At 43.0% G+C, this 72,089-nt stretch overlaps 1 long non-coding RNA gene across 2 annotated transcripts; it reads left to right on the top strand.

Annotated features, from left to right (window-relative positions):
• Positions 1 to 28,743: 28,743 nt before the first annotated feature.
• On the top strand, positions 28,744 to 58,503 carry LOC118907086 (uncharacterized). Of its 2 annotated transcripts, none has more exons than XR_005022700.2 (6): positions 28,744 to 29,028; positions 40,332 to 40,429; positions 41,005 to 41,117; positions 43,002 to 43,106; positions 45,137 to 45,280; positions 58,238 to 58,503. It is a non-coding gene; the product is annotated as an uncharacterized LOC118907086 (long non-coding RNA). The 2 variants fall into 2 exon arrangements; XR_005022699.2 differs by having other exon boundaries at positions 41,008 to 41,117; positions 58,238 to 58,498.
• The last annotated feature ends 13,586 nt before the right edge of the window (positions 58,504 to 72,089 follow it).

Here is a 72,089-nt window from a genome sequence, read left to right on the forward strand (position 1 = left end):
TCTTGTGACTGTCAAGAGCCACCTCTTGGTGGTTGTATGTCCCTATCCTAGTCTCAGCCTCTTTGCCTCCTACTTTATCTGCTACTATATCTTTTTCTAGAGTCCCCCAGACTGTGTGTGTTTTCCTGAATTAATCTGCTGTCCTAAACACAAGCACCAAAATGATCTCCCTAAAACTTACCTCTGACATGTCTTGTACATTTCCAAAGGAAATGTTACATATTCTCTATTGAAGAGGAATAATGTTGGCATGCCTTCACCAGGCATTCAAGGCCCTCTGCATATTACAACTTCCCTTCCACCATCCCAGTTACATATCAAGCAGGCAAAAACAGAACAGAGAAAATAGAGACCTTGGGATCAGATCTGAGTTCAAATCTAGATGTCTTATAATAGCTTCATGATCTGGGTAACTTACTTAACTTTGATGGGTCTCAGTTTCTTAACAAAAAGTTGCTGAAAGAGTAATCATAACTCAACGGGTTGTTGTGAGAAATAAATGAGACCATGAATGTAAAATACATAGCATGTGATAGGTACTCAATAAATTGTAGCTATTTTTCCCATGATGAAGCATGTTGAGGAACCTCCTTATTCTTGTAACATCCCTGAGCCTTTTCCCAGGGTTTGGCACTGTTCCCAAACACCTTTGCACAAGGTACAGGTAGAAGGGATAAAGGAGCTGAGGATAAAGGAGCATCCACATGCAGTCAGCTGCCCATCATTGGGAAGAAACAATGAACAGAGCTCTGAGAGGGCCTGTGTGGAGCACAGTTAAGAGAGCAGGTCCAGAAATTTCAGAAGGGCTGGACAGGGTCCAGCAATTTCAACATCTGATTTTCTCCCCTGAGCATCAAACCAAGCCCAGGCCTGCCTTTCCACAGCTGATGAGAACACTTCTTCCATTTCTTCATGCAGATAAATTGTCCGTGTTTCTTTAATAGAGACTTATTCGAATGCTCTGTCCCACACACAGGAGAGGTTGGCAGTGGGCAGCCAAGCCTGGGCTTTAAAATCTGCAGTCTATTCACTATGGCTTATATAGCTCTCATACCCATTATGTATGTCCGTTATTAGAAGGGGCTCAAGCAAATAGTGTCAAGAGACCCACTTCATAAGTACGTTTATTATTATCTCCACTATTCAAGCTGCACAAAATAAATGTCTGGCATTTCCAGAAATTGCAATCGATTCAGCAGCAGATTTTACAAGGCCAATCAATAACAGTTTCCTCCATGCCGCCCTCCCCCAGTGTATATTTATTTGTGATCAAGCTTTCTGTTCCTCCTGTGCTTTCTAGTGCTTGTAAATGGTCCAGAATAAATGGATGATTTCATCATTTTTCCAGGAAAAAAAAAAGGAGATAAAAAATTCAGCTTAAAAATTTCTCTCTCCCCTATCCAAAAACAAAGCTATGTGGATATATGTATATGTGTGTGAGAGACAGACAGACAGACAGACAGACAGCCTGCATTCAAGCCTTTCTGTTAAGGTAAGACCCTCAGTATCCAAGCCCCAATTTATGGCCTTTTTTCCCTGCCCCTAAGTCATGTTGTAGTAGATTAGGGACCCAGAAAGCCACATAGACCGTTCTAGTCCTAAGTTTTCCTGTCATGATAGCTTTAACTGTGTGACTAAGGCTCAGAGTAGGCTAGAATTTCAAAGTTCACCAGCCCAACCCCCTCTTCCTACAGATTAAAGCACGGAGGCTCAAAAAAAGAAAGTAGGTCTGAACTCAGATCTCCTGCCTCAGAATGTGACTTTATTTAGGGATAGTATCTTTACAGAGGCCATCAAGTTAAAATGAGATCATTTTAAAGTGACCCCTAATCCAATATGACTGGTATCCTTATAAAAAGAAGAAATTTGGACACTGTGACACACACACACACACACACACACACACATACACACACACAAAGGCAAAACACCAGTTGAAGATGAAGGCAGCGATTAGGAAGATGCTTCTTCAAGCCAAGGAACCCAAGATGGCCTGCAAATCACCAGAAGCTAAGAGAGGCATAGAACAGATTCTCTCTCATAGTCCTCAGGAGGAACACCTTGATCTCAGACTGCTGGCCTATGGAACTGTAAGACAATACATTTCTGTTTTGTATGCCACCAGTTTGTGGTACTTTCCTACCACAGCCCTAGCAAACTGGTCTTCCTCAACAGCCAGAATTCAGGAGGAACCCAGAGCTGAAAATGTCAGAAAAATGTCAGAGCTGTGCTAGAGATTCCGAGACCACCTCTCATAAGCTGGCTCCAAATAAATATGGCATCAGGAAAGAGGGTATGGATGCACACAGAGAACACATAGCCCCAACTTCTCAACTGTGAAGAGAATAAGGTGACTACTAAAACTACATAAAACCAGTTGTCTAGGTGGTAAAGCATAAATCATACTACAGTTTGTTCAATGATGGGATGTTCACATACAGAAAATAATGCTATAGGTTCACAAAACTTATGTTACTTATCTCTTCCTGGGGACCCAGCACAGGAAGATTGCATCTCCCACTCTCCTTTGCAACTAGGCTGGACCATGTGAGCACAGTTGTTCTGACCAATGGACAGAAGTAGAAGTGACAACAGTACATGCATGGCAGAGTGTGGATCTTTCCATGCTTCACCTTCCCTTGCCACTAAGACCCTAGAAATCCTCTATTGAAATGGGGCTGGCGAAGGGGGATGGTGGCATGCACACAAAATGAAAGTAGACTGAATCCTCACTGATTGAGAGGAAGCTGCCTTGGAGAACCGTTTGGCCCTCAATGAAGCTTCTGTGAGAAATAGATGTTTTTGAAATTGGGAAGAATACTCTAACTTGACATTTTGGCCTAATTTAGCTGATGATTGCCTTCCCCTTTGCAATCTGTATTTGACTAGTATACTATTCAAAAATATATAAGCCGTTTGAAAGATATTAACTTGGAATTTTTCATGCTTTCTGTTGCCCAGTAAAGAGCACTGGGAGAGCAACCCACTCCCCAGCTACATACCTGTGATCCCTTCCAGAACCCAGGACCTGAGCCCACCAAAAGGAAACACCACGTCGGCATCCCTGACTGCTGTGCTCACAGGAGCTTTGACCCTTACAGGAAAAAGGGCATTTTCTACCTTACAGGGCAGTCTTTCTTGGCACAATGTGGTTGTTAGAAAAGTATTTCTTAGGATGATCTATAGTCAGGCTATCTATTACTTCTATGCATTGACCTTAGTTCTACCCTCTAGAGTTCTGGAATAGCAAAGAACAGCTCCATACTTCTCCCAAACTGCTTTTCCTCAGACCAGTGTTTTAATCAAAGGAGATTTCTCTCCAGAAGTCTAATCAAGCTATGACTAATAAGTCAAATCCCAGTAGAAAGTAGGCCAAAGCATTGTCCCAGTTATTTTGTTGTGTTAGGATTTTGTGATATCAAAAAATATTTCAAATAAATGGAATTCCACCTGAGGCCTAACATTCTTTTAGTTATAGGAAGATTTGCATTGTAGCAATTTTTGTTTTATTGGGATTTAACCCATCCATTGTGCCACTGAGGGCCTGAGAAGGAATGTGGGAAATAGCTTTCTAGCATCATAAGCTCAGAAGAAATGTCAGTAAAATGCAGGCAAATAGATTAGGATTGCCTCGACAGCTCTTTTCATAAACTAATAATCTGTCTAACCTACTGGCGACTGTTTTCCTCTGCAGGGGCTTGTAAGCACATTGCCAAGGAGTTTGTTGAATTTGGCAAATTGATGCACTGGGTTTGTTTGACTTCCCATTTCTTTGGATGATCATTAAATATTTTAGCAATATGTGACTGTGCTTAGAGCGCCTAATGGGGCATTAGTTAGGTAAATAAGCAACTCAGATGAGAACCATACGTAGTGTTAACCCCGACAAAAATCTACTCACCTTTTTCTTAATAATGCATTCTCTTCATGCTTTAAGTGGCAAATTTTAAATGTGTGCGTACATGTCAGGTATCACAGCCCTGTAATTCATGTTTGATCATCAGGACTCCTATAGGAGAGCTAATACACAATTTTACTTGAAGGAATGAAGAAATCAAATTAATGTGAGGACTTAAAAAGCACATTAAAAAGTGGAAGACTGCTTGTAAACACACCTTTCTTTTTTTAATTTCAAATTGGGATATCTAGTATTAGCATGGCTGGGGAAAACATTTTTCTACACCTCTATGGAAGCATAAATTGGGACGATCTTTCTGACAGATTTGTCAAGTGTATCAAAAGCCTTTAGAATATGCATACCCTGTGACCCAGATCCAGTGATTTCACTTCTAAGGAAGTAATACTGGGTGTGTGCAGATTTATTTAGAAAGATGCTTATTGCAACATTATTTACAATAACAGTAATTGGGAAAAAACAAAATACCAACAAAAGGAAATTGGCTTTTTAAAAAATATGATACATTCAGTTACACGGTGTTGTATTATACAGGTATTAAAAATTGTGCTATAGAAGAATTATTAATATGAAAAGAAGTTCTGCATATACTGTTAAGATTAAAAAAGAGCAAGCTTCAAAACATGTTCAGGATAAAAATTTTGCAAATGCTTTTTGATAAACATAGATTAAAAACATATCAAAACTTAAGAACACTAATCTTTGAAGGTTGGAATTGTGGTTATTTTTATTTTCTTCTCTATCTCTCCTTAATTTTCCTTAATGCTTACAATGAATAATGCATTTGGCTTACAAAAATATTATCATGATATTGATTCTTATATATAAAAGATACTAATTTTTTAAGATGCTGCTGTTACTAAGAACTCAAGCTAATCTTTCCTATTGTCTTTAACTCAATGCTAAGTGAAACTTTCTTTCTAGTTTCTAACCATTACATTTCTAACAAGTACAGAACCAAACATTCTCCATCTTTTAAAGCAGGTTTGAAAAACCAATGAACAATTCCACAATTAGCCAAGATACTCAAATCAGTTCCATAAGTAATAAAAAGATTTGTGGAATTTTAAAAGTTCAAAATAGAATATTAGTACCATCACCCAAGCAAGAGTCCAATGATGTAGTGTCAGAATACCTGAGATCAAGTTCTAACTCTGACATTAGGTGGTGACCTTGAGCAAGCCTCTTCGTCTTTCTGTGGGACTCTGACTGGGACTATGTATATAGACTGGTCTTTTTTAAAATAAGGGAAATAAAAGGTCAATTTATCCAAAATACTACCATGGCAGTCACATATTATATATTACACAGCTTTAGCCATCTCTGGCCTAGAGTCTTAATAACAACCAATCATGGTTGGAATGACACGAAGGAACTAATTTTCTTTTCTTTTTGGCTTTTTGTCTGTTTTTTTTTTAATGTGTGTAATATAAAACACATACTCAAGCACAAAGTGCATAGGTTGTAAATATACAGCTTAACAAATTATTGCAAAGTGAATCCCTATGTAAGATCCACCCAAGTGAAGAAATAGACATGACCAGCCTCCCAGGAGGCCTGCATCTACCCCTTTGCAATCACACCTGCTTTGTCCCCACTAGATTCACTACTCTCCTGACATTGTGATCATTTCCTTGATTTGCTATATAGGTTTACCACCTAAGTATGCATCTCTGAGCAATATAGTTTACTTAAATTTATTTTTGAACTTTATATTAAAGTAGAATCATACAGAAAAATATTGTCATGATAATGGATGTAAAAAAATCTGTAAACTGTGATGTATACACGAGTGAATGGCATTATTATCAGTAATCCTATTATGTAGGGACAGGCATTGAATTTCGACACTCCACAGCAGGTGGCTGATCTCACAATTTTGGCATTGAGTCATTTCCAGTCAGGTCTAGACCACCTCATCTTTTCAGACATTGAGCACAAGCACACATTCAGGAGCCTATCAGAGCTCTGTGGTTTGACTTCTTATGCCACCTGGATGGAAAAGTACTCACCTGAGGCTGAGGGGGTCTGTAAATAACTGCTTTGTTCATAAATTAGCAGGCTTCCCTCTGCTGAGTGAGGTCCCCAGCTATTATCAAGGCTCTAAGGTCACATCTGGTTAACTGTTGGCTAGCAATCAATACACCGAGAGCGATGGTTTATGATAAGAGCTTATAATACACAAGCTGAAGTTCAAGATACTGGCTGTTGTTTTGCTCTTAGATGCTGAAAAGGAGCTGCTAATCCCCTTTCCTATTGGAAAAAACATAACCCTACTCTTGTTGCTACTTAAATCAAGAAATACTTAATATATATATATTTTTTATAGGTCCCCTTCCCCTCTTTGGCTAACTTGTTGTGTCCTTAGGCTTAGCTGTTCAAATGCCACCTAGAATTTTTTCAAGCCCAAGGAAATGCATCAAATTATTCTCTGGTGTCACAAGACCTCAGGGTTATAGCTACCCTTTGACCCAGTTCTGGAACAATCCCAGAGCTCTTTGATGTTAGCAGCTACCTTGTGAAGTGATCCATGGGACTCCCAGTGCCTGAGGCTCAGTATCATTGTGGGTTTCCCAGCTGGCATTTGGCCAATGCTTTCCATTCCTCCTGTGCAGCCGTCCATGCATGTGTACATGAGCACATGCACGTGTGAATGGGTGGGTGTGTGCGAGCGTGTGTAGGCATACTGTCTGCTCATTCCACAGGTAGACAGCATTACCTTGGACTGCAGCAATAACAGTAAGAATGCCTTTCATGTAGCAACTGTTGGGTGAATAAGTGAACAAATGAGCAATGCTCCACATGGATTCCAATCTCTTATTCTTCCTCTTTTCACAACTGAAGCCACTTGTATTCCACCTTCAGGCTCAGCACTATACCATTCCTAGGACCAATCTGAGACTTAGTTAAGTAGAATTTCAGGGGTTTTAGTTCAGATTCTCAAAAGATTCAGAGTTTAGTGTGTCTGGCCAATCATCCCACAGCGATACTGAGTCCATGTTTGGATCACTGCCTTGTTCCTCTCCCACAGCCCCCTGTGTGGTGCAGTTTTAGTATCTGGAACACTTGTTCCCTGTTCCAGGCCCTTGCTCACTATCTCCACTCCCACTGGAGACTGGACATCCCTGCTCCGGAATCCCAGCAGCTAGGACCCTGCTTCCTGACCTCTTATGATGCTCAGACCCTGTCTGAATCAGCATGTGGCATTGTCTCATTACTGGCAGATTTTCTGCAGGAACCTCCACCTCTCACTGATGCTCCCTGATTCTGCACAACAGCCACCTCTCCCCACACTCTCCAGATGCCATGTGCACCTACTACAATTCCTTACCCCACTGACAGCTGGGTCTCCCCCAGCTAATCATGACTGGGCATCCATAATCTGCAGTTCCACTCCTCTAGTCTGCCGTGCCCATTGCCTACTGAAAGGCCTTTCCATTTTTAAAGATAACAATACATTTTAAAAGTAAGACATTAGCAAAGTAATCAAACAAGCAAAAAGAAAGCAACCATAATCTAACCAAAACTTTGTTAAAATCTTAGTGCAAGTGGAGAGATACATCATGTCTGTGGATCAGAAAACTCACTATAGTAAAGATGTCAATCCTTTGCAAATGGACATAGTGAATAGAAACTTATAATCAAAATCCCAGCAAGTTTTTTTTTTAATAGAAAGCTGATTGTTTTTTTTTGTAGAATTTGATTCTATACTTTATATGGAAAGGCAATGGAACTAGAATAACCAAAACAAATCTGAAAAGGAAGAATAAAGTTCGATTAATCCTACCTGATTTCAAGAACTACCATAAAGTACTAAGACAGTGGGGCATTGGCAAAAGACTAGACACAGATATCTTTGGAACAGAATAGATGGTCCAGAAATAGACCCACACAAGTATAGCCAACTGATTTTCTACAGAGACACAAAGGCAATTTATTTTTTAAACATCATGTTGGAACACTGAACACTGAACAATGACCTGGGAGCCACTTCAACCCAAACCCCATACCATATAGAAAAAAAATTAACTTAAAATAGATCCCAGATATAAATATAAAACATAAAGCTATAAAACTTTTTGAAGTGAAATAAAAAAATCTTCATGACCTAAACTTCAGCAAAGATTCCTTAGTTTTGAGACTAAGATATAGCATATGAGAGAAAAATAATCGATAGGTTGATTGTAAAAGATTTTAGAGAATAAAAACTTACTCTTTATGAAAAATACTGGAAAAAGAATGAAAAGATAAGATAAAGACTGGAAGAATGTAATTGTAAATCACATATCTAACAAATTACTTGGATCTTGAATATATAAAGAATTCTCAAAACTCAACTGTAAGAAAACACATATATCTGATTTTACAGACAACAGACTTGAATAGATGCTTCATCACAGAGGATATACAGATGGCAAATAAATACCTAAGGAGATGTCCAACATCCTCAGCCATTAGGAAATGAAAATGAAGACCATAATAAGATACCACTACATACCTATTAGAATGGCTAAAATAGGAAAAAGAAAAAAAAAAAAAGAACAACCTCACAGTACCAAGTGGTGGCAAGAATACAGAGCAACTGGTACTCTCATACATTGCTGGTGGAAAAGTATAAAGCAAAAACAGTTTGATAAAACAGATTGGTAGGTTCTTATAAAGTAAAACATTTGACACAGTAAAGCATATGTTAGCAGGAAAACCTACACACACATGTTCATAACAGCTCTTCAGAATGGAACTCATCCCAAAGTGGAACCGACTCAGTGTTCTCCAACAGGTGAACGAATAAGCAACAGTGGGACAGCCATGCAATGGAACCCTACTCAGCGATAAAAAGAAAGGACTATCAGTCATATGGCAAAATGAAAGAAGTCAGTCTTTAAGTTATATACTGTGTGATCCTATTTATATGGCATTCTAGAAAAGGCCAAATGATACCAACAGATAACACTTCCGTGGTTGCCAGGGATTTGGGTGGAACTCCAAAGGACAACAGAAAGTTTTTTTGAAGTGACAGAATTGTCTGTTCTGATTGTTGTGGTGGTAACACAAATTTAGACATAGGTAAAACACATAGAACTATACCATACACTGTGCTGATTTAAAAACCAGAAGTAAAAAAACGTTTTAGCTCACTTTCTTTTTCTTATATGTGTATATTAATGGAATCATTCTGTATTAGGTAATAGTATATAACCCGTTTTAATTCGTAAATGTGGTAAATAGCTTTCAAAGTAATTAATTATGTATCTACACATAAATTTTTAATGGGAGTGTTGCACTTCATCGAATGGATATAACACACATGATGTAAGCAATACCACGTCGTTAGGAACTTAGGTTCTTTCCTGTTTTTCGATATTGGAAAGGATGCTGTAATAATCATGCTTGTAGCTAAATATTTGCATAAATCCTTAGTTATATACTTCAGGTAAATTTTTAGAAGTGGTCCAGGTATGAACTTTTCAAAGGGCTTTGCCATATCTGTCTAAATGTCCTCCAGAAAAGTGGCACCCAAGTGCCCTGTCTCCCCAGCAGGCAATGAGAGTGCCTATTTCCCCATATGCTCCCCTGTAGCCTTGCTCACACCTTCTGCTATTATACAATGTGGAGTTAAAACTTCTTCAGAGTTCTTCCTCATGTATTGCATTCATCTTCGAACAATAAAACAACCCACAGAGCCTAGCACATTGCCTGGCACACAAAAGGCACTACTTAATATTTGTACTTTGTCACCAAGAATAAATGAATGAATTAATGGTCCAGATTCTTCTTTGGCAATGAATTTTCCTATCTACCACCAAATATTATAGTTACATCATGAAATGATCATAATTCAGCTCCTAGAGCAGTGCACTCAAACATTTTTTAATCAAACCTCAGTAGCAAAAAAAATTTTAAGCATTCATCCCAATACATTTATTTATATTTGGTATGTTTATACTCCTGTCAATCTATACATTAAAGAATAAGAAAGTTTAATGTCTTATAGAAGTCAACATTAGTGGAGTTCTGATACCTTCTTCCCACTCTCTGAAAGATTGTTCTCTACATCCCTCTACTCCAGGCAATGCACATTTTTCAGATCCCTGCCTGAAGGAGCCCAGACACCCAGGGTTCTGCACTGGGCACCATAAAGAATACAGCAACACGTAATAGAGTCCTGCCCTCAGATTTCACAGGCAGTCCAGGAACAAATGCAAAGAGAACTTCAAGAATATCAAAAGGTCTTGTGAAAGCAGAGGAGGGAGCGATTCTTCCTACTGAGGAAAAGAAGTGAGTCTTCAGGGAAGAGGGAGTCCCAGATCGGGTCATGAAGTATAAGAAAAGGTTATGTCTTCCCTACCCTGAGGAAACCCTTTTTTGCCTATGTCCTACTTTGACCTCAGCATCATTACAGGATGCTAGGATGGGGGAGGGACACTGAATGGAGAAGAGCCTGTACACCTGCCATGTATGGCTGTTGGTGGGTTTTTCTTTGTGCCTCTTTTTTTCCTGTTTGTTTAATGTGTATTTTTTCTCCTTCTGCCTTCAGGACACAGTGACACACTTTTCGGTTTGGGCAAGGGACAGCACCAGATGAGTGTGAGGATGAAGAGCTCATGAACAGAGATGGCCAAACTTTGGCAGCTAATGTCCAGTACTGCTTCATTGTCTTCTTATTTTTCACTATTATAACCATAATTTCCAGAGCAGAAACAAGGACAGGTGATCTCTCAAGACCTTCTCCACTTCACTGGCTCTGAAATTCTCAAGAATATATTTTTTTAATGCATGTGAATGCTAGATATATATGACTCCTTGAGTGTTCCTAAAATATGGTTCAGACAGTCACTACTATGTTTAATGGCTTCAGTGAGTCTCACCAGTCTACAGAATAAAATCTCAAATTCTCCATGGTGGCATCAACACGCTTCAAATTCTGGCCTCCAACCTGGACACCTATTCCTTTCCTTCAGAGTCCCACCAGACATGCCAAACCATATGCTCCTCCCTACACACACTGGCTTTATAGCCTGTGACAGCTCAGCCAGTTCTCGACTACCCTGCCCTGTCTGTCTAAGTCCTACTCACCTTCCTGTCCCAGTTCGAAAGTCTCCATCTCTGGGAGAGCTCCCTACTCCCATCTGCCACTTAACAGGCAGACTCAAGCTCATTCTCCTTTGAGTTCCTATTATTATTATTTTTTAATTGCTATCACACTTTTCTTAACCTGCCTGGGAATAAAGTCAGCTGTGTCTGTTCCTGTTTCTTTCTTAAGACAAAAAGCTCTAGAAGGATGGGTAAAATGATGAATTCTTTGTCTGCTACATAGCATCTCACATCAATGAAAATACAGGACTACCAACCTGCCTCAGTAAACTGAGGCTATTCTCATCTAGTCTTTGAAGCTGTTTAAATCTGCCTAAGTTCCAGAGATTTGATTCAAGTTGGAAGAAGAACAGGTTGGGCAGGATAAGAAGGCTTCAAAGTTTTGTTTTGACTTCTTGTATTTGATAAGTCTCTGGGACTTCCTAGCGGTGTACAGAAAGTGTTCGGATATACCTGGATGTATTGGAGAAAAGGTAACAACTCAGTACTTATCAGGATGCAGATGATAGTAAAAACAGTGAGAGTCTATGAGATTTTTCAGGCAAAGTATAAAGTGAAAAGAGAACTACACTGAAGAGAAAACCTTGAAGAAGACCAGTATTTTATAGGCAGGGAGGAAAGTACCCACAAAGGAGAGCAAGAATCTATGATCAAAAAGATACAAAGAAAACCAGCAATTTGAAGGTTTCAAAGAGTAGGGAGGCAGGAACCTTAGAGTGAAATCCAACAAAGTAAGAGATGAAAAGTTCATACTCTTTGGTAGTTGGAAAGTACTTTATGAACTTAATGAAAGCAGTTTCCATTATGGTTAAAATATGAATTGATATTAAGCTAAACAGGGGACAACCCTTTCCAAAACTTGAATAAAAATGGCAGAAGAGAGATGGGGAAGTGGCTTGGGGCACAGAGCCCATGAAGTAAATGTATTTGGTTCTGTTACTATGAAAGAAATTTGAGCATGTGTACTAGTTAAAGGAAAGAAATCAATAGAGAAAAATATGCAAGATGTGAGAGGAACTCCAGAAACATATAAAAAGTAGTATACATCATTATCCCAGGATGGGAGGTTGGTTCAGTATACGAATACCAGTGCCCCATATTAATAGAATAAAGAAAAAAAGATCATTTCAATATGACACAAAAAACATTTGACACAATCTAACACCATTTCATGATAAAAACATTCAACAAACTAGGAATGGAAGGGAATTTTCCCATCCTGATAAAGGGCATCTATGAAACCCTACATCTAACATTATACTTAATGGTCAAAGATTGAAAACTTTCTCCCTAAGATGAGGAAGAAGGTAAGGACTTCCACTAATTACTTCTATTCAATGTTTTACTAGATGTATGAAAATATTTTTAGAATTAATAACAAGTTCAGCAAAATTGGAGGATATAAAATCAATACATAAAAATGAGTTATATTTTACATGCTAAAAATGAAATTAAGAATATTTCATTGATAATATTAAAAAGAATAAAATACCTAAGAATAAACTTAACAAAAGAAGTACAAGACCTCTTTTCTTTACTGAAAACTACCAGCATTGTTTAAAGCTTAATAAATGGAAAGACAGCCCATGTTCATGGATCAAAAAACTGAGTATCATGCAGGAAATACTCTCAAAACTGATCTACTGACTCAATGAAACTCCTATCAAAATCGTAGCTAGGTTTTTTGCACAAATTGGCAGTTGAGCCTGATATTAATATGGAAATGGAAGAAAGACAGAATAACCAAAACAATCTTGAAAAAGAACAAAATTGAAGAATTAATATGCCCTCATTTCAAAACTTACTACAAAGCTATAGTAATCAAGACAGTTTGTATTGGCATAAACAAGACAAATAGATCAATAGAATAAAATTGAGAATCCAGAAATGAAGGCTTATAGTTATGGTCATTTTTGACAAGGGTGTCAGGACAATTCAATGGGAGAAAGAACAATCTTTTCAACAAAAAGTACTGGGACAACTGGAAATCCATATGTGAAAGAATAAATTGGGACCCCCTAATTTATATCATATATAAAAATTAACTCAAAATGAATCTTAAATCTAAATGTAAGAGAAAAGTGCTAAAACTCTTAGAAGAAATATAGGAGTAAAGTTTTATGATATTAAATTAGGTGATGGGTTCCTTGACAGGATACTAAAAGAAACAACAGCAAAAAATAGATCAATTAGACTTTATCAAATTTCAAAATTGCTGTGATTTTATAAGCACAAGAAAGCAAAAATAAAAGTAAAGGTGAAAAAATTAAGAAAGTAAAAATACAATCCACAGACTAGAAAATATTTGGAAATCATGTATCTAATGAGGGACTAGTACCCAGATAATATATATTGAAAAACCATTACAACTCAATAATAAAAAGAAAAACCTGATTTAAAATGGCAAAAACATCTGAATAGACATTTCTCCAAAGAAGACTTATAAATAGCCAATAAGCACATGAAAAGATGTTCAATATCATTTGTCATTAGGGAATTATAAATAAAAAATAAAATGAGATACTATTTCATATCCACTAGGATGAATATAATAGAAAAGACAGGTAACAAATGTTGATAAGGATGTGGAGAAATTAGAACCCTCATACATTACTAGTGAGGATGTAAAATGATATAGATGCTTTGGAAAACAGTATAGCAGTTCCACAAATGTTAAATATAGGATTACCATATGATACAGTCAAAAAAAAAGAAAGAAAGGAAGAAAATCCACTCCTAGTTACCTTCTCAAAAGAACAGAAAATATGTGTCCAAACAAAAATATGTACGTGAATGTTCATAGCATAATTATTCATGGTAGCCAAAAAAATGGAAACAAACCAAATGTCCATGAACTGCTAAATGGATAAACAAATATAGTGGCATATTATTCATCCATAAAAAGGAATGACAAGCTGATGCTACAAAATGAATTAACCTTGAAAACATTATGCTTACTGAAAGAAGATAGTGGGAAAAAACTGCTAATTTATGAGCTCTTTTATATGAAATGTTTAGAGTAGAAAAACTACGGGACAAAAAGTAGATAAGTGGTTACCTAGAGCTGGGGCTGGGGGTGTTAGGGGTCTAGAGAAAGAGAGGGTGAGGGGAATGTGAGTGAGGACTGACTGCTAATGGGTGTGGTGTTTCTTCTTGTGATAATAAAAGTACTGTAGAATTAGAGAGTGGTGATTAATGCAAGACTTTACAGATGTACTAAAACACACTGAATTTTACATTTTAAAGGAAGCACTTTATAGTACATGGATTATATCTCAATAAAGCTTTTTACTAAAATGAGGGAGGACTAATTGGTGGGAAGTCCTGGAGGACATAAGAAAGGCTAAACCTCCATGTCAGTGGGAGACCTAACTCTGAATGGCTCTAAGACTGAGAGAAAGAAGAAAGGATGGGTATTAAAGGCAGATTTACAGGTGTCAGGGGTGGGTGGGGGTTGAAACTGAGGGGGCTTCAATTTTCTAGAAATTGAAGGTGATATTGACTACTGGAAGCAACTACTGGAAGACTACTGGAGTTGGGAATTGGGTGAGGAACTTGAAGACAAAAATGATAATTAACATTAGGTGAAGCCCTTGAGGAAAATGGAGGAGGCTGCTCAGGAATAAACCAAAGAAGGAACCTGGTATTTGCTAAGGCTCTCTTCACATGGCACCTGGCTTTCCGTCAGGCACAGCTTGTTCTGTTTTCCTTAGTCTCCACAGGAGGCACCTCCGACACACTGATCGAACAGGCCTGCCTGTAGGGTACCCCAAGGCTGCACATGACCCCACTTTCAACATCACTGGCCAAAGTGCAGCAAGGTCAGGTACTGCAAATATTTGTGATTAGGAGGATTCTTTCCTCCAAAACTTGCCATGCGATAGTTCTGCAAAATATAAATATTGGATCAGGATGATTGACAGCAACTGAAAATTCAAACCTAGGCAACACAGCCCAGTGTACCCTGTGGTCCCAGCAGTAGGGGAGGTGTCACCAACCAGACAGTGCCTGAGAGACCTCCCATACCTAAGGTCAGCCAGCTGGGCCGGGCAGGGGAAATTCCCTGGTGCCCCTTGCAGCTCACTTCTGGATGAACAGAAAGCTTGGCTTCAGTCACCTTTACAGCCTAGACCACTCCTCATCTGCTCCAGCTAAGACAAATGCATCATGGAAAGGAACATTCAAAACTTATTTCAAGCATGTTTAAGGACACTCCAATGTCTCTAGGCCAAGTGAGTGGCCTATCACGTAGCGCAGCGGCTGAACAATTTGGCTGCCCAAGTACATCAATCCCTAAGGCCTGGAATTCATCAGTTTCCTTTTTGTGAAAAACAGCCTTCACAGATGTAATTAAATTAAGCATATTGAGACAAGGAGATTACCCAAGGTTACTGACAGGGCCCTAAATGCCATCCCAAGTGTCCTTGTAAGAGAAAGGCAAAGATGATAATGCAGACACACAGTGCACAGGCCAAATGGAAACTGAACAGAGAGAGAGATGCAACCCCCATGTCCCAGACTGCCAACAAGCACAAAGCGGGAAGAGGCAAGGACCAGGTTTTCCCCAGGGTCTCCAGAAGGGGTATGGCCCTACTGTCACCTTGACCCAGGATACTGGCCTCCAAAACTGTGAAAGAATGCATTTCTGTATTCTGTATTTCTAAGCCACCCAGTGTGTGGTAATTTGTTAAGGCAGCCCTAGGAAACTAATACACCTGGCAACAGGGGCCTCTTTACTCCCATCAGTCATAGAGTCCAGGTTGATTTTGACCCTGTGGAAATAAACATTTGCAGGAGTCAATGGGTCTGTCATCTCAAGTCATCTGCCACCTTTCAGGAGGTGTCTCGATCTCCTTTCTAGTGATTGCTACCCCCACTTCCACCCATGGACACCACTCTTACAGGAGAAATAGTTAACTGGTTCTTATAACTGTTGATGGAAACTTATATACAAGTGTAAGAAAAAAACACAATTAGATCTAGAACAGATAGTGGGAGTCCTGATCTACCACTTTCTGTGTATCCTTGGTCTTGGGTAGTTCATTTCACCTGTACTTTACTCAACTGGAAGATGGCAGTAACAGTTCCTACCCCCGTAGAACAACTTCTCATGAAAATCAAGCAAAGAAGTTAATGCCTGTGTCTTTACCTGGGCTGTGCAGGGAAAAACACATGAAGCAAATTTTACATGAGCTTATGTGCTGATGCTTTTTTGGTGGATTGTAATCCCCAGAGTAGCAAGAATGAGGGGAAATGGAAAGGAGGGGAGACAAGTCCAAGAAGGTGCACATCGTACTGGTCACAGCACTGCCCAGAAGGGCAGCCAGTGCTCCGTTCAGTGAGATGTTCATTGATGGGCCCTATGGAACCTTTGCGGTGTGTCTGTCATTGGGTCAGGGAGAGGACACAGGAAGAGTGAGGGTGCAAGTCCTCTCCCTCTACTTCTAGTCTCTCGATGGTCAAACTTCACCCCATGGAGAATGAACTCACATGGACTTCCAGGTGGCATCACCCTGCTCCTCTGCGCAGCCACTGGGGACCTGAAATCTGCCTCCTCATCTGAATCTAAAAACAGTGAGAGGAGACAAGCTCACATGGTCCTGCCTCTCAGTCCCGGGCCTGGGAGCTGCTGCAGTGGGGTTCCCATGCACCGAGTGAGGTGGAGGCCACACCAGAGCCCACGCTGGCACGAGGGCAGCTAAGGGTGCCTGAGAAGCTGGCAGTGAAGGAGCTGCAGGGCTCTCCCCCAAGCATGCTGAGGGCCCGGGGGACAGGTACAGCCAAGCAAATGGAGCGGCTCATAAACGGGGTCCAGAGCTCCATGTGGAACAGATTTGGGAAATATCAACTGCTATAGAAATATGATGTGACTTTTTATGTCATAAGGCTATTCTTATAACCTTCCTTTAATTTTAACCTTTATTGTCTTAAGAAGTTTTAAAGGAATAACCTACCATTCTTTCAGGGCCTCCAACATGTCATTTGTTTGAACATGGCTTGTCTCAACTTCAAGTACAGGAAGCAAACCTAATAAAAGCCTTTGGTGAAAATTAGCTCTCATCTAGGCAATATGGCAACTGATCGTGGGGGGCACAGCCAACTAGGATTTTACACCTGCTGTCCTTGAGTTCCCTGGAAAACAGACTCTGAGATGGGACTTCGTGAGCAGGAGGTTTATTGGGAATGGGAAGGAAGCAGGACTGGAGACAGGAGAGGATCAGACAGCAGGCCGCATTGGTGTAGGGCTGGCATGGCCCTCCAGAACCAGCCTCAACTGAGGCAAGGAGCCCAGCCTTCATAGCTCATGTTGTCTAGACACTGCATGTGAGCTGTCCCAGGGTGGGTGTTGTCTTGGGTACAGTAGCTCTCTCTGGCCTAGGCCGATTCCTGGGAAGAGATTCAGCTGTGGCCCCAGCAGTACTGAGTGGCAGGATGAGTGACCAGTTCTGAGGGGTCAGTGAGATGCCTCACAGCATCCAAGATAAACACACTGTGGTGGGGGGGACGGTGGCCTTTGCCCTCATCTTGGATCTCTTTTGTGGAATGGTTCCTTTTACAAGGAAAACCATGTTCCCTCTCCTCATTTCCCATTTCAAGGTATGGATTGGACACTTTCAAGTTTTTCAACATCCCTGACTTTTCCTCCACCCCCACCTCCAGCCCCTGCCTCCAGTCCCTGCCTCCCCCAGGAGGAGCCAATCTGGTGGAGGCTGGCAGCCTCTAAGCCACTGTGGCTGCTTGTGGCCCTCAGCATAGTGACTGGCCCTCAGCCTGCTCTCTCCTCACCTCGTACCTACTGCTGCAAGTGTTCTCTAGAGGCAGGTCTGGTCCTCCAGTCTCCTTTGGCCAGCTTCTCTGTCTGTGGCTGGGTGGGCACGTCTGGTGGCCTGTGCACCTGTGAATTGTAGGGATGGAGTCGGAGGCCCCACAGTGGCCTCACTGCCAAGCTGTCTTCTCCAGCTGTTGATCAGATGTGTATTAGGAATTACCAAGCAGGTGATAAAAATGTATTTTAATCCTCATTTGACTAGTGCCCTGTACACCTGTTTTCTACAGTTTTTATTCATTTAACAAATATTTATGGAGCATGTATTATGTGCCAAGCTTGTGCTAAGTGCTGGGAAAGTGGAGTTAACAGAATAAATAAGATTTCTGCTTTTACAAAGTTTACATTTTACTGGGCACAAATAAACAATAAATAAATTAGCAAAAAAATAAACAGGCCATGTCAGATCTTGAAAAGTGCTTTGACGGTATAGGGTGGGATAGAATAGGGGATGAGACAGACTAGGAAGTTCCCTATGAAGGAGCCATCCAGCTAAGACCTCTCTGTCTAGTAAGAGCCAGACATACAAAGATGTGGGTTAAGTGTTTCCGGCAGAGACAGCAGCCAGTGCAAAGTCTCTGAGGAAGGAATGGGCTTGGCAGGTTTGATGAACAAAAAGCTTAGTGAACTTGGAAGTGAACTTGTGGGCAAGAGGGAAGGGGCAGAACATGAGGTCAATAAGCAGGAGCCAGATCATGGAAGGCTTTATGCAGACTCCATCACAGGATTTCCTGAAATGTGTAACACATACCACCAATGCAAATGTTTGGGGTGGTATATGTGCAAATATTTTTATTGGCATAATTATAAATTTATTTTGGAGTATATCTGGAGAAATATAATTAGCCCATCAAAACCATGGTTTCCCAGACATTATAATTCAGGCAAAACTAAATTAAAAAGTGAATCAATTTAAAGAGAATATTAAGTCAATTATAGTACAGGTGTTATGCAGATATAGCCAAAAATCTCAAAAGTGATGCTTGTAGAGCTAAAGTTTAGGAAAACACTGCTTACCAATCAGAACAAGAGGGGCCCCTATTCTCAGCCTCTAATGCATTCCCCACATCTGCTGCTCAGAAGAGGTGGAAGGGTTACTCTCCTGCAGCAGAGATGGCCCACCACCCCTCTGATGCACCCCAGCCTCCTGCCCCCACTGCAGGAAGTTGTCTCCTCAGGGCAGCCAACCAGGCAGAGACTGAATTGCCTGGCTCACATAAGTGTGAGATGAGACTGCGTGGCTGGTTCTCACCAGGGAATGAGAGTACAGGGCTGAGTGTCCCTTCCAGGCTGGGCTCTCCGTGCCTCTCCATGCTCCGTCCCTCCATCTATCCACAGGAGTGAGAGGGCTCCACTGCTCCGGGGATGATGGAGATCCAAGCTAGCAGGGACCTGGGAGCCGGAATCACCGTGTGAAAGGAGACCAGAGCTGGTCATAGAGGGAGAAGTGAACTGCCTTTGTGGTAGGCCACCTGCACTTCTGGTTTGTTTGTTACAGAACTTACTTAACCCCTACCTGGAATCTTACCTTTTGGAGGCACCACATCTAGAATATGGCAACTGTGTGATGTGAGAGTTTTGATCACCGGAAGAAAAGAAAGGAGTTGGATGGAAGTAGAATATATGATCTTTTTTCATACACTCAGAAGACTGTCTTGCAAGAGAAGGATTTGTTCTGCTCTGAGAGGGCAGATCATAGGGAGTCACAAGAAGGCAGTTTTCATCATTATCTGGAAGATGATTCTAAACTAGGACAGGACGAACTGCCCCACACAGCCACACATGAAGTATGTGGAGTGTCCAAGTGAAGGCTGAGCAACTAAAGGAGAGAAGAACCCCAGGGGCTTCTGCACTGGCTGGAGCCATGGCCCCAGGGCCTCTGAGAGTTCCTCACCCCTCCCCTACAATCCTGAGTCTCTCTCATCTCATCTCATTTCACTTGGGTAGGGAGAGGCAGGAAGGGCGCAGGAGAGGATTTGATGGGGAAATGCACCTGAACTGCTTCCTTTCCTTGAGATCGCCCCCTAAGGCGCCTGGTCCATGAGACCGTGATGGCCCAGGAGACCATGATGGCCCAGGAGAACAGGCAAAGTGGGCTGGTCCACTCCGAGGACCCTGTCTTCACAGATCACAGGCCCCAAAGTTGTTTCCTCCTGAAAGAACATGAGCAGGGCCACAAGTTTACCCAGGCACATGGTGACAGATCTACACCTGCATTTGGTGACTTGCTCTAGGGGCAGAGGATCCAGGGAAAGCACGGGGAGAGAAGGAGGCAGACTTGCTGAGCCCAAGACAGGATGGTGGCCCAGCCCTGGGAGTACAGCCCTGAAAGCCAAGATCTTCTACATGGATAAGTCGCAACTTCTGGAGACAAGAAGAGAGACTTCAGAGGAGACCTAGGCCAGGGACTACCTGGCAGAAATGCACGAAGTGGGCCTAGGGTAAAGCAAAAGGAAATGGCAAGGGCTGTAGCAAACAAAAAGCCAAAAACCAGAAAACAGAAAGCAATGAAGAAAGCCCTACATTTGCAAGCCTTTCATTTGGGGATGAGAAGAGAGACTCAAAGAAGGGAGTGTCTTCCTGAGATCACGCTGCTTTGAAGGTAGGTAAGGTGGGAAGAAGGCCTCCTCTGTGCAGGGCAAGGCTCAGCCAGCAGGGGTGGGGTGTAGGGCAGGGGCGAGGCCAGCGTAGGGCAGCCGCAGTAGCAGAGAGAGCCCTGGCTGGCTGGGTTCTAGGCAGTAGGGATCTTGCTCTGGCTCTGCCACCAGCTCACAAGCTTAGGCAGTAAGCATCTTGCACTTCTTTGAGCCACAAACACCACTGAGGCCGGTGGTCCTAAACATCCCTCCAACTCTGACACTTGCAGTGGATGAAAAGTAGGAGTCTCATTTCAACCTCCTCCCAGCCATCCCTCCAATCACTCTCAATCACTCTCAGGCTTCAGAGTTTAACTTCTGCAGACTTCCTCCCTTTGCCATTCTCTGCTTCCTACCTCACGAGCCAGCTTGGGTATAATCCTCCCCCTCTCTCTCCCAGAGCTCCCTGCCCAGCCTCCTAACCCATTTTATCCACCTCAACTGTCAGAGTGCTGCATCACCCACAGAGTGATCATATCATGCTTCCGCTGACAACCCTCCATGGCTCCCCACTGCCTTCTAGGATAAAACCTAGACTTAACACAGTATCCTGGGCCCTCAAGGAATGAGGGTTCATTTTCGGTTCTCTAGCACTGGTTCTCCAAATATTCAGGCCCCTTCATTACAAATCGCTTGCTGTTTCATTAATACATTCTGAAGTTTGCCGCTTCTGCGCTTGTGTCACTTGCCGCCTGGAGTGCCCTATCCCCATGGGGACGGTGAGGACCAGCCTGGTCTAGGTGACAAGGGAGTGCACTGTCTGTAGGAATTTAAGATCGGAACTAAATTTTGGCTTTCACGTTATACTGGTTGTTCTAAACACTGACAGTGATAAAACACTTCTCAGCACTCAGCCAACCACTTTAAGCACCACACTCCTTGGAGCACCACTGGAACATGGAAGCCCCTCATTATCCTTCAAAACCCAGCCTAGGCATCACTTCAATAGTAAAGACCATACCTGGCCCTCCACCCCAGGCCTCACTCTCACCCCAGAGGGAATGCTGTCTCCTCCAACTGCCTATTATCCTATTTTATGTGTTACATTGCTGCTCTGGGCATATGCTACATTTCCTGTTTACAAGTCTGTTTCTCCTGGGGGACGTGAATTCCTTGAAGACAGAGGCTATAAGTCTATGTCTTCCTGAAACTTAGCCCAGTGCCTGGGGTGTGACAGGGGCTCCAAGAAGGAGTAATAAGTGAAAGAGCAAGTTTGAGCTCTTTGAACACTGATTTAGGCATTATGGGTTTCCAAGTCACAGCCTAAGTAAAAGCTCCCATTTATGTTTAGAATGTTGCTGCAGGTCAAGTCTTCATGCTCTGGCTGGAGCTCCTCTCCCTGCCAGGACACAACAGAAAGGTGTTTGGGTGGTATTGAAATGACTCACTGCTATGGTGGCTTAACAGGATTGCCAAGGGGCTCACGTTGTTCAATGAAGCATGGTGGGAGCCCAGCAGTGCCAGCCAGGTCAGGAGCCAAAGCTGGTATCTGTGTGTCTTTCCCCGGTGCCTGGGGACAGAGGAAATTAAAAGTCCTCCAGCTGAGAAGAGAAAGGTTCAAAAGAAACTCAGAGTACCTCCCTCCCCTCCCTAAATTTCATCTTTCCTTCTGTGCCGATCCCAGAAGCCATCCTAGAAGGGGCTTTGGATAAAATCAGAGACAATCTCATCTTGCAGACTGGGCGGCTGAGGTCCAGAGACATAAGCTCCTCAAGGCCACACAGCTAATAAGGGACAGAATTGAGGACTGAGTCCACACATTTTCATTCCCTGTCCAGCAAGGGAACATCTCCAGGAACTGGGCAAGAGATACAGAGCAGAAGGAAGGGAGAGGAAGGTCACACCTGGTTTTTATTTGTTGATTCAGTTTTCCACTTTTTCAGATGAAGAGAAAGTAACATAACATAAAATGAACCATTTTAAAGTCTACGATATAGTAGATTTACAATGTGGTACAGCCATCAGCTCTGTACAGTTCCAGCTAGTTTTTACCACCCCAACAGAAAACCCCATGCCCATTAAGCAGTCACTCCCCCATTTCCCCTCCCCCTTAGACCGCCAGTCCAGTCTCCTCCTGTCTCTGGATTTGCCTCGTCTGGACGTTTCCTATGAATGGACTCATGAGGACACATAGCCTTTTGTGTCTGGCTTCTGTCACTTATTAAAATGTGTCTGAGATCCACCATCATGGCATGTGTCAGCACTTCATCCCTTTTTGTGGCTGAGTAGTATTCCCATGCGTGCATGTACTGTGTTTGGTCTATCACACCTGGATTTAACTAAGAGTTGGTACTGGGATAATCAGTCCCTCAGTTTATTAATGTGACCTTCCCTCTGCTCTCTTTGAGGGCAGGCACAGAGCAAGGGCTCAGTCATGCCTACTGAGCAGCATTTATCGATGCCTGCTGTAGTGAAAGCTCTGTGATGCACCCAAACAGATAGTCTGGCACTGTGATGTGGAAAAGGACCTATACTGAGCCTAGGAAGAGATCTGGGTTCTGGTTCCAGTTCATCAGATAATCAATTGAGTGCCCTAACACAGGTTCTTCCCCACTCCAGGCCACCATTTCTTCCTCTCTAAGACAGAATAATACTGCCTGTCCACCCATCATCTGTCAGGGTCACTGGGAGACTCAAATGAGATGAAATGTACCCTGAAAACAATTCTTCATTATATGAATTTTTATCTCATTTAGAAAAACAAAATAAAACAAAACAAAATGCCACTAGACATCTTCCTGTAAGGGTATGGTTATTGAGAGCAGGTGAAGAAATATTATCTATCAGAATTCCATTCATGGAGTGATATGCAGTTACTTGGGAAGATCCCTGCATGGGCACAGAAGGGGTCTGGGTATGGGGGAACTATTCAGAGGAAGACAGGGGGAAATCAGTTGTTTGTTTCTCAGAGGAATGAAGTTGGGAAAGAGAGACAGATGGACTGTAAAGAAAGTGGAAGGCTTCCCCGTCTATGATGAGACTCCTCCAAACTCACACAGGCCTGGGCACAAGAGGTTTTTCTTGAAGACCAGAGAGGGAGCTGAGCTCTGCTCCTTGCACTGATGTAGGCAGAACCCGGCAGCACACTCAGATGAGAGGGCAGGAAGCAAGGCATGCTAACAAACCCTGGGGGCACTCGTGCAAATGGGGTTGTGGATTCCAGGCTCTCACAGGCTTGGCTGTGGGGTTTGGGTCAGGTTTAATCAGGTCTCTGAGGACCTCAGCTGACATCTGGGGTGCTTGTCACTGGACAGCTGCCACGAAGGCTGTGCCCATGGCAGTTCCACTGATGTGGACCACAGTGTCCCTGCACCAAGAATACAGTGACTTGCAGCCCTCACCCCACAGCCACAGTACAAGAACTGAGATCTCAGCTCTGATTTGCTTTCATTGCCAAACAATTGTTCGTTCAGAGGCCCTTATATGGCAGCCACAAATGAACAACCTTTGCATATACAGCAGACCCCTGGAGCAGCAACCAGCCATCTTCTGCTGTCAAAAGGACAGAACTTGTGCAGCAACACATCTCCCTCAGGGCCTAGGAAACCTCAGCTCTTCTGTTCAGTTGCCAGGTGATATGCTCTTTGCTGGCTTAGGGCCCCAAGCCAATAAGATCTGTACGAGACTTAGAGATCTTCCTTGCACAGTTAGTTTTGTGCCAGAGGGAATGCTGCCCCTTATAAGGGGGTCCATACCCTTTGGCCAAGTTATCTCCCTCTTTCAATTTGATCTGAAGGAAATCAACAAAAGCACAAAGCTAAATATCCTAATTTGGTCTTTACAAAATTATCCATAACACTAAGCAGCTGTAGACATAAAACTGCAACAATAGGTGAAAGCAAGAAATGTATTGTGAATCACCACAATGGCATTTCTGCAGCCATAAAATAAAGATGGGAGCAATATGGCAAGTGCTTATACCATTAAGTAGAAACACAGACTGTGAATAGTATTTGAGAGATGATTGCAGCTACGTGAAAATGTGTATTGTATACTTAAAGTAAAGGGACAAAGAAGAATAAAAATTGTTGCAAAAGATAAAGGAACTATAGATAACTTTTTCTTTAATGTTATCCTTTATACCATTATCTTAATATTTCAGTAGGTTCAAACCTGTATTCCTATCCAGCTGTTTATCTACATCTGTTTTCCCCACCCAGTTAGATTCCATACATCTGTTTCTAGCAGATATTTATAGTTCTGTTGTGCTGACTTGTCTCTACCTCACTTACTGTGTAGATCCTTCTGTAAGTGAAACCCACATGATATTGGGCAAGAAGTGGCTAAACAATGGTGTTCCAGGCTGCTGTTGCTTGGGAGATATGTAATGATACTACACTGCAAGTGTCACTGTGCTTGCAAACAAAGGATCCATTTTCAGTTTGAACTCTGATCAAGAAGAGACTCTACACACTGAAGAGGCTTTAAAACCTTTCCCAGCAACCAGCATGCAGAGACCAGAGCTGCCAGGACTGATGAATCCTGATTGTCACTGAGAAAATGCAGCTCCAGCACCACCAGTGAATGAGAGAGTGCCCTGCACGATGAATGCATAGGACAGTGTTCCTGCATGATCCGCAAGCAAGGCAGTGCTCCTCTGGGATCAGTGAGCCAAGCCAGGCTCCTGTGCAATCAGTGAGTGAGGCAGTGGTCCTGCACGATCAGTGAGTGGCTCCAGTGTTAGTGACTCTGCCAGTCGCAGGGTGAGCAAGCACAGACTTAGATTTCTCTGTGATCAGTAAGTAGAGGCCCAGAACAAGTAATGGACATTTCAGTCTAGTTCAGACCATAAGGAACCAGAGAAAAATGGCTCAGAGAAGAGGATGCTAACCCCACAGGGACTCTCCCAGCCTAGTCACCTGGATACCAGATTCCTCCCCAGATCCTTCCTTATTTGGCACCGGTGCTCATGGTACAGTATTTGTATGATTCATTTTCTGTGGATCATGCAGGGGACGGTATTTAAATCTCATTCTGGAGAGTGTGCTCTGGTGCCCTCAGCATATCATCACAAAGGGCCTGGCTAAAGGACATGAGGGATCTCTACAGACCCTGGTGAGGGTGAGGCTACCTGCCATCTGGAAGCAGGTCAGCATCCCGAGCACACAAACCTGTAAGAGCCACTGCCCCTAGAGAACTGTTTGAACAGGCTTGCATCTTCTTAGTGAGCTAGGCCTACTGGATGAGGAAAGGCCTTGATCCTCATTTCTATACAAACTTCACAGAGAAGGATACACAAGAAAAGGGCAACATGGGCTGCTTTGGGAGACGACACAGTATAACGGAGGAAAGAGGAAGAGGAAGGCCTGTACTGCCTTTCCTTTATACTTTTCTATTTTTTTTAACTACTCATTTCTAAATCAAAGAAACGGGTGGGTAATGAATAAATGATCAAGTATAATTAAACAAAATGAAAAGCTACAATGATTTGCCAATGACATTTCTCTGAACTGGAGATGACTGAGGCCAGCAGACAGTTTAAATGGTGACAATAAAAATTAAAGAGGCCCCAGACTCCTGCTTCACAAAATAGGACCCCAGCCATCATCTGAGTTTGTTATTTTAAATTCACTCTTTAGAGTTAAGATAATATCTCACCATAAAATGTTCACATATGCCCTTGAAAGGGAAGAAATAAATTCATTTTCATCTAATAGAAATTCATAAGGAACCCTGCCTATCAGAGGAACCCTGCCTATCAGCAGAACCCTGCCTATCATGGGCTGCGTCGTCCCCCAAAGCAGCCCATGTTGCCCTTTACTTGTGTATCCTTCTTCTCTTCCATGACTGGAATTGTATCTCTATGGCCCCAAGGTCAGTTTCTGCACTGTGGAGGAAGGAAAAGCTGCGGGGACGCAAGATCTGTTCCGAGATGCACAGCACCAGTGCCTCCAGGCTGGCATGCATGGCCATGAGGCAGGAAGCAGGTGCGAGGATCAAGTTCAAGCTCTTCACCATCCTGCTGCAGAGCCCACCCGCCGAGCAGGGCAGTGGGCCACAGCCAGCCTGACTGCCGGCCCATGGCCAGAAGTCAAGGGAGCTCATTGCTGTGGGCCAAAGGCCTCCAGTATTCCCCTCCAACAAGGAGTTATTCCTGCTCTCCTCCCAGCAGGGACCATGCCTCCTCCTCAGTGTGATGGATGGCATGATAGGGACAGGCCTCAGAGGAAGGGAAGGAAACAATAGAGGGGGACTCAGGCAGCGGATCACCACCCACTATCAGTGGCGAGACAGGCTCAGGTGTGAGCCGTGGATACCTGCCTGAGGATGGGCTCTCTGAGATGGCGTGGCATCACTGTGTCTTTGCCTTGCAACCCTGGGTGCTTTTCAATAAACTCTTCCCAAAAAAGGACTGAAGGTTAGTTTGCTTAGCCCCATCTGAACAGAATGACTTTGTGCAGAAATTATCTCTATGCAAAAAGAGCAGTGAACCAAAGTGGCCAGTCCTCATCCTCTCCTGGTTGTTCAAAGATCTGGAAACCCTGGGAACTAGTTGGCATCTGGAGATCTAGGCCCCCAGACCCTGGGAAGGGGCCTCTGATGCACCCAAAGCTGTGAGTGGGGCAGAAGTACTGTCCTGACTTCGGTGAAATGGGTAAAGGAGGCCTCTCCGTCCAATTCTTCCTGTACCTGCTGCCAGACTCTGCCTGAACCACAGAACTGCTCACATCTCTCTGACTCTCTAAAGCCTTCAGTGGCTCCTGCCTGGCCGTCACTTGAATCTCCTCTTCTCCGCGGCATCCAGGGCTTCCAAAATCCGGCACTAACATACTTCCCAGCCTTTGCTCCCTCCTCTCAGCTTACACACCTGGCACACCCATCTCTCCCCAGGTACCAAGCAAGCCCCAGCTCTCCCACCACCCAGGCTAGCTCTGAAGAGCCCCCACCCCAGAAACCATTTCCCCTGCTTCCCAAGCTCTCAAATGCCACTTTTTGAACCCCTGTCTTTTCTTTACTCCAAATGTCATCTCTTTGACAAGACCTTTTCTTGTCCATTGCTCTATACAGCTGGTCAGGAGGAATTTGTCTTGCATCTCAACTCCAAGAGTGTTTCCTTCAGGCTCCTAACTTTCTCCTTCTCATTTTGTTCATTGGGTGCTTCTAATAACTTTGCCCCAGACAGCGCCCTCAGGGTGGTCCCTAATGGCTGATACAGAGGGCTCCACCTACAGATGCTGGAGGGACTGACCTGAGGGCCACACTCATGGTCACTGGGAGTGCCCAGGAGAGCTGAGGTCTGCCAGGCTTGCTTGAGATGCAGAGCTGGGCTGGCCGACCCATTTCCTCGTAGCTCCAGGGTTTCATGTATCTGTGAGTCTATGAATAGGCAAAGCAAAAGGCTACACTAAGCATCTTTTCTGCTCCTACCCCCAGTCTCAGGTCCAGGGAGATCCCACAGGAATCTCTGCTTTAAATCACGGCTCATGGTGCACTGTGGAGAGGCGCTCCCTCCAGGAGCTGACTAATGCTGACAGTGGGCGGCTGTGTTTTTCCTCTGCACCCTTGTCAATCTCTCCGGCCCCCTGGCCTGCCTGGCACAGGTAAGGAGTCTGAAGAGAGTGGCACATCTCCCAGGAGGGCTCCAGTGGCTCCTGACCTCCCTCAGGGAAGTGCAAAAGGCCCAGCAAGAGGCTTCCTCCCTCCCACTGTCTCAGGTCCTGACCTTCTGCAGGGGACAGAGACCAGCCCCAGGAGTTCTGTGGTCACAGGAGGAGACAGGGTGCAGGGAGGGAGGGCAGGCAGACAGTAGTTGCTTCACTCATGCCCACTTTGGGTCGGGGGAAGAAAAGAGAATTTGACTTGAGCCTGTTTTCTGGGCAATTCGGCATCAAACAGCAATGAGGCCTGGGAGATTGCCAAGTCTTCGTTTTGTTTTGTTTTTTTCCTTTCCTCCAATCAGCCCAGGGCACTGGGGAGTGGGGGGGGCCTGAGTGGGTGGGGGCTGCAGGCCCTCTGGGGCTGAGAGGGAATGCTGAGCCTGCAGAAGTGACCCATTGAGAGCTCAGCTCCTGCTCGCAGCAGAGGGGTGGGTGGCACCCCAGCCTACCACAAGGGCAGCTCTGTCCTGTGGGCACAGGGCTCCATCCCAGCCCCACTGGCTGGGAGAGAACAACATTTCCTTATAAGGCCCCGACCGCCTTGCCAAGGCTGGACGCTCTGAGAGACTGTAGCTTTCCGTTCTGCTCACCCAGCTCCAGTGCAGGCCTTGAATGTAGCCCTTGTTGTCAGGCCCCTCCTCTCCTCCACAGCCCCCACCCCACCCACTTCCATTCCCTGCCAGAGCCAGGCCCACTGAGCAGGATAAACAGCCTGGAGGCCCGGCCCATGCAGGGCCTGCCTCTGTTCAGGCCTGCTGGAGGCAGCACAGGGTAGCAGAAAAAGCCACAGGACACAGGGTTCAGAGGCCCTGTGCTTACATCACCTGCGCAGTGGCTTCAGTGAAAGTCCTGACTTCTGTAAGACTGTTTCCTCATCTGAAAAATGGAGATCTAATTGCCACTGGGTCCAAATTCTTTGCATGGCATTCAAAGCTCTTCCCATCTGGCCACCGCAAGGTAGGTTTCCCCAGCTCCTCCCCTCTCCCCAATGTGCACTGAGCTTTCTCAGGCTGTCTGACTGCACTGAATAAAAGCCCAGGGAACTTAACCTGCAGGGCCCCACCCTAAGCCTGCCTTCCCTCCTTCCCCAGGAAAAATGAATTGTTTCTTTCAGCCTTTGTTTGCTCCTCTCTCAGAGCCTTTCTGTCTGGCAATTGCCTTTTCCCTTCTCAGAGGATGAGTTCCCTGAGGCCCACATGGTCTCCTCCTCCTCTTTATAGTCCTGAGCTCCACCATTGAACTAGCACTTAGTATAGGTGCTTCATTAAAGATCGTTGTGGAAATGTCTGAATTCACAGCATTGGGCAAGCTCAAAAGAGACAACTGGGGTACAAATACCTTATAAACTGTAAAGTACTGTGCACTTGTGAAGGTTAACAACTGTGTTATGCTGCCCTCCCACCCCAGATTCTACTCTTTGTTATGCCATCATAACCCCCTTCCCTGTCTGCAAGTTCTGTATCCTGAATTCCACCCTCACTGCAACCTCTCAGGTGATTAACATTTATCACTGATATACCACTGGTCCTTAGAACACCAGTATTGGGGGCTACCAGGGCCTTTGGAAATTACCCAATCATTTCCACATTGACATCTTCCACACAGATGTCACATCACCATACAAGTGGACTAAATGAAGGGTTTCTGAATTCTCAGTCCCTCCTCTTTTACCATTTATATATGCTAAGTTCCCACAGCACCCTCAGAAAAAAGAATCTGATAGGTTTACAAGTTAGAAACACATTGATTGATCCAATCTCAACATTAGACATTTTGAGAAACTGAGCTCCCTGAAAGAAAAGCGGTCTTTTTAGCATCACACACATCACACACGTCACACCCAGAACTGGGCCATACCTGGGGTCTCTGACTCTTGCCCATCAACATCCTTGCCCTGGCGTAGCTGCTTGCTTAGGGCAGAGTGATGAGGGAGGAAGATGCATATCTTGTCAAGCTGAGTTCCTGGGGACCTGGGCTGTGTCAAGTTCCAAATAAAAGAATTTCAGTCTCTACCAGAATGAATCTTCCTGAAATGGGGATTCTACAAATGATCGGGCCAGTGATTTGCAGGCACAGCACAGTTAAGAATTGAAGTGGGACCATTCTCCATGATCCAAACAACACTTTTAAAGAGAAAAATCTTATCTCAGGATGAAATACCCTGTTTTCCATCCACACACTCATTTTCTCAGAGGGGATGTTTGTAGAATGAAGCCCACAGTTGATCACGAACCACATTCTGACACTATTTGCCACAGAGACAAATTCAGGATATAAGATAGGTCTACCTTGAGCTCCATTCAAGAGGATTTGGTTACTTGAATACCAGAAAGACCTTATTATAATGAGGTTTCCCTCTGAAGTCACCCATGGGTAAAGCCTTCAGGACCACATAGAGAAGAAGGAACAGTGGCCAGGAGATGGGAGCTCGGGCTCTGCTTCCAAGGCCAGCACTTACTGTGAAACCTAGAGCAAGTCACTATCTTTGCAGGTCTTCACTTTCTCAACTACCATATGAGAATAATGATGCCTCCAGGATCATTTCCAAAGGCAGTCAGAATTAGATCAATTAAGATTATGGATATGAAAATGCTTTATGAATGATAACAACAGCAAAAATACTATGTGCCAAAATAAGGGCTACTTATTAATAGTTCTCCCCATGGGGTTCTTCTTATGGGTACAAAAGAGGAAAAAATCTTCCTTTCCAGGATCCTGTAATGTTTTGCTCCATCCTCCAGCTCCCTGGTGGCCACTGGCAGCCACACTATTGCTGATCACTTTCCAGGAAATCAAGAGAGGGGTGGGGCTGCTCCTGCTAAGGAGTTGCTGCATGAAGCTGGAGAGCAGACAAAGGGAGCCATTCTCTCACCCTTAATTCTCCTCCCCCTTCTCCCCAGGTATGAAGAGAAGGGGTTTGCCAAATTCAGGCTCTGGGCAAATGCTGGGTGAATTTGGGAAGTCATTTCTGTTCTCTGAGTCCCCATTTCCCAATGAGTACAATAAAGAGGTAGAATAGAATGATACGTAGGTTTAGTAGTAACAATGCAATTTATGGCCAAAAAAGAGACACTTTTGAAAGTGGAAAAAGTATTATTATTACACCAGGATGACTGTGGCAAATAGAACTTTCCCAGGCAAACTGGGTGTATGGATATTTTATTAAGTCCTGCTTCAACTTGGGAAAACAAAATGACCTGAGTAAAAGAAATTTCAGCTCCCTCTGTGTCACCTTGGCCACACTGAAATTTTGACAGGTTCTACAGGTTGTTTTTACATTGTTCTCAGTCACCAAAGGCAAGCTCAGTATTAAGTCACATACCTAAAAAAGCCTGCATATCATAAAGCATCTCTTCATACTCTTATCTCCATATAACAGCCCTGTGAGGCAAGCATATGAAGATGACAACCCCATTTTAGAGTTTTCTAAAAGCTCTAGAGAAAGTCAAGGACTTGATCAAGGTCATGGAGCAAAAGGAAGCAGAGCCATGTCCTAGACTCTTAGTCCTGTGTTTGTTCCATTTAGCCAGGTTAGTAAGGGGGGCACTTAATTTGCAAATGTAGACTGACTTCAGGCTGGTCACCTTCCACCCAAAAAGTTCCTTCTCTTACCATAGAGTGATACTCAAAGCATAGAAACTTTTTTAGACTCCTTGAAGCTTGAGGCTGACCAGGGACTTAAGAATCAGCTCAATTTACAGGTGAGGAAACCAAAATCCCAAGAAAATGAGTTACCCAAGATTACCCATCAAGACCCATATCCAAGCAGAATTTAGATCTCCAAACTCCTCCTTTAGCACTCCTCCAGTGTTAACTAAACATAAATACAGTGAGGAAATAAAGATAACTTATATCCCTTCACCACCTTTCAAAGACTCATGAATTACCTTTGGATTTTCTAACGTTGAGGACCCTCCAGCTATTACTTTCTGTCTTTAGCTTGGAGAAGGGAGAGCTGAGAATATTGAAAGTCCACAGCAACAGCCACTTCTTATTTCTTTTCCCTGTACTTTCAGCAAAGATCAAATTAAATGAAGTTTCCTCAAGGCAGAGCTTCCATAAATCAAAATGCTTACCAGATTCCTAAGGGTGAAACCAAAGGTACCTTACCATGCACAGACCAGCACATGGAAAATGAGTATGTGAGCATCCAAACGGAACATGTAGATAGGCTTGAATGGGGGGCTGATGGAATTCTTTTCTGTCTATTAGCCCCATAGGAGTCACTGCCCAGGAGAGGGTTTGGTCATCCATCTTGCTGGCGGACACTTCCTGCCCTTTGCCCTGTGCCCCTTTTCCTTTCTGCTGATTAACACAAGTGATCATTAGTGCCAACTGAATGAGGCAAGTGGGCCAGTCATCTTTTCCAGCACAATCAGGGGTGTTGAGTTACATCAGAGACATTAGCCAAGTTGCCTGATTGGCTGGTTCCTCATAAATTAACACAGCTTTGGCAAACTTGGCTCAAAGCCTGATCATTTATTGCCTAATTTATTACCTGTGCTAAGATCATCGCTATATATATTTCTGTAAGGAACTATAACTACAAGGCAAAATAATGGCTCCAAGAAATTCATTGATGTCGCTTGAGCCAAACGTTCCTGAAGATGGAGGAAAACTTTCCAGAGGGTGTGTATGGCCCTGACTTGTTTCTAACACTAAGGATCAACAACACCACTTGTGCTTCTAAGCTGAGGCTTCAGACTCAGGGTACTGCTTCTGTTGGTCTTCCATTTACGTGGCTGGAGCTCACTTGTGTGTTTCTACTTGTGCACTACCCTCTCTCTCTTCTCATACAGAAAGTTCTTATTCAGTGGAAAACCCATCCCATGAATTATGTATGAGGCAGATTCTTCCCACATAGCCAAAAGGCAAACATATGTCTGGGCCTGGGCCACAGTGAAGGTGGGTGTGAGACTCAAGTGCATCTTCCAATTCCTCACCATGACTTTTCTGTCTTCAGGGAAGGCGATGCTGCATCTCATTGGGTTTACTTAGTTGATAGAATATGAGTCTTTTAGCTGACTATCCTGCCCATATGTGGAGAGAGCTGGAGAGAAGGAAACCTATGATATAATCCAATCCCCTGGCAATAGCCAAGCCTAAAGCAAGACTATGCACAGGTTGTTCTGTTACTGAGCTAATAAATCCCCTCTTTGGTTTGAATTAGTTTGAGTCAGGTTTCTGTAGAAATCCTCCACAGAACCTTTGAATAGCAGAGCTAAAAGGACTTCTAATGTGTTCAAGTCCATTTTATGTAGAGAACAACTGAATCTGCTTGAGGTTCCTCAAAGAAGTTAGAGGACTAGAAGCCAGATCTCTGACTTAGTCTAAAATGTCCGTCAGAAGTCACTTAATCCAATCCTCAAGTTGATTCCAATGTCAGTTCTACAGTGTGAAACACAGAAAAAAATAGTTTAACTTCAAACATCATTCTTTTCAAGAGCCTTAGGAATGCCATGGCTCTGAGCCTCCCCAAAGTGTTCTTATCATATATCCATGTCATCCTTTCATTTTTCATAGAACTTTTATTGCTATTATAATTCCAGAATAAAATGTCCAGCTCCAAATCCCATCTACTGTTTGCCTACAAATTGTACAAATGTGGACAGGTTAGTTATAGTATTTTGCATCAGTTTCTTCATCTTTGAAATGGAGGTGATAAAAACAGTGTTCATTTCATAGAACTATTCTAAATATTGACAATCCCTGTAAGGAATTCACCCTAGTGACTGGCATATATCACTCAATAATTTTGACTGTTACTATTAGTTTGTGATTCTTGAAACAACACTAAGAGACAAGACTTATAGATAGGAAAGTCCAGGACCAGCGAGGATCAAGGACATGCCTGGGTGCCACAGAAGTTAGAAGAACTGAAACCCAGTCTCTGCTCACATGACTCTCACTTTAAATTTCATTTCATAACCATTTGGTCATTTCAGATAGTGGTCATTCATTCAAACATTCAGTGATTCTTCTATCATTATTTCATGTGCTCATTAATTCAGAAGATATTTCTTGAGAACCTTACATCTTTTCTAGCCCTAGAATCCGTCATTTAGAGATCTGGGTCCTGGTCCCAGTTCCTCACTAATTCACTATTGAGGCCAACGGCAAGTGACTTCTCTTTGGGCTCCAGTATCTGTTCAAGAGGTTGGGCAAGATGTTCCCAAGGCCATTTTTCATAGAAAACTCCTACTTGCTGTCCTCAGTACTCCCTGCTTAAAGGATACAAAGATGCAGTCATGGAACTTGTCCAAAGGAGCCACAACCAACTGGGAAAAATAAACATGATTGATGAGCTCTTGCTCTACATTGCTGGAGTACAACATATGCCATTTAAACAATGTTTCCTACTCAAATAAATTCGAGGTGGTTTCCATACGCCAGGGTTGACAGGAAAGCTGATTTCTGACATATTCTCAGTGGGGGGCCCTCCTCTCCTCCAAATGGACAACCATGTACGAGACCTTCAAATAGAGTTGCACACCAGTGGGCTGCAGGCCCAGTGAAACCCGTGCTTTTTTTTTGGCCCACTGTGCTTTTTTAAAAAAATAATTAAGTCAACTTTTAACAGCTAGGAAATTTCTTGTAAATTCCTAGATTTCTGACTTCTCTTGAAAAACCATAAGATCTAATAACACTGGACTGAAATCATTATAATGGTAACTGACATCTTAGAGCTTTACACTTTTAGAGGGGATGGATCTCTCCCTAATAAGAAGGTAAAGTTTGGATTCATCTTGGGGCAGAGGGCATGACTTCAGGGAAAATGACTACCATAACTTTTCTTTCAAGCAAATTTTAAAATGCTTATGGGGGAGAGTGCGAGAGGAACTGAATGTTTTATAATACTCTGAATACATATATTTCAGATTGAGAAATTTAAGTTTCTGGACTTAATTAGGTTTTAATTTTCACCTAGACAGGACCCAGCATGCTTTGATAATTTATTGGGTGAAATGTTTCCAGACCTAGAAAAATGACTTATAAATGTTATCTTCCTTTCCCCAAAGGGCATTTGAGCTGGTGATTCTAAATCTTACTGTGATGTATTAGTAACCTGGCTTTCAGAAGAAAAAAATCCTGATTTGCAGACTTTGCCAAATTCCGTATGTAACTGCTCCCATCAGAATCAAATGCAAAGCCGTTTTAACAACTGATTCACAACATTTCTGAAATGTTAACAATTGGCTCTTGTGAGCCCATACAAGCAGACTCAAAATGCCAGATCTCTCTAATTCCAGAATGTGGGAATGTAAAAATTTTGTTGTTTTCCTCTCACTCTAAACTGTTTACAGGAGACAGAACAAATATAAAATGTAAGTCATGCCTACCTTCAGGGGAATTTTGATCTAGTTCAGGAGATAAAGCTAACACTGAAATAATCAGAGGGCCTTTCAAGAAGAATCAGTGCTTGAACGTCCAATAAAAGTATCAAAATCACTATATCCACAATAAGTTTCTTGTATTTCCTCCCAATGCCATTTTAGAGTTCCCCATCTCCCCATCTCAGTAAATAACCTTCCACCTTGTTCTCAAGCAAAAGATGAGTAACCCTTGATTCCTCCCTATTTCTCAACTCCCTTGTCCAATCTAGAAAGAGTCTTATGGATCCATTTCCAAAATGAATCTTAAACCACCCACTTCCCTTTATCCCACAGCAGTGACCCTAGTCCAGCCCCTCTCTCACCCCATTCCCCCTCCAGGTCTCTAAACTTTCTCAGATGTTCCTCACCATTGACTTCCACCAGTTATTTCTTCTCTCCATCCCTAAGCACTTTACATGGTTAGCTCCTTCTCAGGCTTCAGATACCTGTTTAAATGTCACCTCCTTATAGAAATCTTCTCTGTCTATCCTAAAGTAACTCTCCTTGCCTGACGAGTAATTCCCCATCCCATCAACTTATTAATTATCACATATTATGTTTACTTGTTTATGGCTTGCCCCTCCCCCCACAAACAAAATGTAAATTCCATAAGGGTAAGAACTCTTTTTATGCCTTGTTTTTCTCTATATCTTCGGCCTGGCACAGTGCTTAACACATAGTAGGCATTAAATAAATATTTGTTAAAGTGAATGAATGAATAAGCAAATGAATGACAAAGGTGAGTTGAAGACATTTCAAACTGACATTTCAAAGTTCCCTTTGGCTTTAACATTTTAGGAGTCTGTGGCTTTAAGGGTGTAATTTTGTACCTGATATGGGTCCAGCTCTATAAGTAGAGCAGAATTCAGTGGGGAGGCAGATGAATGAAGGCACCAGCAGTCAGCAGTTGTCAGGGGTGACTCCCTGGAGGAAGTGGTAAATTCAACAGATTTTTCCAGCCTTTATAATTACTTAGGCAAAAGGCATCTGTCACCTTACAAAATGTTTCATCCTAATCTTCATTTCATGCCAGCTACTCAACTTCATTTCAAATATGATTGTGTTTATAAAAACTTGATGGGCACACTTTTCAGGAACATCTTCCTTTTCAACTGCCGTGTCCTTAAATGTCCATGTGGGGGGAGGGTTGGGGGGGGCGGGGGATGCATTGATTACTGGGTTTAGTTTGACACAGATAAAGGATGTGCAGAATGTGCCTAGAGATTAGACTCGACCCCTTTGGCTGCCTTGATATCTGAAGGAAGGATCTGTTCCACACCTCAGAAAAGACCCACTTAGGACAGGAAGTGAGTCATCTGTGTTCCACAGAGGACATGTCACAGGTTGGACTATACTAAATGTGAAACAGATTAAACTGGAACGAAATCATGACATATTTGTTCCCTCCCACACTGTGGGACATTTCATAACCCCTTGGTACTTTACCCTAAAACTTTCTGGAGAGGTCTTCAGAATCACCTTTCTTACCCTCTCGTTCTATGAAGGGGGAAACTGAGACCCAGAGAAGAGTGGTGTCTTGTCCCAGTTCACCCAGCATATTTAGAGCAGAGCCAGCATCCTTAAATGTTCTGTAGGAACATATACATACAAGGTGAGTCTTTAAAGAAAAGAACTGTTCATTCTTTTGTCTAATTTTAATTAGTAACTTAATGAACTCTTTATTGATATTTTATAATTAAAAAATAAATTTTAGCAACTAAACTCTAGTTATTTTGGGGTCCTAGGACACCCCAAAGGAATCCAGGTTAAAATAATAGAAGAGGCATTCCTCTCTCTGAGGTCGCCTGCACTTTCTAAGTGTGGAACCTTTTAATCTTAAACTTTTTCTCTCCAAATCTATCAGGGCACCTCTCTTTGCTAAAGTGGCTGCACTTCTTCTCTCTTTAAGTAACTTTAAATAAAACTTACTCTGCTTCAAAAAAATAAAATAAAATAAAGGAAGAAATCTTCATGTAACGAAATATTAGACAATGAACAAATTCATAACCAAAAGTAAGTGTTATTTTACCTATCAGGAAAGAACCATACCATTTTAAAAACAACAAAAAGCCAATTCTTCTCATTTTAATCTCTGTAGTTAAGATTTAGAGATGCTCTCTTGAGTTTTTCAGCAATTTAAATTTGTTTGAGATGTGAAGGCCATGGAAGGATACAAGCCAATCTGCTATATTGTTGTATAGGAAGTATTGGAAACTAGAGAAGAGCTGTATCTTAGAAAAAGAGAGAGGAGTTTGAGTTTTTTCATCTGTCAAATGATCAGTTAGAGTTTAGAGAGTAACAGTGTTTCAAGACACATATATTTAAACATCAGCAAACAGGCAAACAGGAGTCATTTCTTCAACGTCTTTACATCTGGTCTCAAAAGATGCAACCAAGCCTTCTCAAATTGCAGGAAGAATTAAAACACTTCACTCTTCATAGCTCCCCAGTTCATGCTCCTGGATCCATTCTTCTCCACAGCCCCTGCAGGCCTCTGGGTCAGAGCGCTGAGTCTGCAGTCAGGACCACTCTGAAGAGACCACCATGAACCAGCCTGGGAAACAGATCAGTGCTTCTGAAACTTGGGGTGTCTAGGAATCATCTGAAATGCCATTCCTGGGCCCACTTCCAGAGCATCTAATCTCATAAATTAGGAGGATGGGTCCTAAGAATCAGCATTTGAACCAGCCCTCCTATTGATCCTGATACAATTCAATGGTGGAACAAACATACCCAAACCCTGCCAGCTGTGGACAACTCTTCCTCCTCTCTCTGAGCCTCGATTTCCCATGTGTGGAGTGAGGACAGTGGATAAGGGTCATCTCTAAGTTCTCTTCCAGGCAATGGAGCTCTTATGACTTCGAACGGGCTGGGCTCCTGCCTCACTCCGGGTCACCTCAGTAGCCTACACAGGCCCTCTGCTTATAGCAGCATTGAACCCAGTTGCAGGTGCTCATTCACACAGAGCTCACTGTGAACCGTGGACGGGTTCGTGGGCTCCCTCTCAGTTGCGCCCGCTGCACGCCATTCATGATATGTTTCTCTGCCTTGCTCTCTTCCTCACGATTGCAGGTCCTCAGATGGTGCCTCCCACCCACCACCTGTCCTTGGGCCAGAATGTCTGGGAATTAATTGCTTCGTACTCTAGACCCCTTCCTGCCTTGGATCTAGAGCCCATCACACCTATCCCCTCGAGTCCACTACACAGAAAGATACTCCAGATTAATCACATTGAACTACACAGGAAACACTAAACAGGAAAAGAGAGTGAGTTCCTTAAAGATAAGGGATGCTAGGCAAAGAAAATGTTCTTTTTCCCTTCCTTAAGATAGTCCAAAGATTACATAAAGCAATTATAACGTTTTTCTTTAGCATTTGTACTCACAATTGGAGAGCCCGCGGCTGCAGCTTGGCCTGAGAAAGAGCTTGTTCCTGGCCTCTGGCTCCCCTAGGTGCTTCTGGCTCCTTCCAACACTCTGCAGCTCTGACTTGCACTGGCTCTGGTTGCTCCTACCTCTAATTAGAAGCTTTTCCCCACTAGGCTCAGGTGTGCCCACCAGGCCCTGCCTAAGGTCAAAAACTTCCACACTTGCCTCAATTGCTTCCACGTCTTGACTCCAGAGTCAAGCATTTGAAACCCTCTTAAGCCTTTCATTTTAAGCTCCTGGAAGTTATTCAACTTTGTTTCTTCATCTTCCTCTAATACTTATACTCCTATTGTCCCCTATCAGGTGTAGCTGCTAGGGCTATTGACCAGGAAACTACTTAACATGACAGGAAGAGAGGATCCCAGGGGGAAAAACACCAGGTACCAAAGACTCTCAATTTCCCCAAGAGCAGCTGGAAGGCCCATTGGCTGGGGCCTCTTGTAGGTGTAGGGATGCTCATCGACCGAAGTAGCACATTCAAGTTTATTCAGCATTTATTGGCTGAGGGCATACACTTAGCCCTCCAATCCCAGCTGGAACTATTTATGATATGACATGTTACAAGAAAAAAGATTTCATAGAAATTATGGTTAAAATGAATCAGCATTGTTAAATGGGGTATGCCAGCAATCAACTTCCCTTCCCATTCTTCATGAGGCAGAGTAACTGGTTAACAAGAGATACGCAATGTTCCCAAACTGAACTGACATAATTTCAGATAAAGACAAAAAATTTGACACATTCATAGCTTCTATGGCTTGAACATTAGTAAATGGACGATTTCTGTTAGGCTTTTTGAAACACTGAAAATACTTTGAAGACACACTTTGCTGGTTTTGCCACAGCACCAATTCCCCCAGCTTCTGGGCACAGTGCCCTGGCTTTCCCCCAGTGCAGTGCCTAGACATCCCCCAGCTCCAGAGATGGGTTTAGACCAAAGTCAACTGGAGTCTTTTTCCCCTTTGGCTACAAGGGCTGTTAACTGACAATGACCTTCGAAAGATAAGCCCAACACTTGTTCGAAAACATCAGGGAAGCAATTGTTTTTCATCTTCCCTGGGGTTGCTACCAGCCACATTGCCACCATGAGGGGCACCTAAGCACAGAATTAACACAGAAGGAAGAAGAGATGAGAGATGGTGAGCAGAAGTGACAACAGCCCAGAGCCGTGGTTGTCAACCCAGGGAGGCAGCTCTGCCCCCAGTAATACTCTTTTTTTGCTATAGCCAATTTTGGTTGGGCTTTTGCCACTTGCAATCAAATAATTCTACATAACCCCCACCCCCACCCCGCCCCCTGCACCAGCTCAAATTTGTTATTACTTAAACAGATTTCTGAGCTCTGAGGGTCCCTGACTGGAATCATTAACCAAGCACCAAGGACATCATAGATATGTGTTTGTAACACCTGCACAGTCTAAATCCATATCTAATTCAAATCTCAGTCTCAGATTCCTTAGATCACTGATTCATGTTTATTGAGCACCTGCCATGTACAAACTCCTGGGATCTGTGGGAAGCCGGATGACTCTGCCAGCCCCGCCATTCATACAGACTGGTAAGAGCTAAGAGGAGGAAAGGGGAGGGACAGGACCTTCTAGTTGGGAATCTGGGAAGCTTCATAGAAGAATTAGTTCACTGGAGAGAGGCCTTGAAAGAACTGAGTCAAGTTGATATGGACTTGAACCCATGTTCTGCCTCCTGCCCCAATATTCAGCTTAAACCCAACAGGGGTCAGTGCTAATGCAGAGTCAGGCCCTGAAGGAGCAGGGCTGCTGCTATTGATCTCCCAGGCCTTGCAAGTGGATTTGGGGTCCTCAGGTGGGGATGGAGGCTCAGGCCACCCAGAGTACATTGGGGGAATCATAAGACAAGGGCTACATGCCTGTGAATTCACCTCAGAAAATCCAGGAAATTATAAAACAGTAGGATATCACAGAACCACAAAATGTCAAAGCTAGCAGGGACCTTGGGAATTAATCAGTCTGCTCATTGACAGATAAGAGCCTCGAAAACTGAACAGGTCAAGGAGCTGTCCAAGCTCACTCCTGCAGAGTCATTCCCAGGACCCAGGGTTCCAGGACTCTGACCAGCGGAAAGGAGGATATCATCATTATTTCAATTGCATTCCAGCAGGAGTGAGAGGAGGAGTCCGGAATTGAATTTTGATAGAGGCTGTCCTTTTTTCTTGGATGGCTTCCTGCACCTTGCCTCGCTTCAGCACTTCTTTGGATTTTTAACATGAGGTGAGCTTCTCCTGGGGCTGCCAAGCAGGCCTGGAGGACTTTCATTGGCCTTTCAGCCAGTGGCCACTGTTTCATTAACTTTTTAGCCAATAACCATGAAATCCCCAGAAGGCCCTGCTGGGGACATGCCCTTCCCTGAGCTCCATGGGGATCCTCGTGGGATGTGGCTGCAGCCGGGCATTGGCCTCGTTGCTCACCAGGCCACTCCTGCAGAGTCACTGTAGGAATAATTATTCTAAATACAAAAAGGAAGGCAGGGGATATGCCTATGAGAAGGTTTCTTTTAGAAACATGAAGGGTCCTAGGCTGGGGTGAGGAGGAAGCTGCCTTATTTTTTAATACTCTTAGCTTTCCCTGGTGCCATTTTACCATTCACACCCATTTTCATGTGACTTTTTAAAAAACCTTTTTAAAAAACCACAGAGCTATGTTATCCCCATTGCCCAGATGAAGTAACTGAGACTCAGAAAAGGGAAGGAACCTGTCCCCTGTCACCTATCTAAGAAGTGGAAGAACTGGGACTCATTTTATAATATAGGAGGGTCTTTCTTGTCCACAGCCAGTTCTGAATCACTGCTAGGGCTGATAAAGGATGAGAAGCCAGGGGACTTTGTAGGAGTGGCAAGGGAATAAAGGTAGGAAATTCTTTGTCCTGTTTCATGAGCCATACCTGACATTCATAGCAAAGCTATACCATTCTAAAAACTCTGACGTCAGTAATAGGCTGGACTAGAGGTAATGTTATATCATGGAAATTAGCAACAGACAGTGGATGATGAATGAATGATTTTTGCTCAGACATGAATTTAGTGTGCAAGCACCGCTGATGTGTTAGGTGGGCACTGAAGACGGACCAGAGATCATGTCTAAGCTCTGGTCTCTGCCCCAGAAGAACACACATTCTAATAGGGGAAGAAACAGACACACAAATGATCACACACCATGACAGAAGCCAGAGCGCAGACAGGTAGATGTGCTCTGGAAGTCCAGCGGAGGAGGCTATGACTAAGTGTCCTTCCCTTGTGATCGAACTTGTAACCTTTGGCTGGCATGAGCTTCCCTAGGTAGCCGGGACTGGCATGACTCATCTTTCCCTCCCTATCAGACATTATTACACTGAGAACAGCCGGGATCACCAGTTAGTGCTTGCTGAATAAATTCTCCTGGAGGAGTCGTGATTCTGCAGTGCAGATGACCTGGGCCACGTGTCTGAGCCTGCAAAGCCCTCCAGCTACCTGTCCTAGGAAAGGACCCTAGCCGTCACAGCCTTCCCTGGGATCTGTGCTCAGAATCAGCTGGCCCTGGAGCCCTCGGTCACCTGCCACAGCTATCTTAAAAGGTGGAGTGAGATCAAGGCGCAGAGAACATGACAGTGTCTGTAGCCCTGCTCATCCATCAGGACAAGAACACCTCACCTTGAACAAGGGAGATAAGAGAATAAAATAACACCTGACACAGCCTTATCACCTGATAATACAACCTCCGTTTTTTCATTAAAATAACTGAGAGCCATAGTCCTGTACGTTGGCTGATAAAGAGATCACAGGAAACAAAGCTATTAATTTTTATCTCTGCTGTGCAATAGCACATTTGAGTAAATACAATATATCCAAGGGAGGAAAAATACTTTCTCTGATGGTGGAAGTTGGCTGTGAATGTTTTTTTCTTCTTTCAACTTTCCTTTCTCACACCTTGCTCATCCACTAACCTCTAGGGATTTTTTAATCACAGATGTACCAAGCCCAGTGTATCTGGCTCTGCTCTTACCATTTTGTATTGTTATGACTCTCTCTCTCTCCTTACTCTACCCTCATCTTTGGAGAGCTTGGTACAAATATTTAGAATACAATTTAAAGAATTTGAACCAGTTAATTGCCTCTCTAGTCTCAATAGTCCCATCTTTGAAATGAAGAGTTAGACAGTTGGTCTCCACAATGCTTTCCAGCTTCAGTACTCCCGGATCCCATGCCTGAAGGGGACACAGAGCAGGTCAGTTTTGACGGCAAGAGCAGTCTTTCTAAGCACGAGGATTGCCAGATGATAGTAGAACCAGGCAACCACCACTCCTGCTCTGGGCCCCACTCCTTAGCCCTGCTCTGGCCTCCCCGTGGTGCCGAAAGTCCTTGGGGCCCATACACGTGTATACCTGGAGCCCACAACCCCTTTCCAGAGCAAACCCTGGGTACCTGGGAGCCTGGAATTGCAATGTACAAATGGCCCAGTGTCTGCTGCCAAGCCCCACCTGATCACTCCCCTGGCTCCTTGTCCCTGGAAGAGGTCACTGACCCAGGGTGAGCACCCCCAGGACTGGGGCATGGTCCAGGGGTAAGGGGGATGATTGATGCTGTACCTCCACATCCTGCTCTTTCCTGTCCTCAGGAAGACTTGGTTGGAAAGGGGGCAGGGCATTTGTCTTTGGGACGCCAGTGCCATCAATGCCAATGGGCAGCAGTGTCCCACAGAGAAAAGGGGGGCTAAGTCCAGCAGCCTCCATTTGTTCTCTGCAAATGCTGGGGTGGGGGACTAGCTGCCATAGAACAGCAGGCTGTGAAGGGGGCCTATTGAGGGAGGTGAGAGGAAGGAAGAGTGGGTCTGCATGGCCCTGCCCTTCCTAACGGGAGCTGTCTGATCAGCCCCATCAGAGGCCCCCACAAACACGCAGGCTCCTCCCAAGCTTGCCTCGGGACTCACCTCTGGAGGAATTTGATTTTATATTTTAAATGTGAACCTCAGCACTTCTGCTTGCTTCAGAATAAAGTTATTTCAGTACTGGTTTCCTTACCTTTGACACCCAATCTACTTATGAAAAAAATAAAAACAAAAAACTGGAGAAGGCTTATAATAAAAACATCAGATGGCTAAACATACAAACCCACGACTGCATGAAAAAGGGGACAATCATGTCAGGAACCTCTGATACGATTGTTACTACATTGACGAAAGAAATAGTGCTGAGCCTCCTGACTGCCAAGGCAAAAACAGAAAAGTAATGAGTTACCTGGCTTTCATTACGTGACCAAAAGTACACATACTCATTCTTCAGAGGAGACACCTTTTCTACTGGGCAGAAAACTTTAGGAGGAGTTTTATCACCTGCATCCTTACATGGTACACACAAAGTCACAAAGGACCCATCTTCAACAGCAGTCTTCCAGGCAGTGCAGAATCATTCTCCATACAACCATTTACAATATTGCCACTTGATAAAAATCTGAGGATGGGGTATTTTTTTTAAAGTTGCCATTAAAAGAAGTCATTACCATAGGAACCTGAGCTAATACCATCTACCTGACCAAAATTGATACAAGAATATACCTCAGAAAAATCAAAGAAATGGACCATTTAGACAAGCACTTCTCAGATTTCTCCACCTAGTATTCCTAATGTCACCCAATGACAGAGAAAAACGAAATGCTTCTCTGTGAGATGTGGAGATGAAGGATCAATCATGCCCCACTCCATCTCTGGGGAAAGGTGAAATTTATCTTTAAATGTTTTTCAATTTTAACTTGCTGCTTTGTAATAAATGTCCTTATTTTAATATAAAATTAACTTCCCCAAAATCTTTGCTAAAGTTGATATCACAATGACTTTGCATATTCCCTGACACTATTAAGCATCCCCAATGTTTGGTAAACCATGGTTAGCTTATATTGACTCTTACTTGTTCTTTATAACAAACTGATGAGGCAGGTACTATACATTTTCATGAATGGAGAAGTTGAAGAACAGAGAGATTAAGTCAGTTCCCCAACAGCACATTGTACTAGAATACATAACACTTGAATCAAACCCAGATCTCCTGACTATTAGGCCCATCCCTTTATCTGGCTTCCATAATGTGAATTTTAACATTTAGGAAATAAGCAAGGAGTGAATTGGATGGTACAGCTAAGGTTTCTGATGTTGCTTTACTGAAGCAGGATGCCCACTGAGCCTACAGGGCCACTGCGCCAGGCATCTGATGTCCCTACATATTCCACTTCAGCATCAGTAAATGTCTTCTGCTTCATTGCCAGATTCCTCCAGAAGATGAGCCACCCCACGCTCAAACTTTTCTTTATAATCAGTTCATACATCATCAACTTGATGAGCCTGGAGCAGGAAAGAGTCTTCTCCCAGGGCTCCGCAGCAGACGTATCAAACCCTTAACAACAGTGATGGTTAGTCATCTCTTCTCCATGAGACAGCCCATCAATCCTGAAAGCTGTAGGATGCAATGAGCAGGCTAGAGGGACAGAAATCTGGCATCCTGAGTCCTGGTCTGGACTCTGCCACTGGATGGTTATGGGAAAACCACTTAACCCATTGATGCCAGGTGTGCCAGGGAATGATAATGAGAAATGTCTAGGAAATAATGTCTAGGAAACCCTTTGAGCTCCTCAGAAGCAAGAGGCTTCATAAACACAAGGTGTTATTACTTCCAAGACTGCCTCAGCCAACAACATCACAGTTAAGTTCCCTGCAGGAACCTAACCTCCTCTCACCCTGCTCATGAAAGGGACTGTCTGATCCTTCAGCTCCTTGTAATTCCCAAGCTTTGGAGGAGTTCGGGGGAGTCGACCATCTGGTTAAAGGTGAGGAGTGCTGTTGAAGTGAAGACTTAGATCTTAAAATCACAGACTCTCGCAGCTGAAAAGGCTATTAGCAATGTAGCCCACATTATTTACAGAAGCTGAGTCCAGAAAGGTTCCTATGTAACTCACCATTCCCTGAAGGCCTGCTAGATATTAGGTAGCTGCTGGGGTAAAAGGATGGCTGGGATCTGGTCTTTGACCTCACAGAAATCTCCACCTTGTAGGGAATACAGGCACATTCACAATGTATGGATGATGCTTTTATGGGCATTATTGCAAAGTGCCACCAGGACCATGACAGAGACTGAGCTGAAGTCACCCTGCAGGCATGAGTCCTTGGGCAAATTGTTTCAACTTTGAGTCTCAGAAAAATGGAAACAAGAGCGATGACATCACTCTCTAAGATTTTTATTATGTTTGACAGCTTCCTAATAATTTCATGACCACTGGCTGATTTAATTCTTATAAGAAAGCAGCAAAGGAAACATTATGATTCTCTCTCCTCTACAGAGGCCAAGCCTGAGGCATGCAGAAATGGAGTCGCAGGCACATGGCCCTGCCCTGGCCCCCACATGGGCCTTCGGGAAGAGAACTAGGAAGCTAACTGAACTTTTGTCGCTAGCAGCCTGCCTCTCTGGGGATGAACATTGGGGATCCCTGAGGTCCTAGAATTAAAGTTCTTTAGATCTACAAACATATCAAAGGGTTGAAGGCTACCTGGTACAGAGGAGGCATCTGAGTATTTGCGATGATCAGAACACTGTGAGAGGAGTCAGTATTTTGTCCCTCTAAACTCAAACTAGTAAAACATTTCTTAATTCAAATGACTTACTATATTTTAGTAAGAACTTCATAATATTTTATATTTTAATATTTTAAATGATATAAACAGAACATGAATATGTTCTTACTGCAAAAAATCCAAATATCTGGAAGCAAATGTCCCTTTAACTGCCCCTTCCTAATGCCAAACCCTCTCCTGCCAACTCTCAACCCTTCTCCCCCTTGTCCCCACCCCATTTCCCACTGTTAGTACTGATCAGAATCCTTTTAGCCCTTCACTCCATACAACTAATTGTATGTGCATATAGAAATGCCTCGATTTGTTTGGCAGTTTGTTTCTTATATAAATGGTCTAATGTGATATATATTGTTCTACAATTTTTTTTGACTTAACGTGTGGTGGAGATCTAGCCATGGGAGCTGCCTTTGATGTACTGTATTCCCTGGTGTTTCATATCATCACTACACCAGTTAAGCTATTCCCCTCTGCACGGACCTTAGTGTTCTCCATCATCTTCTCTATTATGTACAATGCTACAATGAATATGCCACCTTAGAAACACTCAAGCACACACATACACAAACACACACAGTGCTGTATATTACAGTTTAAAAGAGATTTGCCAAATATGACTCCAAACATATGCTGCTTTACAGACCAATAGCAGCATATGAAAGGACCAATTTTCTTACGCCCTTGCTAAACCTTGATTTTTGTCAAAAGTTTTGGCTCAAAGTTTTTTTGCCAATCTGATAGTAAAAAGAATGTGCATTGCTGATGTTAATTTACATTTCAAATCTATTTCCTTTTACAATGTGAAATAATAAAAAGTGCTAACACTTCAAGTTAGTCAACCCCACTCAGCCTCACTTTTCTGCCTGTAGAATGGGGGTAGACACTACTTGGCCTTCGTTCAGTTTGTATAACGTTGTCATGAAAATGCCTCATAAACGATTAGCTCTTTCAAGTATTAGTTATTATATGACTTTTATAAGGTGAACATGATGCTCAGTGAGGTGGGTTACGTATTCCCAAGCACCAGTAAATGTTGTCCTATAGCTATACCACCTCCTGTCTTGTGTTGGAATATGTTTGGCCCATCTTTCTTAGCAATCTGACAGACTAGGACTTTGAGCTTTTGTTTATTTATTTGTTGGTTGGCTTGGGGTTTTGTTTGTTTGCTTGTCTCATTTTTTATTTAATAGAAGCACACGCAGAATAAGGCCTGGGTTAGCCTGATCAACAGTAGGACATTGTGTTACTAAACCCCAGACCTCCACTTCCAGGGAAATGCTCCAGGCTCTTCTAAGTTCACTTCTACTGTCACTACTGCACTGTTTGCTAGAGAAAAAAAGCACTCCCTATTTGAGGAGATGGAAGGTTTGCTAAGCCTAACACACAATCAGATTTATTACCAGACATGGGAGCACTGTGGAGGCACAGAGGACATTTTTCATTTTTTGGCCTCTGGGCTGCATTTCCCTTTCCTGGTAGCACACCACTCTCTATCCACAGGGTCTGCGTGGGCCTCATCCCACCCTGGGGGCGGGGGTGACACGACCCAGGCCTATCTCAATTAGCATACTGCCATCTCCAGCCCTAATGACCGGTGGATAGCAGGGCATGTGCTACAAAAAACCCAATCAGAATGAACCTTGGGATTTTTGCAGAGAAAGCAGGGAAAGAGTACTTTCATATTTCCCATGGCACATGGTCTTCAAAGGATTTAGTTCTGGAAACTTCTAATGACCTTCTTGAGGGAAAAGAGAGTCTTAGAAGGAAGGTAATATAAAGGAAGAGGACCTAAGAGCAAAACCAGACCCCAAGAACATTGCCAACATCAGATGTCCCCCTGGGCATCTCAGTCACACAAGCCAAGAAACACACCCTACCTAGACACACTCTTTTAAAACTTTTTTCTGCTTATGATGTTCTATCATTTGTAATACCTGATGCTGGTAGAACTACCCATACACATCCGTGCTCAGTGTTTGCCTCTGGACATGGGAGGTAGCATGGCATCATGGCAGAAGCCTAGGCCTGGAAGGCAGCAGAACTAGGTCTGTCACTGGCTTTGTCTCTTTGGGCTTCAGTTTACAGAGCATAAAGTGAGAGAGCTGGACAAGTAAGCTTGGGATACCTCCCTGTTCTGACACTCTGAATCTGTAAACCTGAAGCATTTGGTGCTCTTGTGACCATTGGAAGCTGTGACTGTTGAATACTGACTGTTTGAAGCATTTCATTCATTGTGTTAAAGGAAGGCTTAAGTGGCCACCAATGGAGGGGACCTAAAGAACATAAAACAATTCAGTTCTCTGTATCTCCACCAGAATTGGCTCCAGAAGAGGGTCAGGCTTTGCAAAAACACAAATCATTTTTCCCTTTGGGCTCCTTGGGAAAAGCTCTCAGGACTAAGGAGTGTGTCTCTCACTATTCATGGCTTGCCAGTGAGAACAGCCAAGAAGGAGAAGAGGTCACACGGCCAAGCCTGCTGCCAGCACAGGATGTTCTATGCAGCCGCTGGCTGGGCAAGGAAGAAGACTGCCCAACCCCTACTGAAGCTTCCTATAAAAGGTGGGCCCAGGAGGTGCCAAAACGTATTCTGCAATAATCTCTTACAAAGGTGACTAGAACTTCATAAGATTCAAATTCAACAATTGTTGGTTGTGTTCACTATGAAGTGGACATTATGTGAAGCATTACGCCAAGCATTTCGTATGCTTTCTTTTTTTAAAACTCACAACAATCTTACTGCACCCTAATATCACCTCCAGTTGCTATAGGAGCTAAAGTCCAAAGAGGTGAAGTTGAAGTAAACTGCCTAGGGACCTACAGCAACAGAGTTCCAGTTCATTTCCCTGCCCTGCGTGGCTGCTTTGCCTCCTCTCCCTGCCCTCCACTGGGCTGCGTACAGGATCCACAGACATGCGGGCCAGAAGCACGTGTACCGGTCATTGCCCTTCTCTCAGCTGCTCTTGTTAATGTTCTGGAATGGGGTGCATGTCACTTCATTGACTGGACTGTGAGTTCATCAGGGCCTGTGTGATCCAGCTATGTAGCTCCCAGAGTTCCCTGTTCACGAGAGGAATGTGAAAAGCAGCCCTCTCTGGCCCAGCTACTGACCCCAGAGGGGGCCTGAACTCAACCAGGGTCACAAACTGGAGCAGGCAGGCAGTGGAAACACAGGAAATTCCAAGCCAGGTATGAGATGGCAGGGAATGGTAGGAGGCGGAACAAAATGTTCAGGACCTGCCTAAGGCATTCTGGACCAAACGTTCAGAAAGACTAAATGCCAAACAAAACACACAGACCAAGCCCCAGAGCAACGGTATACAGCCCCCACTGCGATTCTACCCATGACCATTCAGCGTGGCATGGAATTGATGAGTGGCTCTCCCACCCTGGAATACTAGTTTTCCAAGACAGAGACTATGACTGAAAGGTTCCATATCTGGTTCTCATTTAACAAATTATGTGGCAGACAATGGGCATTTAATAAATACTTGATGTATATACTTAAAAAAAAAATCAAATTATCCAAACCACTATAACTTTCACTCCATAAAGCCACTCTACATGTCAACACTCTGTAAAGGGAATTATTGACTCGGTTTCCACTGCTGTAGGAACCAAAATACTGATAGTGTTAGGTGGAGAACCACCCAAATCAGGTATCTATAGGTACCATAATACTTAGAAGAGCCCTTTAGGACAATAAAATGTTTCCTTTACTGGTCCCCATACTCTAAAATGAGTGTTGTATATGCAGTTCATGATTCCATAGGATATCCGATCAATCATCCATTCACTCAACAGTTATGGTACTGAAACCATATAGGGCAAAACCAACACTGTCCTTCTCTCATGGAACTTATAGTCTGATAATCAACCAATCATGTAAATAAATGTACCATCCTAGTACAGTAAGAGCTCTGCAGTGTATACAGTGCTTTCAGAGGACTGGCCTGGGAGGACTAAGGATGTGATCCATGACCTGGCTAAACAGGGGGAGAAACAGCATTTGCAAAGGCCCTGTGTAAGAAGTGTGGCAAAGAAAAGGATGTGTAAGGCTAGAGTGGCTGAGCAGAGGAGGGAAAACATGGTTGAAGAGATTGATGGAAGTCTGACCATTCCAGGTTTGTAGAATATGGTAAGAATTTTTACCTTTATCCTATGAGCAATGTGAGTTATTTACTCTGCTAGTGGGAAAAAAAAAAAAAAAAAGGGTTGGGAGTTGGGAGATGCCAGAGCTCTCCCTTCTGCTAGCCTGTACCCTTTGCACAGGTACTTAGCAGTGCATTTCTCTCCATGGGATCTGTGGCAAGGGAGAAGATTTTTAAACTCTTTTGAATGGAAAAAGTTATTTCATTCTTAGAGTCTGAACTGCAAATGAGATTTCTCCTTCCAATGTACCATGACATTGCCACAGTAACACCATTAGACACCCTGCAGGCAGCAGGAGCTCAGAGCCCTAGTGTGAGTTACTTCATATCCAACACCACATAAGCCAGCAGTTTTTCATCTTTTGCATTGTGCAGACCACGTTTTAATTTGAAAAATATCACACAACTCCCACTTAATACTAGCTATAAATTTCAAAATTTAATGACAATACCATTTACCTCAAAACTGAAGTATTTTGGTATAAATTTAACAAAACTTGTGCAACGTCTATATGAGGGAAACCAGAGAACTCTGATTAGAGAAAGTAAAGATCTAAATAAATGGAGAGATATTCCAAGTACATGAATTGGAAAAGTCAATATTGTCAAGATATTAGTTCTTCCTAACTTGATCTATAAAGTCAACAGTCTGATGCAAGGAATTATTGATCCCAGCAAGTTATGTTGTGGATATCAAAGAGTGATTCTAAAGATTATATGGAAAGACAAAAGACCCACAACACTGCTAAGAACCTGTGCAAAGGGTACAGGCTAGCAGAAGGGAGAGCTCTGGCATCTCCCAACTCCCAACCCTTTTTTTTTTTTTTTTCCCACTAGCAGAGTAAATAACTCACATTGCTCATAGGATAAAGGTAAAAACAACACAGTATTAATGAAGAACAAAGTTGGGAGACTTCCACTACCCAACTACAAGACTTCCTATAAAGCTACAGTAATCATGACAGTGTGGCACTGGCTAAAGAATATAGAAATAAACTAATGGAACAGAACATACACAAATATAGTCAACTGTCTGTGACAAAAGAGGAAGGGCAATTCCATAGAGAAAGGATAATCTTTTCAACAAATGGTGCTGACACAATTGGACATTCACATGCAAAAAAGTGAATCTAAATATAGACTTTGCCCCTTTACAAAATTTAGTCAAAATGGGTTAAGATCTAAATATAACTCAAAACTATACAACTCTTAGAAGATAATCTTGGTACCCTTGGGTTTGGTAATGCTTATTTAGAAACTACACCAAAAGCCCAACATATAAAAATTAAAAATTGACAAGTTGGGCTTCATTAAAACTAAAATATTCTACTTTGTAAAATACATGGTTAAGAGAATAAAAAAAATAAGCCACAGAGTGGGAGAAAATATTTGCAAACACATATTATCTGATAAAGAGCTACTATCAAAAATATACAAAGACCTCTTAAAACTCAGCAATTAGAAAACAGCCTATCGAATAAAAATATAGGAAAAGATCTGAACAGACACCTTACCAAAGAAGATAAATATGGCAAATAAGCATATTTGAAAATGATGAACAACATAGGTCAATAGGGAATTTCAAATTAATGAGATTAACTTGAAATTAATTTGAGATACCACTATATACCTATTAGAATGGCCAAAATCCATAATACTGAGAACACCAAATGCTGATGGGGATGTAGAGCAACAGAAATTCTCATTCATTGTTGGTGAGAATACAAAATAATATAGCCACCTTAGAAGACAGTTTGGCAATTTGTCACAAAATTCAGCATTCTCATTCCTTGGAATTTTCTCAGATGAATTTATAAGTTATGACTACACAAGAGCCTACCACATGGATGCTAATAGCAACCTCTTTGATGATTGTTAAAAGTTGGAAGCAACCAAGATGCTCTTCAATAGGAGACCGCATAAACAAACTGTGGTACATACATACAATGAAATATTTTTCAGTGATGAAAATAAATGAACTATCAATCAATGAAAAGATATGAACATTAAAATGCATACTGTTAAGTGAAAGAACCAATCTAAAAAGGCTGAAAACTACATGATTTCAATTTTATAAGATTTGGGAAAGGGAAAACTATAGAGACAATAAAAAGAGTAGTGATTCAGGGAGAGGAAAGGAGGGATGAATTAGTGGAACATAGGGAATTTTTAGGGCAGTGAAACAATTCTATATGATGCTGTAATGGTGGATACATGTCCCAGTACATTTGTCAAACCCATAGAATATACAATACCAAGACTAAACCCTAATATAAACTATGGACTTTATTTAATAAGAGTGTACAATATTGTCTCAGCAACTAAAAAATTTACCATATTAATGTAAGAAATTAGTAAGAGGGGAATCGTAGGGAGAAAGACAAGAAGGTGTATGGGAATGCTCTGTAATTTCCAATCCACCTTTCTATAAACCTAAAACTGCCCCAAAATAATGTATATTAACTTAAAAATGCCAATGATTGATAAAATATATGACACAAAAACATGGTTTTAGTAGCATGGTTTTAAAAATTATATTTGATTAATCACACCACCACCCATAGACATTTGAGAAATACAAATACATATGAGTAAAATATGCCTGTCTTTTGCAGTCTCTAGACAATCTTGAGCACACTTACAGATTCAGAGATTTTCTTGCAATGACTCCAATCTGGAGTTTGGGAGTCACTGCTGAAGGATTCATGAACATTTCTTGATTAGTGAGTGAAACATGCTCCCTGGGAAGGTGAAGAAAATACTGCCTGCAGGTCAGAGTTGTTAATGTCAAATTCTCAGTTCTGGGAGATGGATTTTTCTCACTGCACAGAAGGGAGGATTGAGTAAGAGACTGTGTGTAAAAGCATCAAGAATAGTGCACAGCACACGGTAGCTGCTCAATATGTATTAACCAAATCGGAACCTGGTGTTATAAAGCAGATCAATCATCAGGCATTGGATTGGATTGGCTGACACCCAATGTCTCTTCCACTTGGGTCTGTGACTCAGGCTCCACCCCCTTTTTAATGCTTTGGGACCTCATTTCTGTTCCAGGCCAAAAGTTCTGTCACTATACGATTGGGTATGGGAAGAGCTATATGTAACAGTAGCAAAGATCTTGGGAGGGCACCCTATCCGACTCACTCTCCAATTTGCCTTCATACACCATTTGTCACATGCACTTAAAGCATGAGACCCAAAAGCAGAACTTTTGAGGGTGTCAATATATTTCAGGGTAGGAGAAGAAACTGAAAACTGCCCTGTCCCTCCTTAGTGATATAGCAGCTAAAAAAATTATGAAAAGGTCATCCAAAATCACAATGTTCTGGAGGAATTAAATATATATTTATCATGACCCACAAAGGTTTCACTGCATTTCTTCATTCACAGTATTTATTCATTCAGCTCCAACTCTATGCAAGGCACTGGCAGTGTTGTGCATTGAGCCTGCTAACTCTAGTCCATGTGAAAACATGTCCTTTTCATGTTCCTTATCACCTTAACTGCATAGGGATCCAACCATTCCTACCCTGCTCTACTGGTCCTGGAGTCTTTGCTTCCAGCAAGTGACTGACCATACCTCTGGAATGGTGAAGGGTCTGGAAACAGTGTCATGAGAAACCTAAAGAAACTGGGGAGTCCACTGTTATTTAACATAGTACTGGAGGTCCTAGCCACAGCAATTAGACAAAACAAAGAAATACAAGGAATCCAAATTGGTAAAGAAGAAGTTAAACTGTCACTATTTGCAGATGACATGATATTGTACATAAAAAACCCTAAAGACTCCACTCTAAAACTACTAGAACTGACATCAGAATACAGCAAAGTTGCAGGATACAAAATTAACACACAGAAAACTGTGGCTTTCCTATACACTAACAATGAACTAACAGAAAGAGAAATCAGGAAAACAATTCCATTCACAATTGCATCAAAAAGAATAAAATACTTAGGAATAAACCTTACCAAGGAAGTGAAAGACCTATACCCTGAAAACTTTAAGACACTCTTAAGACAAATTAAAGAGGTCACTAACAAATGGAAACTCATCCCATGCTCTTGGCTAGGAAGAATTAATATCGTCAAAATGGCCATCCTGCCCAAAGCAATATACAGATTTGATGCAATCCCTATCAAATTACCAACAACATTCTTCAACGAACTAGAACAAATAGTTCAAAAATTCATATGGAAACACCAAAGACCCTGAATAGCCAAAGCAATCCTGAGAAGGAAGAATAAAATGGGGGGGATCTCACTCCCCAACTTCAAGCTCTACTACAAAGCTATAGTAATCAAGACAGTTTGGTACTGGCACAAGAACAGAGCCACAGACCAGTGGAACAGAATAGAAACCCCAGATATTAACCCAAACATATATGGTCAATTAATATATGATAAAGGAGCCATGGACATACAATGGGGAAATGACAGTCTTTTCAACAGATGGTGCTGGCAAAACTGGACAGCTACATGTAAGAGAATGAAACTGGATCACTGTCTAACCCCATACACAAAAGTAAATTTGAAATGGATCAAAGACCTGAATGTAAGTTATGAAACCATAAAATTCTTAGAAAAAAACATAGGCAAAAATCTCTTGGACATAAACATGAGCAACTTCTTCACGAACATATCTCCCTGGGTAAGGGAAACAAAAGCAAAAATGAACAAGTGGGACTACATCAAGCTGAAAAGCTTCTGTACAGCAAAGGACACCATCAATAAAACAAAAAGGTACCTTATGGTAAGGGAGAATATATTCATAAATGACAGATCCAATAAAGGGTTGACATCCAAAACATATAAAGAGCTCACACACCTCAACAAACAAAAAGCAAATGATACAATTAAAAAATGGGCAGAGGAGCTGAACAATCAGTTCTCCAAAGAAGAAATTCAGATGGCCAACAGACACATGAAAAGATGCTCCACATCGCTAGTCATCAGAGAAATGCAAATTAAAACCACAATGAGATACCACCTCACACCAGTAAGGATGGCCACCATCCAAAAGACAAACAACAACAAATGTTGGTGAGGTTGTGGAGAAAGGGGAACCCTCCTACACTGCTGGTGGGAATGTAAATTAGTTCAACCATTGTGGAAAGCAGTATGGAGGTTCCTCAAAAAGCTCAAAATAGAAATACCATTTGACCCAGGAATTCCACTTCTAGGAATTTACCCTAAGAATGCAGCAGCCCGGTTTGAAAAAGACAGATGCACCCCTATGTTTATCGCAGCACTATTTACAATAGCCAAGAAATGGAAGCAACCTAAGTATCCATCAATAGATGAATGGATAAAGATGTGGTACATATACACAATGGAATATTATTCATCCATAAGAAGAAAACAAATCCTACCATTCGCCACAACATGGATGGAGCTAGAGGATATTATGCTCAGTGAAATAAGCCAGGCGGAGTAAGACAAGTACCAAATGATTTCACTCATCTGTGGAGTATAAGAACAAAGGAAAACTGAAGGAACAAAACAGCAGCAGAATCTGAGAACTCAAGAATGGACTAACAGTTACCAAAGGGAAAGGGACTGGGCAGCAGGGGTGGGAAGGGAGGGATAAGGGCAGGGAAAAAGAAAGGGGGCGTTACAATTAGCATGTATAATGTGGGGGGTGCATAGGGAGGGCTGTGCAACACAGAGAAGACAAGTAGTGATTCTATAGCATCTTACTACGTTGATGGACAGTGACTGTAATGGGGTTTGTGGCAGGGGGACTTGGTGAAGGGAGGAGTCTAGTAACCATAATGTTCTTCATGTAATTGTAAATTAATGATAATAAAATAAATTTTTAAAAAAAGAAAGAAACTGGGGAGTTTTGTTGGTGATGAAAGAACCTAGGAGACACATGATCCCTGATTTCACAAATCTGAAGGACCATCATATGGAAGAGATTGATTTTTTCTGGTGTGGAGCCAGGAACCAGAATAACAAACTGGTTCTGGAAGTGATAGAGAGTGTCGTTGATGACATTGCTGATGACTGTCACTGATGTCATGTCAGCCAGAGAAAGAAGCTTTTAAGTATGAAATAGACTGCATCGACAGACAGTGAGCTTGCTGTTACTGGAGGTATTCAGAAGTCAGATAGAACTGCCCAAGAGGCAGGGAGTTTACAGAGGAGATACTTTCCACAAACTTGGAAGCAGTGGGATTGATCTTAATAACTTCACTTCTCACTTCAAATCTGCTCCTATGAGGGTGGCTGTATACAATGATTTCTGCATTATGATCAGCTAGTACTCTGTCTCAGTTCTGTGTACGTACACATGCTTCAGAGTTTGTGAAGTGCTTTCAATCACATGGTCTTATTAACTCCTAAGGACACATGTTTTGAGAAAATTAATAGAAGGGTTGTTATATTCATTTAAGAGTTGAGGAATCAAAAGAAAGGGAAGGCCAAGAGAAGCAAATCAATGATGAAATCAAAGAAAATTATCAGATTTCAGTGGGATCCCACTCTTCCTGTTATGAAATCACAGGCCAAGACCACTTGTCTCCTTTTCAGAATGAACAGGTGAAGACTATCAGATTCCAGATCAGGGAGGTATGTTTTCCAAGGAGCTAAGAAGCAATCATTGATATCCAAGATGGGGCATGACATTTTCTCCATGCTCCAAAAGTAGAAAATACTGAGTCTTTGAAGTTGATGAACTTACTACCAATGGGTCAGTGTCTTTCATGCTCCAAGGTGAGACCATGCTGACCACTGGCCAGGTGTGGAGAATCAAGGCCTTTGTCCAGAGTGGGCAAGAAAGAAGAGAGAAGGTGGTAGTCTAGGGATGATGTAAACTGGGAAAGTCCCAGAGGGTAACCAGGAAATCAAGAAGCACTTGTTTCTTCCTGTAAGAATGTCTTGCATCTGGAAATGCAGTCCAGTGACCCACTCCCTCCAAAGAAATACAGATTGAACAAACAGAAAATTCCCAAAGGCTAATGAAGGGATTAATCGCTATGTAATAATCATGTTGTGCTCTTCTTCTCTGAGGTCTTTCATCTGTAGATCTTGAAAAGTTTTGCAAACATTAATTAAATGTTATACCATTCCTTTGAAGTGAGTATTATTAAGTCCATTTTCCAGATGAGAAAACTGATAGTCTAAGGGGGTTGCCCAGGGGCTACCCAACCAAGATTCCAGGAGGCCAAGCATTTCAGACTTCAGTTGTGCAGAGCTCTGGACCTCACAGGGAGAGTGAGACAGGCAATCAGGCAGTGCTTTATCCAAACTCTGAGAAAGAAAGATTCATGAAGGAGTATTCTGCACACTGGTCCACAAGTTCTGTAAGAACATGGAAGGGCTTTTCCCTTATCAAAGGGACTGGGTCCAAAACCATAAGTCTTACAGATAGATGCCATGAATCATTCCTTAGCCTTCCAATGAGATGTCATGTCTCCTTTTCAAAGCTGCCAAAGACTGTTGTTGTTACTTCTTTTATGCTCTACTTTGGGTTATAATTATTTATGTTGGCATCTGGTTTTTCTCTTAAGACTTCATAGAAGGGTATCTTTTATTATCCTTTTGCCTGGGTCATAGTATGAGGTCATAAGTAAATATGTTTTTACTTTACTTCAGGTGAGGCTGGTGGGAAAAGTCAGAGCAGCAGACAACTTCTGCAACGTGCCAGGACCAAAGTTGATGACATTTATTTTTCCCAGAGACAACAAGCCTTGCCTAAAACCCATGTTTTCATATGAATAAAGGCACTTTTGGGTTTTCATGACGGCCAAAATCTCTGTTTTTACCTTAGAAGCCAATATTCAGTTGGGATGTTCAAGCCTGGCCAAAATTCAGTGAAGAAGTGTGAAGAAAGTGAAGATTCCTATGGCCAGGATTCTCACCTGGCCCTGGTCTGCTTGCTCACTACACACATGTGGGTGATACATTGTTACTAACTCCATACAAAAGAGTTCTGTCCAGTGCTCTGGGCTGCTGCACAGCTGCAGGCCTTCAAGGCTGCAGGACAGCAGAGGCTGGAGTGGTGGACGTGCTGAGGACAGAGACCAAGACAGCTATGGGGCAGAGAGACCCAGAGGCAGAGACTGGCTTGCTGCATGCCGACTCACTCTGAGTGGACGGGATTATACTGACTGACCTGCCACCATGGGAATATAGTTGGGTATAAACGCTTTTACCCCAAGAACATTTCACTGTCTTTTTTTTTCAGTCTCACTAAATCCCTAGTGAACTTGCCCAGGGCTGAAACACATTGGCGAGACAAGAAGATTCACAGAAAGCCATGTGATGAGCACATTTGGTAATAACAGACTTTATATGAACATCATGCTTTATAAATTTTATAAAACATTTTTATAAGCACTTTCAAATTTAATCCTATTAAGACACCATAAAGTGGACAATAGAGAGGTCATTGTATTATTTTATCAATGAATGTTATCAAGGTTAAATGACCTGCTCTAGATCACACAATTATTAAATAACAGAACTGTGGCAGAAACCAAACAACCTAGAGAAAGACCACTCTGTATTCCACAACTTCCTTTCCCTTTCCAGCCTTCCAAAATTGGAATTTTCTTCATAATTTCTTTTTTGCCCATCACTGTGCTTGCAACCTGTGCCTGAGCAGGGTCTGTGCTAAACCACTTTGGGTCCTTTTTGAGCCCTCATCACTTTGAGGGCAATGTTTGCCTAGCTGGCAAACCAGAGCTCACCTGAACATGATTTGACTTGCAAGGAAGAGGTTAGCAGTAAGTGCAGTTTTACTGGTTTAGGAGCCCACTTTAAAAAAGACAAAAGAGAAGAAAATCTCCATAAGAGATGTCATTTGAAAATCCACTAGAATATTTTGATGCAGTTGTCTAAGATGGAGAGATGGAATACTTTGGCTATAGTTCCAGTGTCACTAACCAACTATGGGTCATTGTTTTCAGTCCACAAGTATTTAATGAACACCTCCTACATGCATAAATATTGCACTAGGGGTCAGGGACACAGAAATGAAAAAGATTTATTTCTTGCTCTTGAGGAGCTAACAATGTATCAGACAAGACATACAACCAAGCAGGTAAAAACATTACAAAGCAATGTGCACTTTGATGGAGGTGTAACATGTAACACTGCTGAGAATTCTCCCAGAGGAGAAAAGGAAACCAAGTGCTGGCCCTGTCTGAGCACAGGGTGCTGTGGGAGTGCACGGTTTGCATGCCCATGAAGCCAGGCCTGCCAACAGAGATCCTCTGCGGTGCATAGTTTCTCTCTTGAGGGAAGTATACAAGTGAGGACAATGAATGGTATAGAAATGAAGATTCCCAGGGACCTAGGAGTGAGCTGAAGCCACCAGGCAGGAGAAACATGGGATAGAAGAAAAATAGAGGCAAGAGGTCAGCAGCCACTGAGGGAAGAAGTCCTGGGGGTAAGGACAAGCTGAGGCATGAGAATGCCAGCACAACCGAGAAGCAATGGGCCTCCACAGATGAGGGGCTGTTTCCAGAATGTTAGCAACTTTTTCTAATAGCCCAGCCTCACAGCCTCAAAGAGGCTTTACATTTAATTTCTCCATTATATTCGATTCTCATAACCTGAGGTAAACAGCATCTCTCTGATTCTTGCAAACTGGACAAAACGAATCCAAATTTATAAAAGTGTTTTACATACTTATAAAACATCATGCTTTATGCAAGGGAGACTTGCAGCTGAAAGACTCCACTGGCAGCCAAAACAAAGACAAAATTAGTCCTGCAGGTGGGTGAGGATGTAAGCATAGGCTACTCTTGACAGTACTGTCTGCACCTTTCTGAGACTCCCCCAAAAGCACAATCACTGTGCCCTCAAGTCCATGCCTACTCCTCAGACACTGCCTGTGCTAAAACAGGAATCACTAACTACTTGATAATTGCATGGCAATAACTCAAGTGTTGGCCATCCCACTCTCTGTTTTTCCAAAGGAGCCTTCTGTGCTGAGCCTTTGGGCCGATCTGCTTTATTTGTCTCAACTCACTAGCATGCCATCAATAATTACAGATTCAACACCAGCAGCTTTTCCCCCTCTAATAATCATATCTGAGTTATCTATGAAGATAATTAACCTTCTTTAAGTGTCCTAGGAAGCTTTCCTCGACACAACAGGCGGTGAACTCTGTCAATCACCTTTTCCTTTTGTTCTAGTATTAGTATCAGGTTAGTCCCCCTGTACCAGGCAGTGATGGCTGCTCCCTGTGACATTCTCCCCATCCTAAATCTCATATGATAATCATTATTGTCTTCAGCATCCTTCCAGAAGTTGCTTTATTCACATGACTTGGCAGTCAGTTCCACAGACCTCCCAGGCAGCACACTGCTCACAAGCCTGCAAGGCAGATCAGATGAGCCTCTCCAGGGTCCTGATGAGAAAAGAAGGGAAGTGACCTGGCCAAGATTTCGGAGCAAGGTAAACTCCCTCTTTTTAGTTTCAGACCCACCCAACTACACTCCAAACACATTATGACCATGCCCGGTAATTCCCTTGTGATTTTGCTGAGTGTCCACCATGTGCTGGTCCTCTACTAAACCCGTACATTCAGACATGAAGAAGAGGAAAGAAAACCACAGCAAGTTCCCAGCCAGGGCTGGATTCAGCTAACCATGCTGCAAAAAATGCTTCTTTTATCCATTCATCCAGGAAGTATCTAGCAGACACTTGTGTCTGGCCCTTTAAGGACTTCATAAATCCCACTTTTCCTAGGAGCACCCCTCCAGCCTACCACATGACAGTCATTACAGTCCCCAGCATGCTTCTTTCATGTCTACTTGCCATGCTTCAGCTGTCCCTCACCCCATGTTTGGAGCCCCCCATCCCAGGGAAATTGAGCTCTGCAACAGAGCTTATTCACAGTGGGCACTTAATCAGTGTTTGTCAATTAAATATATGCAAGATGTATGAACACCTCATCAGCAGATGTGGGATTGCTATTACCTGAAGTCCTGGCTGTTAAATAACGAGAATGACTGAAACAGCAGCAAAAGCAATTTTTCTTAAGGGCTCTTGGTGTCTGTACATCTCCTGGGACACAGGCAGATGTGTCCCTTATTCTGGGCTCTTCTAAGCAGAACCATACTCCTTCTTTCAGGTTTTATTGATCTCACCAAAAGCTATGACGTTTATTCTGTGATCTTAGGCCTCAACAAGCCAGTAAAATAGGTGCAGAAATAATGCTTATCCTAATTTTCCCAAGGTTAGACAGGGAAGTGACTGCTCCAGATCTAAGAGCTAATGTGTGGCAGAGCCTGGACTCAAACTCTCCTTTCTTGGTTTGGAGTTCTCGGTATTGAACATACCTATGCACTGTGACAAATCATAATAATTATAGAAAGCCAAACCCAGCAGAGCTGCGGTGAAAGATGGGCTTGTTTTTACCTTCAAATATTTTTTTGGTAGCTGCCCAAATGTAGTTGATTTGTATAAATCTAAACTGGGCTATATATTTGCTAATAATCTGTAATAAACAGAGTTGTACCAGCATGCAAAGAACACAGGTGAGGAAAGGCTTACTGAGGCTCATTTGCATTCCGTTATCAAAATAAGATATGTAAAGTACCTCACGGGAGAAATCAGAATTTTTGAACACTGATATTTCACAGGCCAGTGATTTTTAATAGTTCTAGAGACACCAATGCCTGTCTGTGTCTGCAACTGTTCTTCACACACACTTATATTTAGTTGGAGAGAATGCTGATGGATAAATAAAAGCAAATTGCAACTGACACACAATATCAGTTCAGGGTTATGCTCCAACAGCTTGAGGACACTTTGTGGCTAAATTTCTTTTATCGAACATGTCAAGGCGGCTCCAATCTATTTTAGTTTAGAGGAACTCTTTTGCTTAGTTTTATAATATGCAAAAATTAGAAGTAGACATACAAACAGATAAGCTATTAAATTTTAAATGAAATTAGTAAATATCATTTATCTCTTTTATAATAACCTGAGACCAGGGAGATAGCAGAGCAATCTTTTGATCAGCCTTTAATTATTTATTTCCCACTAGAACATGTTGAAATGGAGGTGCCTACATCACTCTATATGTGCTTTGGTCCCATTTCCCTCATTTCTATCCAGTTTAGAGGACTACTACCCCGGTGGGAATTGAGAAGACAGTTGTGGGCAAGAATAAATTTCCCTACCACGTGTCTGTTAGGAGAGGAAGACTTTTTCCCTGCTCTCCGATGGTGCCTTCTGGGTAGGGAGCTACAAAGCTGGGATACCTCCGGTCTCTCTGCACCCCTCCCTAGGTAGAGAACCATCTGGTGAGCCATTTGGAAGTAGGATAATGGCTTGGCACCTTCCCACTTCCTCTGCTCTTCAGCCTGCCCTCTGAGAATATGTGCTCTTGATTGCCCTCGTCTCACTGTAAACAAGCAGTCAAGGCCTTGGACACATGAGAGCCCCTTATCAGTCCAGCACTGCTGGTGGCAGGATAGGTAAGTCAACATAATCCTGGGTGCAGGATGAGGAAATCCACTTGCCTCGAGACATAGACCACTCTTTCCAGAGAGGCCAAGTGATACATACACAACCCGCAGCCCAACAGGTGGGGGCAGCTTCTCCCTCAGAGCCCAGGCCCTTTATCCTGCTGCACGGCAGGCACTTGTTACGCATTTAGTGAATTACAGGGGCAGCCTGGCAAGAACTTAGATGTCTGGATTTGGGTGCTCTCTCACCAGACCGTTGCTGTGGTCACCAGGAATCACACTCCAGTCTGTCAAATAGCATATACAGGCCATTTGTGGCATATTCCCACACAGGATGCTTCTGGTTCATCCCAGCTTCCTGCGGAAACCAAAGGGACTGGCAAAGGGGCTGTCTTTCCCACAAGGTTCTTCCCCTTTCGGGGATCTTGGACTTACCAGACTCACCACTGAGGGGGATGCTTCTCAAGCCATTTCTTTCACATGTGCAGCAGACACAGCCTTTCGGGCCCTCTCCTCCTGTCTCTTCTCCAGTTCTTTCCCAGGTGCCAAAGGAAAATCTCTCTTCTTTATTTCTCCTTCATCAACCCTGGCATGAGTCCTCGACCTCTCTCAGACTGACCACCTGAAGAGCAGCACTGATGATACCCCAGTGAATGGCAAAGGAAGACTCATTTTGCAGGGAAATTAGCATTACAAAGAACCTGTTTCATCAGCTCCTCCAAGTCCTTGAAAATGCCCAGAAATTACTCTGAGCAATTCTGTAAAAGTCCCTATCAATACCCCATATTCTGTTTTCCTCAAATACCAGTGTGCCACCTAAAAACTCAAGCAAAAATAGCACACTGTAATTTAAATTACCACAGTGTGTTTTACTATTATTAACACAAACATACTATGCTTCAATCATCTGATGGGGCCCAGGGACTGTAGATAGATGGGCTGGGGCTCTGCTTAGCATCTAACGCATGTAAGCATGCCATGAGCCTCAAAGAATCAGCCCACAGGTAAGTTGGGCGTGCTCTGTGATCCTTAGCGAATTCCTCAAGGAGCTCTAACGGAATTGAACAGTTGAAATGTGCAAGCTAATCACTGCAAACAATATTGACCCTCTTTTCAAAAAATGGTGAATTATTGCATTCAAACAATTTTTACCAGGTTGGAGTGGAATATACATCTCAGGGGACTGTTAGGTTTTTACTTTAAGCACTGTATTCCAATCTGATCCAGGGTGTTCTCAGTGTTCCTTTTTGACTCAGGGGCCAAGGTACATATGTCTGGTTCTTTTCAGGCCTGTTGTTCCACCTCCTTAGTCTGAGGAGTGGCACAGGAAATCCACATTGTGGTGGTTGTGCACCAGGGGTCCCTTTGTTATCATACCCTTCATGCAGCATGCAACAGGACTCAGGACATGATATGGACTACAGAAAAGGGTTTATTGGGAAAACTTACCAAGTAAAAGTCAGCAGTAGAAGGTATGTGAGCCAGTCTCTTCCTTTTTCATGGAGAGGCATACTAGAGCCAGGATACCCTGCAAGATCTGCCAGACCTGCATGTTCCCTTTTAAAGGTCATGTTTGAGAGCATACTCATGTGGGGTGGGGAGCTTTGGCTTGCAAGATGCTAGGCTGTCTGGCTTTTACATGCCAGAGAGTTTCAATGTTTACAGGAATTACCAAGAAAGCAAGCTAACTACCTATTGCCTGCAAGCTCTGGGGATCATGGGAAGTTGGGTTCAGAAGCAGCCCCTTCTACCTGGGAGAGAAAATCTCCTGCCAGGTCCCATCAGAAGCTGAATTTGGGTGCAGTTCCTCCTTCTGGGGAAGGAATGCCACTAGTCCCATAGAAATCCAGAATGAGTTCCCAGGGACATTTTTAGGCAATCCTGCTTCTTGCACCAGAGTGTCACACTGAAAGTAGTCAAAAACCTAATTGTATGCCAGGTGATTTCTCCATTTCCAAGTTGCCTTTGAACACAATGACACCTGTACCTTCTACTCCATCTTCCTGGCCACTGCCATCCCTTGTATGTTCATTATTTCTTGTCTGGTCTATCGCTCTCTCTCCTAACCCTTCTTCCTGCCTCCAACCCCTCCTCAAGACAACCATTCTGCACACCACAGCAAGCTTAATATATTCCTGAAGTACAACACTGACTTTGTTACTTGTACGAGTCAGGATAGGTTAGGCTATGCTGCAGTGACAGACAAACCCAACATTACAGCAACTTAGAACAGCAAATGCTATTTCTCCCTCTTTCTACATGCTCATCATTTGGCAGCTGGGGTTTCAGTTCCACGTCATTGTTGTCCCCACTCTGAGACCTAGGCTGATGTATCAGCCACTATCTGAAATACTATAGAAGAGAGAAGAGAGAGAGAGAGAGCTTTACAGAGTCTCGCATTGATAATTAGAGGTTTGCCTGGAGGCAACAAAAGCCACTTCTGCTCACAGCTCACGGAGTGGAACTAATCGCATGGCCCCACCCACAGGTAGCTAGGAGGTACGATCCTATCAAGTGTTCAGAAAATATGGAAGCAGAAATATTCAGTGAGCAGCACTAATGACTATTATGTTACTCTTTTGCTTAAAAAGCAAGCAAGCTAGCAAGCAAACTGTTAAATTCCCATGTTTGTCAGAATAAAGTCCAGTAAGGTCCAAAGGCCTCAGGCTGCAAGCTCTTCCACCTTCTCATCTAACCTCAAGTTACTAAGCCAGCAGTCCCTCCCACTACCTGCATTCCATTGCAGAAAGAACCACCTACTCCTATGCTACTGTACAAATGGTCCCAGGGCCTTGCTGCCCTCTACACCTGTGCTCCTGCTGTTCCTCTTTGCATTCCAGATTCAAATTCCATCTCTTCCGTAAAGCCTCCTCCAATTCTCCCTGCCAGAAACAATCACTTCTCTTTGGGGTATCTTTATAAGGGCCCAATATGTGCCCCTTTATGGCACTTGACACAATTTCTCTTTTCTTAGAATGAAGAATATTTATGATTTATTCATGATGCTAAAAGGGACTTAAGAGATCATCTAGTTCCTTAATCTTCCATACACCAGAGCCAAGTCTTCTATCATCTGTCGAAAAATCCACAATTTGGGAGAACTTGCTACCTCCCAGGTAGCCCATTCTACCCTTTCAAACTTGAACAGCTCTCATTATTCAAAAAGCAACAATAAGAACACATTTTAAAGCCATTCATGTGAAGCTAGTACTTACACGCCTCCTTTCTAAACAGGGACACCAAGGCACCCCAAGAGAATAAGGACCTTTCTCTTAAATAGCAAGGAAAGTAGCAAAGGAAAGTTCTGGTTCAATTTATCTCACTGTGCTGCTCAGAGGCTTCTCAGCTTCTGGGCTGCGATGTGGATAATCTCCTAAGAGACTGAAGGAGATGGAAAGACACCAAGGCAACGGCCCTGCCTTGTTTACCGAGAAGCTCAAGGATGCCTTTCACACAGCTGGGCTGACTGCAAGTGTTCAGACAGAAGGCTGTGTGATCTCGGGCAGATGCAACTGCACCATGACTTGCTGATAGACTGTCAACCTGAATTGCTGGGAACACCATACAACACGCTCTGGGTGGCCTTGAGCAGACAGTGGAGTAAGTGCACAAAAGACACTCCCTCCTTACTGAGCAAACATGAGGACAAAGCTTACCTAGGATACTGCCTGGACTGACTGACTTCTGGAGACAGAAACTCCACCTTTGTCTAGAAAACACCCTTAAAATTTTCTGGGGTCTCTTCCAGTTGTCCCATGGAAGAACAGACCTCTTGAAAAGAACACAGACTTTAGAATCACTGCCACTTACTCACTGTGTGGCCCTAGACAAGTCACAAGTCACTTTCACTCACCTGTAAAATGGGCAATTCATACTTTCTCAGATTGTAATAAGGATCAAATGAACAACAAAAAGTGCCTTGTCATGGCCTGGCTCAATCAATCAGTCATTCTAGTCTTACTTTAGACTGGAGAAACCCAGGCCCCTGATCTGGTAGGTCCCCCAGGATCCACCACTTTCAGAGTGCCAGGCTGGCCCTTCTCCTGGTGTTCTTCTCCACCGGGTGAGGAGTGTACAGGCCCCTGGGCACATGCTCACCCAGAGTCATGCTCTGCTCCTAGGATGCCAGAATTCCCTGCCCCCATGGCCTTGAACCACTTCTGGGAACTTGTTTTCCAGACCTGCCTTATGGACCACAAACCCTGATGGTAGCGTGTGTCCCCTTAGGGCAACAGTGGCTGTGTGCAGGTGGCAGCCGCGGGCTGGGATGGAGATGGGGTTATCAACCAGCTCTTTGTCGTGAGTTCACATGCATGGGAATCAGGCCCTTAGAATGCATTGGCAAGCACGGGGAGGAAGGAAGGAGGCAAGCTAACAGCCAAAGACCTCATTTTGTACACTTGCCTGGGACTTCACAAATGTGGGCAGACTTTGTTCCCCTCCCTTCTAATCTAATGCACGATTCTGAAGCTGTAGCACTTCTTGCCTTCTTATAGGTGAATAATATGCTACTGTAGGTAAATGCCACAATTTGTTTATCCACTCATCCATTGATAGACATTCGGGTGTTCCCATCATCTGACTATTGTGAATAGTGTGGCTATCTGCCTGGGTGTACAAGTATCTGTTTGAGTCTCTTGTTTTTCAACTCTTTGGGGTAATTACCAGGAATGGGCTGCTGGATCACATGGTAATTTTATGTTTAACTCTTAGTGAACCACCAAATTGTTTTCCACAGTGACTGACCCATTTTACATTCCTACCAGCAATATACAAGGGTGGCAGTTCTCCACATTCTCATCCACACTTGTTATCTTCTGTTTTTTTTTATTATAGCCATTCTAGTGCATAGGAAATGGTATCACACTGTGGTTTTATTTGCATTTCCCTAATGACTAATAATATTGAGCACCTTCTCATGTGCTTGCGTATTTGTACATCTTCTTTGGAGCAATGTCAGGGATAACTAATGGGGTCACTAACTTCATAGGGAGAATGAAAGGGAAGAAAGCTAAGAATAGCTTAAAATGCCCAGGGTACTCCTGGGGTATCTGATAGAGCCAGCACCCCCCACCTCCCTTGCCCCTGGCCTGCCTCCTTGAGGGCAGCGTGGCAGGCCACACTCCGGCAGAGACACGCAGGCACCTCCATGCCTCAGAGTGTGGGCCCACGACATCGCACATACTACACACAGTGCCCTGAACACTCTTCTTCCACCCCCAGCACATAGAAATACACCCATTCTCATTTGCAGCCCCAGAATTACATAGCAGCTGGGGCCATGGATTCCTGTTATGGGTGTACCCAGCGCTTGGCATGTGGTCTAGTCCAGGGCCCTAGCAGAAGTATTCCCCAGATACACACTGCGCCCTCTGCAAAGGCTGGAAGAGCCAGGACTAGGGAATCGAGGATCCCGTCCAGGGAGGCTGCCCGCGGGCTCAGTTCTGCTCCTTTCAGTATCTCTGCACATAACTTCCAGTACAGAGAAAGGAGCCATTGAGAGGAAATGGCCAATACCCCTCCTCTATCCATTTGCCATATGGGAAACTGAGGCTCAGAGAGTGGAGCACTCGCCTAAGGTCACAGCCCAATCCAGATCTAAAGCTTGGGTCCTCAACTTCCCACTTCCCTCCGGCAGCACAATGTGGTACAAGTGTATAGATATTCTTATACCAACACCCCCCACGCAGGCCATGATTTGAGTCAAGATCAGTTTATTCTGTGCTCTGATTTTCTCACTGCAGAATGAAGCTGGCAATAACTGTTCTTCCTTTCCCCCTAAAAGAACTAATAAAGTGTGTGTGTGCGCACTTGTATATATATATACACACATATATATAAACTGAGCTCACTAGAAGGCAGTTGCTATATAAATATATGTGTATGTTTGTACCTACACTTTTTTTCTTCATGACCTAGTTGAAATGGAGAAACATTTTGGGACTAGGTGAAAATGGCACACACTAATTCTACCTGTTCCTTTCTGCATAGTCTAGTCTAATGTTCTGGGTAGAACAAGTCCCTTTAACTCTAAAAAAGGAAACAGGTTTTGTTCTCTCAGTTGCATTCAAGTCAGATAGGTGTGAGCCCGCAGCTGTGGGTTCCACATTTGGGACTGGGGTCATCAGTGAAAGCGACAGCCTGGGGGTACAGCAACCTGGTGGCCTGCCAAGAGCCCCAGACGGCACCCAGAGACCAGAGTTCAAGGATGGACGAGCCACGCAATAGTTGAAGTGGAACGTTGAACAAGTTACTCCCCTGCCCAGGGCCTCAGTTTTTCCATCAGCAAATTGAAGGGGTTAGACTGGAGTAGCAGATGTCAATTTTTTTAACAGCAAAAATCTTCTTTTAAGATACAATCTCATGCAGATCTCCAATGTATAAAAGAAGATAAAAATGGAACCACACTGACTGAAGAGATCCTCCCCCATCCCCACCTGGAACTATTTGCTCTGCCTCCAGCTCACTGGAGTGAAACTCTTCTAATTAAAATATTGTATGGTTCTATGTCATTAGAGTTACAAATTAGATCTAGAAAAAGGAAGCTAGATTAAGTAGGGTAGTAGGATGACAAAGTCAGGGGCCTGGGGAGATGGGAGAGGATGGGCAGGCACAGAGCAGGTGGGAAGGTTTCCACACTGGCAAAGTTCTTAGACAGCAGCCAGCATTTTTCCTCAATTCCCAGAGAGGAAACTGAGGCCAGGCTGCTAAGACACAAACTTTGTAACTTTTTGACCCAGGAAGTTTTCAGAATCATAATAGGGAAATGATTATAGAGTGCTTTGAGCTCTTCAGAGACAAGCAGTATTTAAATACAAGGTATTATTACCTCCATAGAGCTCTCTTCTGATTACGACTCTGCTTGAAAATGTGGGCAGACCACTTTTATTTTTCAAAACTCAGGTATTCAAAAAAATATTCACATGTGCAATACCTATCCTCTCTCTCTTATAAGCTAATTCTCAGCTTCCTTGTGACTGGATAATTTAAATGTGCAAAAAGGTATATACTAGCTTTATCAACTAGACTGGTAGTCCCCTGTTAAAGATGTCTATCCTCTAGCACATTCTCCTCCAAATTTTTTGAAGGACTGTTAAATTAAAAGCGAAAACAATATTATATTTGGGATTTTAAATGTCAGCACCAACCATCATTTAGCAGATGTACTGATGTACTAGGGAGGAACTTATCTGTAAGGCACTCTGAATAAATCAGGTTAGCCTTGGGATATTTAGTTCCTTGATGCAAGGCCTGCTGTTGAATCTCATATGTCAACTCCCCAAAATTCAGAATGTTCTTTTAGATCTAAGGGCCCTAAGCGCCCAGCTTGTACTGGCCCTAAGGACTCAAGTCAGAAGGTGTGGTTCGAGTCCTAGTTGTACTGTGCACGGACTCATTCACCTTGACCAATCATTTCACTCCTCTGGTCCTGCTTGTCCTCTGTAAACTGGGGTAGTCCCCCACCCCCACCCTACTGACGTCACAGGGCTGCTCTGAGGATCAAAACAAAGTGATGCAGAAAGCCTACTGTGACCAGCGAAGGGCACAGGCTCCCAGTGCAATCTGCCAGACCTTGATTCAAAACTTGGTCCTGCGATGTATAGACTGGCTGTGTGACCTGAGGTAAGTTGTTTATCTGCTCTGAACCTCAGGTTCCTCGTCAGAGAAAGGAGGCTAGTAATAGTACTCTTCTCATAGGAGTGTTGTAAGGATTTAAAGCCCAAAGCCTGGTGCCTAGGGAAGGCTCAAATCAGTGTTGGCACTTTTTAAAAAGCTTTAACACTCCATGTGCCCAAGGGGTTACTGTTGTTTCTCCCTAGTTCTGCTTTCAGTGCACAACAGAACCTAAAGATAACCATACATCTATTGTTTCTGAACCATCTGGGTGCTCTTACTCCAACGAAAGGAAAAAGAAAATACATTGTGGCCCAGAATGGGGCTCCAGAGAAATCCAAAATGAGCTGTGGTCTAAAAGCGACTTCTCTCCAAGCCTATTTTTAACCAGCTGTGAACTTCTCTAATACGCAAAGAATGATGCTGAGCTCCCTGAAATAGCTCTGCTGACGAGCTGCTGCCTGCTTCTGCTACTATGTGAATTTATGGAGCTCTGGTCTCACACTTCATTAAAGAAATATATGGTGGTGCTCAGACAAGGGGCCAGACACCTATAACTCTTGTTCCAATCTCCCAGTTATAAATCTTAGTGCCTTGTTCACTGAAGAGGACCAACGGAAGAGATGCTATCACTTGCTCATTTGTAGTGGGTTCTCCTTTTCAAGCTGTTGGCCACAGACAACTTTATGAAGAACTCACCAAACAAAGGCCTGAGTCGACTCACACTCCCGGCTTTGTTAAGAATGCCTTCAGCTGCAAATAACAGAAAACTCAAACTAAGGTGACTTAAATGAATGGAAGTTTATTTTTCTCACATAAAATATGCAGAGGTAAATTATTGTTGGTACCAGTTTAAAGGCTCCATAAAGTCACCATAATTCTACTAAGGTGAAATTCTCTGAGCTTTTCCCTCAGGATTACATTCTGGCTGCTGCAGTTATACCATCATACATATAATCCAGTGGAAAAAAAGAGGAAAGGGAAATAGTGACATATATGTCAGGGAATCAAAATATTTCTAGGACCCCCTGCAGCAGTTTTATCTTTTTACCTTGTTGGCTAAAATAGGGTCAAATGGTCACCCTCCTTTGGAAGGTGACTAGGAATAGAAAGTTGAATCAACCAATAGTGTCTGCCAATCAAGATCTGCTGCATGAAGGAACAAAAGGGAATTATTGACTAAAGAAGCAGATGAGAAATGATTGACACTAAGACATACCATTAGATTCAGATCACCTGTCACTTTTTAAATCCCCACTCAGATGTCACCCATTCCTAAGCCCTTGCTAGCCCAAGATAGGTCCATGGTACCATATTTCCTCCTATATTTAACCTCCTACTCATTTGCCTATTTTATTGACAAGTGTTTAAGATCTTTAGTGGTGAAGTGTGTGTCTTATTCACC

This window comes from Manis pentadactyla, chromosome 1 (genome assembly GCF_030020395.1).
Source record: "Manis pentadactyla isolate mManPen7 chromosome 1, mManPen7.hap1, whole genome shotgun sequence".
In the NCBI taxonomy this organism is placed as follows: Eukaryota; Metazoa; Chordata; class Mammalia; order Pholidota; family Manidae; genus Manis; species Manis pentadactyla.